This window comes from Heteronotia binoei, chromosome 14, assembly GCF_032191835.1.
Source record: "Heteronotia binoei isolate CCM8104 ecotype False Entrance Well chromosome 14, APGP_CSIRO_Hbin_v1, whole genome shotgun sequence".
In the NCBI taxonomy this organism is placed as follows: Eukaryota; Metazoa; Chordata; class Lepidosauria; order Squamata; family Gekkonidae; genus Heteronotia; species Heteronotia binoei.
Window position 1 is genome coordinate 52,777,859 of NC_083236.1, and position 62,849 is coordinate 52,840,707.

Sequence of the window (62,849 nt, forward strand, 5' to 3'; positions counted from 1 at the left end):
ATTCTGCTGATGGGCATGATTCCTCTGGGGTCTATTGCGTCACCTCAAATCAAGTGTGCTCTCAAACGCACTGAGAGCTCTTGCCTCCCAAGATTGCATGAGGACATCAGTCATGGCGGACAACCTGTCCTTCTAGAAGCTCTCTCTGCCTGTTCCAAGTTTCTCGCTAAGAAAATCCTGATGAATTCCAAGGGAAATTAAGTTCCCGCAGATTATCATTTGAATTAACAGCACTCTGCCTAGAGCCCTGTAACTTGTTTTCACATTGGCGTTTTGTAGAGGCTCTCCTCAACACTTGTAGGAAAAACACTACGTGCAAAGCAGCTTTACTTTCAGCATCTTCAAACAGAAGTGTTGACACAGCTGCTACCCAACAAAACATAAAAGAAACAATACAAGTGCCCTAGAGTTCAAGACAAAATCCACTAGTACAATATCCTTTTCAAAGTACCTTTTTCTCAGCAACCTGGAAAATCATTGCTTTGGTTATAACAACCTGAGGACCAATTTGCTAATCTCTGTGGAGGGAAAAATGAGAGTTTTGGCAAAGCAATGATCATCTGGTTTTGCAATTTGGTGGATAATCACCTCCAAAGACCTCTAGATTAGCATATCTAATGAAAGCACAGCTTGGTCTTGATTAAAATAATTGGGGAGGATTTTGTTCATTACTCTGAGATGATTTGATGACCACTCTTGCTCATTTAAGCAACCAAACAACTGACTATATCTCATTTATTGCAGCTCGCGTAGCTAAGTAAGCCACGACTAATGCAGTTGCAACGGCTCTAAAATTAATAGACTGAGGCTTTTTCCTAAATTGATTTTTTAAAAAACTAAATGCTGACGCACTTGTTGATTTATATCCCTCGTTCATGGAACAATGTCCAAAGTGATAAATTGTGAGTGTTTCGTTATTTGGTTGGTGGCAACTCCTGAGTTTTATATCAGACTAGCAAACCTGTAGAAGACTTGCAACTGATTAACTGTTTGGCTTTTCGCTTGTTAACAGATATGTTGGAAAATTTCAGTGGATGTGCTTTCTTAAAAGAAAAATCAGAATGGATGCATGAGGACACACATGTCCTAACAGAAAGCATTTGCTAGTAAAAAAACAAATCAACATCTTAAGTATTCAACCAGTAATTTGCTAATTACATGAATCTTTCCTTGGATGCTTTCATCCTAGGAGTTAATTTTCTTGCTGATATACTAGATTGGTTTTCTTTCCTGCCTCTCCTTAAGGAATTGGTACATTTTCTCAGTCTTTCTGAGAGAAAGGAAGAAACTTAGGCTAGTCGTATACAGATGAAAAGAGGGCTGGAATAATTCAAGAACCTGACTTGCCCCTCCCACATTCCCAAGTCCTTTGAAAAAGCTGTCAGCCTGCAGTAACTCTACAAGCATGGCGATTGTGAGTTTGATCAAAGTTTTTAAAATTCTCAGCTTGCCAGAGACATTACTGATGGAATCAGGACAAGCACTCGAAATCTTAAAGCCCGTCCCCTGCCCAACCCCCCCCCCCAACCCCAGAATGGATAATTTGAGAATGGTTGTTAGCAGCAGGGGGATACCAAAATCTGTTCTCCCAACTTTTGTCATATTTTTATTGACGTTTAATCTCATAATACAATTTTAATCTTGCCCTATTGAAGAAGATGAAGAAGATATTGGATTTATATCCCGCCCTCCACTCCAAAGAGTCTCAGAGTGGCTCACAATCTCCTTTACCTTCCTCCCCCACAACAGACACCCTGTGAGGGGGGTGGGGCTGGAGAGGGCTCTCACAGCAGCTGCCCTTTCAAGGACAACCTCTGCCAGAGCTATGGCTTACCCAAGGCCATAACAGCAAGTGCGAGTGGAGGAGTGGGGAATCAAACCCGGTTCTCCCAGATAAGAGCCCGTGCACTTAACCACTACACCAAACTGGCTCTCCAGGTTTAAGATTTTGTTTGGGTAGGTGGGCTGGATATTTGTGTGTTTCTGATTGCTGCTGTTTATTTTTTATTCTATGGTTTAATTAGCTATTTTTGGTTTAGTGCAGCGCTACTTATAAGCTAACCAGAGTGCTTTTAAAGTAGAAGGCCAGGGTATTAATCTTACCAGTCAATCATGCCTTATTCAGTTTTTCCTCCTTAAGACTTTCAGGCAAACCAGGTGAACCTGATCAGCCAAATCCTCAGTCACCCAACTAGTTTCCTTTGGCTTACCTGTCTCTGGCACTGCAGATCCCACAATGGAGCTGAAATTTTGCATGAGATGGGGGAAAGACCTCCAGTGCCTCTAAAAACAATTTAAACAAATTTAACAGGTGAAGTTTCTTTTAGCATATATTAAGACGGATACAGGTCTCTAGGGCTTTTTTTCTGTGGAAAGAGGTGTTGGAACTCTCAAGTGGGAAATGAAGGAGAACTACATGGGTGTCCCTCATGAACTTTTAAGCTTTGTTTTTGAGGCAGGGGGAAAATTCTGTTTCCATGAAGAGGTTCCGGGACTCTGTTCCACCATATTCCCCCAGGAAAAAAAGCTCTGTAAAGAAAGACACAGTGAAAAATTTGCCCACTTTTCATTCTTGAAGGGGGAAAATACTAAACATTATAGTTCTCATTAGGATTTTGAATCTAACAGCACCCGCAATCAGTTTCTGGTTATCCTTATTATTATTATTTTTTTAAAAAAATATTATTTGGGAGGAAAGAGACAACCCCGACTTAAAACTAGGGGGAAATGTGCAACTTTTGAATGGCATGAAAATATTTAAATGCAATTGTTCTCAACAAAGCCCAAGCAACTCTAAGTCTAGCATCCCACTGATTCTTTTAACAACAGCTGGCTTATATACGCGTCAGAGTTTTACTGTTCTCAGTAAAACTGAAGGAAGTAGCTAAAAATAGCATGCACAGGTTTTGATTTCTCTACTAAGTGCAAGCCAAGCTACATCTGTTTGCTTTATTGGCTTTCTTTGCCTTTTCCAGCTCAGCAGCAAACTTACAAAGAGCAGGTCACGTTCTATAGCATTCTAAAAGAGAGACCCAGAATCCTGTTGCCATGAAGCCTCCATTTTGTAAATACCTCCTCCCTCCTTTTTTGGTGCCAAGACCAGTTCTTTGTTGCCAGTATCCCAAAGCATGGGACATCTACAGTACACAAGTCAAGAGATGGCCAATAAGGGCAGGATCGGATGCAGGGGTAGAATTCTAGCAGGAGCTCCTTTGCATATTAGGCCGCACCCCCCTGATGTAGCCAATCCTGCAAGAGCTTACAGTAAGCCCTGTACTAAGAGCCCTGAAAGCTCTTGGAGGATTGGCTACATCAGGGGTGTGTGGCTTAATTCGCAGAGATGCTCCTGCTAGAATTCCACCCCTGATCAGATGTAATTCCACATCCTTCTGTCATGCTCTCTGGGAATGAAAACACTTTCACAGAGGAATAAGTTGCTCCTCTGCCAAGACTCAGGCCACTGATTCCTTCTCTGTAATCGATCAAGATACCTTTAGACACAAAAGATCCATCGCTACATTAACATTCCTGTCAACAGAGATCTCAGTTCACATCGGCCTTCTTGATAAAACGTCTTTCCATTCATGCTGACCTAGTATGTGGCACTCGGGAGTCTCCTCCAAACACACCAGCTAAACGTGGTGGCTGAGACTGCCTCCTCCCACACAAATTAGTTCCAAGAGTTTTTAAAAGCAAGCAGGGAGGAAGATGATGTTGGATTTATACCCTGCCCTTCACTCTGAATCTCAGAGTGGCTCCCAATCTCCTTTACCTTCCTCCCTCACAACAGACACCCTTTTAGGTAGGTGGGGCTGAGAGAGCTCTCCCAGAAGCTGCCCTTTTAAGGACAGCTCTGTGACAGCTATACCTGACCCAAGGCCATTCCAGCAGCTGCAACGAGTGCAGCAGCTGGACATGTGGGGAATCAAATTTGGTTTTCCCAGATAAGAGTCCATGCACTTAACCACTACAGCAAACCGGCTCTGTTCTCTTTGGGAAAAAAAAATATCCCCAAGGAAGAATTTAAACTGCTTAAAACATATTGTGTTCTCTTGATATGGTAAACTTGTACTGCTTTTTTGCAACCGCAGAATGCCTGACGCTTCTCGTTCCAAATGTCATATTGCTCTATCCTTGCTGATTTTACACAGTGTGAAATATGCTCTGGCAGCCTGTTAGAGGGGCCGTTTGAGCCTTTCCCCCACAATACACACAAAGCATCTGAATGAATGAAGCTTGTGACAATCGAAGCGGGGCAAGCTCAGATATCTGGGAATTAGGCTGGTGAAGCTGGTCTTGTTTTCAAGCTGGAGGAAGGGTTAAGAAGTTGGCTAATGATCCTCCAGATTACAACAGACACACCTCAAAGATAAAATTTCCCTTCAGCACAGTTCCTTAATTAGGCACAGCAGCGCACATTTTTACATTCCAGAACAGTACAGAAACCACATCGCTCTTATCATTTTAAAGTGCCTCCTGAAAACGTCATATAAACAATAAAGCAGTGCACATGACTCTCAAAGCCTTCACTGCTGCTTCTTGCAGGCTTGCCTTTGTATACTCAAGATTTATAAAAACCATATCAACAGCATTTGGGCTTAACAACAGCTAAATGCCAAACAAAAGAATCTGAGCGTGATGATTGTCACAGAACCTGAAGTGGATGAAAAAATATCCCTGCCCTCCAATACTCTTCAGTCTCTCATTTCTCCCTCTCGCATCGATGAGGACTTTTTATAATCAATGCACCGACACAAGAAATGTTGTGATCGCAAAACACAATTCTTTCTTTGAATTAGTTAAGAAAATTTAGAAGATATATGGAGGAAGTTCAATCCTGAAGTGCGGGACTATACTTTTTTTTCTGCAAGACATAAGACTTTTTCCAGAATTGACATGCTGTGGGGAACTAGAGACTTAGGCCTCATAACAAGGAAGATAGAGATTCTACCTAAAATTGGGGCTGATCATAACCCAATAATGTGGATTACAAAATTGTCTAAAAGACTGAGGAGATGGAATGAAGATTTGCTACAGAGCAAAGAAACAGTGACATTTCTAGAAAAAGAAACGAAGGAATTTTTCCAAGTGAATGATAAAGAAGATATTGACTTTCAGATGGTCTGGGATGCTTATAAAGCAGTAATGAGAGGGTTGTTGATTACTCTGAACAATAAAGACAAAAGGAAAAAAGAAAAACAATTATTGGACATTCAAAATGAAATAAAGAAAAAAGAAGGGGAGCTGAGCAAAACACAATTCTTACTTAACCAAACGTTAGCACTGCGTCCTCTTCAAGTTTTGGTCTCTTTCCTCCCATCTGAACCTAGTCAATTAAGTTGTATTGCACTGGTCTTACCGGGCCTGCTGATGTGTTGCTTTCGGGGCCTGTGATTTGACTGAGAGCTCCAGTTTATCGAAAAGAAGAAAGTTCACATGTAGGGACTATGTAATTCTTGCTCCTGCTAGGCAACTGAAATCCACGGGTGTGAAGAGACAACTCAAGCAGAAGGAAAGAGCAGACACAGCGCTTCCTTTGCTGGCTCCAGGGACCCGACGTGCACCCGGAGTTTCACGACCAGAGCTTCCAGCCATTTAAAAAGCTTAGTATTTTGAGTCCTGTGTCCCTGTTCTTTAGAGCTCCTCCATGCGTGTCTGGTTTGGCCCCAAGTCACAAAATACAGAGCTAGGACATTTGGTAGACAGCTTGTCCCCATGAGCAGGATGTCACACATTTTAAAAGAAATGATCTTAAAAAAAAACAACAACAACCCACCATAGGGCCCCCGAAATGGATCGGAGATGCGCACACAGGTTATCTTTTCTCCTCTCACCATTTTTCTGACTCCAGCCCTGCTCCCCTCTCCCCCATTGTTTTCTCTCACAGAGCAGCTGTGATGGGGATAGTGTTTGTATGAGAGATTTCACAGGAAAACTGCCTGCTTAATTCCTTCGCTAATCTGCTACATGGAAAGGAAAGGAAAGGTCTCCTGTGCAAGCACCAGTCATTTCGGACTCTGGGGTGACGTCGCTTTCACAACGTTTTCACGGCAGACTTTTTAAGGGGTGGTTTGCCATTGCCTTCCCCAGTCATCTACGCTTTCCCCTCAGCAAGCTGGGTACTCAGTTTACCAACCTCAGAAGGATGGAAGTTAACCTCAAGCCGGCTACCTGAAAACCCAGCTTCCACCAGGGATTGAACTCAGGTCTTGAGCAGAGCTTAGGACTGCAGTACTGCAGCTTTAACATTCTGCTACAGCACCCCTTTAAATACAAACTGAGCTTTAAAAGTGAGATTTCAGACCAAAACACCCCAAACGCAATCATCTTCCAGTTCCGTGGCAAGCAGTACAAACAAACAATTTGTAAGTTTCTTTTATATACATTTCTTACTACAGTGTTTTGCCCACGGGCTTAGAGTTGTAAGGTCACATTTAAGTGAAAAACAAGACATGTAAACAAAGAAAGGTTAAGAAACCTGTGAATTAAAAAAAAAAGGCTAATTGGTAAAAATTCAGTTATTCTTCACAAGTATCAACAATGCAGTTCATAGCTGTTGGCATGCACAGTGAAAACCAGAGATCTACAGTTAGATGTTTGAGTGGCGTTCTATTATGGGGTGTAACAGTTCACGCAGACCCCACCCTTTTTCAGGGTCACAAAGGCCAAAAACTCCCAAGTATTGCAATTCAGGTGCTCTTTTATTTAGTCACTCACTATTTTCATCACAGGGTGTCTCTCCAGGCTCAACTACGCCTCTGGCTGCCATTCTCGTGCAAATTGTTCAGCTTGCCTGTTCACCAGTCTGTTACCAGAGCTGCCTCTCCCTTTGCAATTGCCACAATCCTCAACAGCCCTCCCTACTCAAGGCCAGTCCTTTCTCCTGTAGAAAAGCTGACAGCCGTCTGCTCAGTTGCTTCTCTCTAAAAGGCACATTTTACTTCACCCTCTCTGATAACACCAAGGGCTGAGATTTTCCAGTTGCCCTTCCCAGGCTCCTGGCTATCACTGCTGCATTCCTGTTGTCTCCTGGCCCTCAGTCAGTTGTCCTGTCCTTCTCTCACATGGTCCTGTCTCCTTGCAGATGCACTCCAGCCCCATCCTTTCCCACCTCTAAACTCTTGCATCTCTCCCTTTGATTTCTTGGCCTCTCTGTGTCCACCCTGTTCATGATTGTTCCCACCTGGGCTTCCGCACTCATCCTCAGCTGGCTATTCACTGGTACAGACAAAACAACGAAAATGGTTATAGTGACCAAATAACTATGTATATTCCTTGAGTACAGTCCATAGGAACCTTAAAATACACAATTCCCAAACAATACAATTCCATCATAGGAGTCCTGACGTGCAGGGAGTGGACTTGGTTACTCTTGCTTCGATTTCTCTTCTAGCATTGGGTGCTCCATAAATCACATTCTTACAAAAAGCAGAATGCTCTGAATAATTCTGCAACACCTCACAAGGTACAATGCTCTAAATGGTTCTACAATAAGGCAACCCTTGAGCCATCCCAGAGTGAAGTGCCGGTTTGAAATTATTTTGGAGACTTTTTTGTCCCATTTATCCATTGGAAATTCTGAAGGAAAATAGAAGCATTGCTGCAGAACCATTTAGAGCAGGGTTTCCCAAATTTTTCTTTTCCGTGGCCTGGTTATTTTTACACTTCTCCTTCATGGCCCACTAAAATTTGGGGGTGGAGCCAGGAGACTTTGGGGGTGGAGCTGGGAGACATAAATTATGTCATTTCCTGTGGTGTCAAAGACCAAGTGATGTCACTTCCGGGGCGCACTGAACCAAAACTCCACCTTTTCCTGTGATGTCACTTCCAGGGCACTCCCCCAAACCTGCCTCTTCTTCAGAAGTAAATTCATTTTCAGAAAAATCTCTCTGAAACTCATGTTGAGCCAAAATGGGGGTGGAAAGTGGGCGGTCCTCTTTTCACCCCCACACCTGCATGCATCTATCTGTTCGTGTATTCTTCTCAAGTCTGCAAGCATTCCTAATGCCCATGTTCAATTGCCTGCACCACCTACACATCCCTTCCTAAACAGCACTGGCCAGTGTGTGCAATTGGGAGTGTTGTTGCCATTGCCATCAGGAATGCCAGCACTGTGTACCACCCACACTGGGCCCTGGCAGCTGCTCTACCTCAAAATATGCTGACACATATAGTAGGCCCTTCCTTCAGCTGCTACTACTGGAACCCTGCCTCAAGCTACAACCAAGCTTGCTTGGTTTCAAGAAAATCTTTCGACAGCTATTTTTCATACTGTTCTTTGGTTGAAACACGGGGAAATTGCTGTGAAAGGTAGCAGAGAATTGTATTGCAATTAATGAATTAATTTCAAGTTATATGAAATTCATACAAGTTTTTCTTGTTATCCCAAAAAAGGATATTTATGAGGGGCTTGCAGCTTTTTACTGGCTGTATTTCTCATGCCTTTAAAAGCAACCTGTTGTGCAGATACTTAGCCAGTGAACTACTTTCATCCTTTTAAATATCTACAGGAGGAGTTTAATTTTGTCGTCAGAGAACTGTTAAAAGCAAGACCAGTAAAATGGTGCCAAGTTCACAGTACCATCTCTTCTAGTGCTGTTGAGATATATTGCAGTAATCTCCAATAATCTCTTTCTGCCCCATACCTCTTACTCTCACTCACTCATACAGAAATTTCATAGAAGGCCAGCTGGCTACAACTGGGGGGTGCCAACTTTTCATTGGCAGAGCTCCTATGTCTGTAACAACAGTATGATGAACAGAAAAGTTTCATCCAGTAAAAATGGAAGGAAAAGAAAGGGAAAGAATGAAATGGAAGGAAAGGAAAGGAAAAGAAAAGAAAAGACATGGAAAGAAAAAACATAAACATAAGAGGAGCCCTGTTGGATCAGGCCAGTGGACTATCCAATCCAAAATTCCCTCATACAATGCCCAAAAAGCACCAGAATGTCCACCAGTGGGGCCAGGGCACTAGAACCCTCCCACTGTTGCTTCCCCCCTCCCAGCACCAAGAATACAGACAGAGCATCACTTGCAGGGAAAGAAAGAAAGAAAGAAAGAAAGAAAGAAAGAAAGAAAGAAAGAAAGAAAGAAAGAAAGAAAGAAAGAAAGAAAGAAAGAAAGGCAGAAAGAAAGGCAGAAAGAAAGAAAGAAAGAAAGAGAGAAAGAAAGAGAGAAAGAAAGAAAGAAAGAAAGAAAGAAAGAAAGAAAGAAAGAAAGAAAGAAAGAAAGAAAGAAAGAAAGAAAGAAAGGCAAGAAACAAAAGCCTTCCTCACCATCAGATGACCCCAGCCAGCAAAAATTCTGCCCAGGGGTCGTTTGGTAAAAAAAAATAGCTACTCGAATGCCCACTCCCTGCCCCTCCCGGCTGAAAAACACACACACACACACCCGTCTTTGCCGCCCAGGGAAATTTTCCCAAAAGAACATACTGCAAGGCACATGAAAGCTCATACCTTGAAGAACGCTTCTTGGGTCTAAAGTGCCAGTGGATGCTAGCTTTTCTCTCAAACACTGGGAGTGGGGGAGAAGGAAGGAGAGGCAGCTCAGCTCCTCTCAGCACAACACAGAGGGCTAGTTTTGGCTTCTCTTGTGACTCGGTAGTGAGGTTTCCGTGGCCCGGTACTGGGTCACAACCCTGCAAATGGGAAACACTGATTTAGAGCATTGTACCTTGTGAGGTGTTGCAGAATTATTCAGAGCAGGAGTAACCAAGTCAACTCCCTGCACGTCAGGATTCCTTTGATGGAATTGTATTGTTTGGGAATTGTATATTTTAAGTTTCCTATGGACTGTATTCAGTGAATATAGTTATTTGGTCACTATAACAATTTTGGTTGTTTTTTCTGTATCCTTGAAGTGACCTCTCTCTGTGTGGCTATTCACTGGTAAACTGCTACACTGGGCACATAGCATGAAGCTATATGAAAAGCAGGAGAGTTCTGTTTTATAAATCATTTGATTATAAAAAGGATAGAGGCAACAGTTAAAAGAAATTTAAAATAATTACCGAAGGTGAAGTAAGAAATCTTTCTTCAGCCTGGCCCGCGAAACAAATAAAAGCCCTAAAGCCTTATTGGCCAGCCAAAGAAGCAATCACCTCTCTCTGCAGGAAGAAGAGAAGGCTTGGCTCTTGAGGGCCCATTGGAGGTGCTGCCTAGTACAGCACAGATCCTTCTTCAAAGATCCTGTATCTTGGTGGAGAGGCAAGAGCAGCCATTGCCCACTGTAAGAACGTGTGCCTCATATTACAATTTCTACAGAATATAAGTTTGATTTTTGGAGTTGGCTGGTAGCGAATTTTATGTGTTGAAGATGAGCTTCACTGGTGATAACTAAGATCAGGGTTACATCTGTTGTCCCTTAATGGGTATCTGGGAAACCTGGACACTCCAGAGTCTCTAACATGCGAGTCCTGCCAAGTAGGCTATGGTGCCACTGCAGAACTTTTATCTGGTTCCAGAAGTATCATGGTGGATAATGAGAGATTCTTTCCAGGACAGATGTAAAGCATACTAGAATTCTGCCAAAAAACAAACAGGAAAGTGCCTCTGAGCATGAAAAATACTTCTGCTGGCAACTAGATTGTAGGCAGGCATGCACATAATCTGCAACAGACTTAAAAGTGTTTAATGTAAAGCACTTTTTAAAAAAAAACCCATTGCCTTGTTAAGCCCCAATTCATTTAGGTCCTTCTTAGCCTCAGTTCATAGGCCATCCATAGCCATTTATATTCTTAATGCCCAGTACAAAATGTGCACTTTTTATTGACCCTGCATCACCAGAAGAAAGGTCATTGTTGATTCCAACAGTGGTATCTGTAGGAAAACCTTAAACAAGATCATTGCCTGACACTTATTAACAACTCTTTTGAAAGGCTCTGAAAAACATGGGCCCAATAGCCCTTTCACAGTTAAGAAGCTGCAACAATCATGGTTTGCACAGTGTTGAATATGGCAAAATTTGCCTACTGGCAGTTTATTTTTAAAAATCCCTGATGTATTGCTGGAAGAAGAAAATAGATGTCATGATAGAAACACGCTTTTGATAATCACCCAACCCAAGTATCAAAGTGTCATCAGCTGTACCCAGCACCATATTCTAATGGACTATTCAGAGAGCGCTGTCACAAGGAGTAACACAACTAGAAGACATTGGCATATCCAGCGACTTCATGCTGAATCGACTCTTTGATTATTGTCTGTCTAAAGCCTTGGTTCCCAAGGGAACTGAATTGCAAGATGAAATAAAGACTTAAAAAGGCTAACCCGCCATTTTAAAAAAAACACCCTATTTTTTTGCAATAAACAGAGAACGCAAATTAATCCTGAATATCTGTGCAGGTTCCTACAGTGCTGGCTCAACATTACTAAGCCTCAGCAGCCAGTACACGGCTTACTTGTTGGCACAGAAAGCCTTAGAACTGAGGGTCCAAGGAGTCGAGGATTTAAAAATGCAGCAATACAAAATCAGTCAAGACGAACCGGAATGATGCAGTGTTACTCAGCTGAGCCTCAACTGGCACTTAGCACAGTAACTCGAAGCTACAGTTTTGACAAACAGGAGAAACACTTGGATGTCAGACTGTGTGGTGCTAGGCCCACTTAATTTTATTACTGAAGTAATTAAGGTTTTGAACTGAAAACCAAGTACCCAAAGGAAGAAAAAAATGTAACCATGGGAAGATAGAAGGAATTTGGGCGTTGGGGACTGTTTCATACTTGTGGGTTTTCTTTGAACATCAAGTCATAGATGTCCCATGCAAAAACTGTTTTGTTTTTTCAACCAAATGGGCATTTCAAGGGAAGAAATTTGTGTTTATGAAGAGCTTTCCTTTAAGGGAGGCAAAATATAAATTAAGCTTTTAAAAAAAGGCAAATATTTCATTTCTCCACCAAATCCCATATGGTACATTTATGTACATGTAAGTTATAACTTTATATATATATATATTATATATATATATATATAATATCTACACACACTCATCTCACTTTTGAAATGAGACTAGAAGTCCATTGATAAGGAGCCTTGTGCCGCGTCCTCTCGACCTCTCACGTAGATTTCGCAAGGAATCTCTTCCATCACCCTGTCTTCTATGACCTGTTCAGGGCACTCATGACCCTGTTTGAAAGTGTAACTACTTTTTTTGAAGGTGCTATTAAAGGTCTTCATTGGCTGAGGCTGTGCAAAATCGTTGCGGAAAGGAAGTTCCATTGAACTGAGGTTGGTCCTGCTTTGCTTTACCGTAGCGGCTTGAGAGCCACAGTGGTGGTCATGAATGCATCTCGAAGCTGTTGAAGAGCGCCTCATTTTCTGGTAGTTTTCAAGTTCTTCAGACAGGTCAGCCAAGTCGGCAGAAATCTCTTTGTCTCTCAATGAGAAGAGCTCATAATGAGGAGGATCGAAGACCTCCTGGAAGCCAGTTTTGTTGAAAGTGGTTTTACAAGCCATCACCTTCTTCCGTGGCTGCTTCACCTGCACCAGGATGGAGATGATGAGAAGAACCAAGACGACCCCTGAAGTAATCCCAATTATTGTTCCGTGGGTTTTGGTGATTTGTTCAAACAGTCCTGTCCTCTTCTTTTCTGTAAAGGAACATAGAGAAGAGGTGAGCAATTTTAAGCTTGTCTGTCACATTAAGCGCATGGTTAGAATTGCCATTTACAAGAGAAAGATGATTGAAGCATCGCTTGGGAAATTTTGTAAAGAAAATTTAAAATTCTCCCTTCTCTCCAAAGCGGTGCATGTAGTCGTGACACTGAATATGGTTCAGCACTGATTGAGCCATGGAAAGACGAAATTCTCTCAACGAAGTGAGTGATTAAATTTACTGGGTGATTTAGCGGGGGCGGGGGGGAGACCTTCATTAGAGGACTGCATCCAATACAAACCTATTTCAGGATGAGTGATGTTTCCTACATGCAGAATAAGGCCCTGCTTTTCTGAAAGAGCCTGCAGGTTGAGCAAATGCAAAGGAGTGCAGTTCACTCACTGGCAATGGCAGAAATAAGATCAGAAAAGATGTGTAACGTGGGTATCCAGTAGATTCTGGGCTCGATCGATTCCCGAGTTCAAAGGCTTTAGAAGATGCATCAGCAGTGAATAATCCATGGTATTTCTAAAGAGTAGACAAACTCACCATGGCAACCAACCAAGATAGTTGTGGTCTAGTAATTCCTTTCCAGAAAATGGTATAATTACATTGAAGACTTTTCCTCAGATTTCATCAGGGATATTCTCTAGTTTGGTGGTACCTTACAGTTGATTTCACAAGGGAACACAGCCAGAACAAAAATAGCTATCCCCAGATAATGCCAGTGGTGATTGTGGGCAGTGTGGTGCCTGCTGACACCTTCCTTGGTGCCTGACAGGTGAGTGGGCGGTCCAGGTGGGGTTTTTGCCCAGCAAAGCTTCTGATTTAAACATTTGCTCTGGCAGCAGCTGCCAGCATAGCACAAGAATCTTTGCTATGTGACTGCAGTAAACTGCAGCAGCTATTTTGTGGCTGGCTCTGCCTCCTGCAACAGGTATTTTGTGACAGGCATTTTGGGGCTGTGCCCTCAGAGTCAAAGGTTGGGGACTCCTGTGTTAGAGGAACTTTTAAACTAGAAACCTAAGTTCTCTCTCACTTAAAGGCATTTCTAATTATTGTTGACTTGCACTGTACCTTCTACTTCAGGGTTGCTACTAAAATTTTATTTTTCATTTCCCTGTCTTTCCCTGACCAACATTTGTCAATTTCCCTGACCACCATTCAAATATAACCACAAGTTAAAAAATGAATAAGTCATGTTGCATTAATGCAAAACTTAATGAAATGTTCCACTCTACAACTACACAAGTCTCAACTGCAAAAATATTTGTCAAAGTGAGAGATTTAATATCAGCTTCTTTCAACATTAACTGCAGCAACACCTGTTTTGCAATTGCACTAAAAATTGCTGATTCTGCATTAGCCTTTGCTCCGGCTTCGGCGCTGCGTTTCCCCCGGGGCAGATGTTGGTTTCTGCACATCATGACCTGGGGCGGCAGTTTGACCGGCCTCCAAAGCGGTGTCGCCCCGCATTTAGGAGATCGTCATTTTGCGAGAAGTTTATTTTTGATGCGGTTTCGGGGTTCGAAATTTATGTGTGGAACTCACGCCAATGCGCTGTAAAACTTTTCGCATCAGTAGAACACACCCACATAACTCCACGCCCATGATTCCGCCCAGTTATTTCGTCATACTTCCTTAATTTTACTCCCTTTGAAAATTATCCAATATTTTCTTGAAATAATTTTTTTTAATCAAATCACGTTTCGCGTTACAACGCGAAAAATATATAATGATGTAACACGATTTTCTTTTACTGAATACATCCCTTGCTTCCACCCACCCCCATTCTTTATGGTATTCCACGTGATTTTGATAATGTGTCATTGCATTGTGATTACTTTCTTCCCCCCTCCGATTAAAATCACTCCTATTATGATTTTTTTTCAAATAAGATCATTATAACGCAAATAAATAAATAGTGATGTTACACGAACTACTTTAAAGATGCGCGATTGCCACCTTTATCGATCCCCCCCATAGGGCCTCAAACGGGAACAGGAATTTGATTATGTTTATAGGTTTATATTTTTGATAGGTTGGGGAAACTTTCTCCCTTAACCCCTCTGCATAAATCTCCCTACCCCCCACCTTCATGCATCTGTTTGTAATTTGTTATAGCTTTTAATGGAAAACTGTACTTAACTTTAATCAAATATTTCCTAGAAAAAACAAGTAGATGAACCAATTGTCTGTGTTAATTCTCCTTGGAGTGTCACATGACTGTACTGAGATGCTGTAAACTGTGACCAAGTTAAAATATATATATACACACACAACTGATTGGTTTAGAATAGGAAAAGGAGTTCGACAACGATGTATATTGTCACCCTGCTTATTTAATTTATATGCAGAGTACATCATGCGGAATGCTGGCCTGGATGAAGCAGAAGCCGGAATTAAGATTGCTGGGAAAAACATCAACCACCTCAGACATGCAGATGACACCACTCTAATGGCAGAAAGTGAGGAAGACCTGAAGAACCTCTTGTTGAGGGTGAAAGAGGAGAGCACAAAAGTAGGCTTGAAACTCAACATCAAAAAAACTAAGATAATGGCATCTGGCCACATCACACCTTGGCAAATAGAAGGGGAAGACATGGAAGTAGTGACAGACTTCACATTTCTGGGATCAAAGATCATTACAGATGGTGACTGCAGCCGTGAAATTAAAAGACTTTGCTCCTTGGGAGGACAGCTATGGCAAACCTGGGCAGTATAATAAAAAGTGGAGACATCACCCTGCCAACTAAAGTCCATATAGCCAAAGCGATGCTATTCCCAGTAGTAATGTATGGCTGTGAGAGCTGGACCATAAGGAAGGCCGAGTGCAGAAGAATAGATGCTTTCGAGTTGCGGTGCTGGAGAAGAATCTTGAGAGTCTCTTGGGCTGCAAGAAGATCAAATCAGTCAGTGCTAAGGGAAATCAACCTAGACTGTTCCCTGGAAGGTCAGATGCTGAAGCTCAAATACTTTAGCCACCAAATGAGAAGGGAGCACTCCCTGGAGAAAATCCTGATGCTGGGAAAGACAGAAGGCAAAAGAAGAAGGGGGCGGCAAAGGATGAGATGGCTGGACAGTGTTACTTATGTAACAAACACGAATTTGAGCAGACTTCGGAGGATGATGGAAGACAGGAGGGCCTGCTGTGACTTTGTCCATGGGGTCACAAATAGTCAGACTCGACTGTGCGACTGAACAACAACACGTACACACACACACACACACCTGGCATCTTGATGAACTTTACTCCTTTCTTCTTACAAAGAGAATCACATTTAAAAACTAACTCAAGTTACCTGTGATACAGGAATGCAGGTGTATGGATTAATGGCCGTTACCAACCTGTTTTGTTTTGTAGCAGGGTGAAGAAAGAGAAACTAAGCCTGGATTAAACCTTGGTTTAAGATTGTGGTTAGTGGTGGCAGCAGATGGGACTGGTTACCTGCTTTCTTATGTCATCACTAAGCACAGTAAGTTTTTAAATTGCATCCCTCAAATCAAGAGATGAAACAGGAGATGCACACAGAAGTCTAGTAACAAGATGGATTTGCGAGCATTTTCACATTTCTGCAGTTAAGACCAACATCTGAAGGCAGCTACAGTATGTTTTCCAGGTCTTCTTATGCAAAGATACCTTAGATATCACCTTTTGCAAAAAGACACAATTAACATTTTTTCTTCCTAGACAGGACTTCTTTTTTAAAAACCTGGGAATAGGACGGTTGTGTATCTAATGTGATAACAACCACTTTAGATCTCGTTAGCAGTAAATACAAAACATTGAATAATTTAATAATTTATTAGTCTGACCTCCCAACTGAGCTAATGGCCTACAGATGTATGTTGAAAGCAACACCCTGGAGCAGCATTACAGCACGTTAATTACAGTATACGATTCTAGCTAGCAGAAGGCCCGACATATATCAAATCCCTAGAAGCATCTCCTGCCTTTACAGACGTCTTTCAAGACAGATGGGCAAATAACAGTGTTCTTCCTACATGTTCGCGTAACGTTACATATGGATGAGGACTGGTGAGAGAATTCCCCTTTAAAAAAATAACATGGGAAGTGCTACACATTAATTTCTAGAACTTCAATAACTATTGGTTAAGATCCACTGGTTCTTCTATGCATGAAGCACAAAACACATGGAGAGTGGGGGGCATGAAGCCCCCAGGCCACAGAGGATACAGCAACAAACAAAGCGAGGGGCATTTTTCTCCCTGCAATAGAGGCTTACTCCTATAGCTTAACCAGGAGAGCGACAAATAGGAAGACAGAAAACCTTCTAACTGCAGGAACTTTTCTCTCTCTTGCCTCTTCTCTTGGAAAGCTAGTTTTAGGAGAAAGTCCAAAATACTCTGTTCAAATCCTCTTTTAATCCCAAGCACCAGTCGTTTCCAACTCTGGGGTGACATCGCATCACAATGTTTTCACTGCAGACTTTTTATGGGGTGGTTTGTCATTGCCTTCCCCAGTCATCTACACTTCCCGCTACCAAGCTGGGTAGTCATTTTACCCAACTCAGGTTGTGAGCAGAGAGCTCAGACTGCATTACTGCAGCTTTAACACTCTGCGCCACGGAGCTCTGTAGTTTAATCCCATTACACAGACCTTTATACATTCAACAGTGGGTTATATACATGCAGCTGCATGCAAGGATTCTGCATGCTTACATGCTAAATAGAAGGCTGCCTGTGGACTGGGGGTGCGTGGGAAGAGAACATAAGGTCAGAAGAGGAACATAAGCTCAGAAGCGAGAGAAAGAGAAATCATAAGGGAGAAAGTGTTGAGATAACGAAAAAGGAGTCTCTGATTAATTGGGCGACATTTTAAAAGTCACTTTAAAGTACATAATATGTGTAAAAACTGCAGATAACAGTGTGCCATCTCGGTAAAAGCATTCCTCCTCCGCTCCCCTCTCTCTCTCAGGAATGGACATCTCTTCTGTGTTTGATGCAATATACATCATCTAAAAACAAAGCATGCCTTTGAGTATTTGTTGTATCCGCATGGCTTTTTAGCCAGTTGGTTAAGCCTCATACAATTAATCATCTACAATTTTCTTAACCAGTGACAGCCTTACACATTTCCCTTCCTCCTCAATGAAACCAATGTAAACTGATCTCTCCCCTGAACCAGCTGCTCTTCTGAAAACTGCAGACATGCAGTGCCACTCCTTCCATTCTCAAGCTCTAAGGTCTAGCAAATATGACATCTCTAGAAGATGAATGATTAACGATAGCAGGACGGCTTCACAAACTGTATTTGCTTTGATTAATAGAAGGTTACAGGATGACGTTTGCCACACCTCAGGCACTGAGAGTTAACAGCTGTAGATGAGAATCACAAATAGATTTGACAGTACTTCATCTGAAAACACACAAGATGGCACTACTAGATTATAGCAATTTTCTCCGTATAGCTGCTTAAAGAGGGAGGAAAATTAATGCAAGTTCAGGAAGAAAAGGTCATTGTTCTGGACGGTGACAAGAGATACAACCATGAATAAAAAAAGACATTCAGAAAGGGAAAAGTATTGATATTTTCATCTCTTGGCTATTAAAAAGCTTAGAACAATGTTCATATTTACAGTTAAAATACAAGGGATAATTTATTTTAAACTCCTAATTCTGCAGCTAGAAAGACAGCACTGTATTTGCCAATGCGAAGGTACCCTTCTTTTTCTTTTTTACAAGTTTGCTTAATAAGAAATGGGCAAAGCCAGTTTTCATAATCAAAATGCAGAATAAATGGGGAAAAAATTGATGGTGTACCTTCACAAGTTGAGTCTCCACAGACAAATGCAGCCAGGTTTTATACACACTCCACCTTCGCTATTTAGCCTTAGGTTTGCTTTGCCTTTACCCAAACCTCTGCCAAATGATTAAAAAAACTTAAACACTCTAGTTTATTGCCAAAAGGTTTTATTTTTCTGCGAATACAAGCAGAAGAACCAAAATTGCTACCTAGAGCTTTTTTTTTTTTTTTTTAAGAAACCAGTACTGACTAGGAGGAATGATTGAGAACCATACTGTGGCAGTATTACCCATGAACACTGCTCAGGTCAGCCCTCCGAGGCATCTAGACATCCAGTGAGTGCCCCATATCTCCACCCAGTGACACGCCACTCTCCTGGTTTGCTTTACTCTCAGAACGGTTGTTCTCTCACCTCTCCTTTGGTAGGCTACTACCAATTGTAAGTAAGTAAAGTAAGCAAGCTACCACCAACTGGACATTTTAGGCATTACCTACGAAGTGGGTGTTTCCATTCTAAGATTCCACCTCGTGTTTGTGTTTCCTGCTACCCAATGCCTGGTTGCAAGGATGGTTTGCTATACTTGCACACTCGTGGGGGAAAAACCAGTTTTGCAACTGACTTGGCTCCCTTCTACTGGTGCCCATTTTAAAGAGCAAGTTTGAATGGTGGAGGTCTATGATGTATGAAGAACTACTACTAGATTTTAAAATAGTAAAATAATTTATGAAAAACAAAATGAAAAATAAAATGCATACTCTGCAGAGAAACAGACTGAGTCAGGAATGCAAAGGAAAGATTCAAACGCACGATCCTCTGTCCCTCAACCTTATACATGCCCTAGTTGGTCTTGTTCTAAAGCTGTCTTTTTAAACTTACTGTTCTGAAAGCCTTCTATTACCTGGGAATCTCTGTTCAGGCAGACAGCCCTTTGTCTCTTCCATATGGCAATGGCCACCATCCAAGGTGGAACCTGATGTGGGAGCTCCCTCCTGGCAAGTCACCCCCCACAATTGGAATCAGTCAAAATGGGCCCTTCTCCCTGCATACCAAGGGCTTTTATTAACTCTGCCCACCTCTTGTGGATCCAAGAACCCTTTTCTGAAATCTTCAGGAAGATACAATCTAGCCTTAGTGTCACCTATTACGTGCCAGATTCCAGGTAAGGTATGAGCTGGCAATTTTACTATTGTTGGCCAACAGGGCTATTTGCATTTAAAGGATACTTGGGAGCAACTGTGAATTTAGGGAGAGGTGTTTGTGAGTTTCCTGCATTGTGCAGGGGGTTGGACTAGATGACCTTGGAGATCCCTTCCAACTGTATGATTCTATTATTCTAACTGCCTGTCTTGTGCTAGTGATAGGTGAGAGAAAAACTTTTAAAACTAAATGTGGGTTTTGTCAAGACCACTCACTCCCTGGCGTAAAAAAGGGATCTCTCCAAAATTGCAAAGGTATGTTTGGAGAAAAATAAATTTTTTGCTTTAAATGATTCACATGTCACCTGCAATTGATTTTGGTTGCCTATAAAACTAACAGACTCTGCCAGCGAAGAAATATAACATCATGCATACATATTAAATATGTTCCTATGTTTAAAAAAAAATCAAAAGAAGGAACTTGGGTTGTACCACTGTTCAAATTCACAAGCCACATACATAAAACAAACAGGGCAGCCATCTGGCTTCAAAGTTTATCATGCATTTTGGTTTCTTAAGGTTGAGTAGGCAGATTTCAACTGACCTGAGGCACAAACAAGGTGAAAGTCTTGGATTAAGCATGCACCACACTCACCTTTGCAGTGGTTTTCATCCCAAGGATATGCACAGTTTTGAATGCCGTTGCAGACTAGAGAATTATTGATGCACATGTTGCTATGGCAAAAGAAGGTGCTGCCTGAGCAAGGAGCTGAAAGGAAAAGAGAGAGGAAGGAAAGCAAATGTTATGAGCTGCCCAAACTTTTTGAAATACGCCTTCAATATGTAATTACTTTCTACTTTGAGGCAGAAATTTAGGTCTAAACAAGACTGCTGAATGCTACATTTGGGCATTTTCAGAATATTTTCCACAGCTATGGCTTCAAATGTAACCATCAATATTATATGTATTTAAAACATCACAGCAGTCCTGATTTTTCTCCAATTATGCTCTTTTTGGCAGCTTTTTCTTTTTAGGATTATTTATAGTGAATTAAACAAGCAGTGATATAGCCGGGTCCTCTCACCAAGCCAGTTAATTACTTAGGGTTACCAACCTACTGGAGAACACTTTATTACTCTAACATCTTTTTATCTCACCTTTTCTCCAAGTAGCTCCCAGTGAAGTATGTGCTTCTTCTGCCATCATTTTATCCTCACAACAATCCTGTGAGGTAGGTGAAACCAACTGACCCAAGGACAGTGAGCTTCACAGCAGAGTGACCATTTTCAACATGGGTCTCTCAGACACCACACCAACTCTGTTTGTATTCAACTAAAAAGCCATTTGACTTTTAATGAAAAGTCTTGCTCTTTCTATCCATTTTTAATGTCAGACTTTGTTCTGAAAGAGTTCTGAATAGCACCAACAGATTCAGAGGTACAAGCTTATCTGGAGACAACAAGTAGGTTTCAATCAAAATGGTTAATCATCATTTGTGAGTCTTCCAGTTTTAGATGCCTGACCTATTAAATAAAGAAACCTAGTTTCCTTATATAGCATATCCTGAAAAGTCTCATCCATGATATAGGCTGCAGCTCTGCCCCAACTGAAGCTACAGCACTTTGAAAATGTAGAGGATAAAAGCCTTGCTGTACACATGGTACACAACACCATAGAAATGCAGTTGGTTTATAGCCAAGAAAGGTGCTGCAAGCGACAGCCGTATCTCTCCGTTTCCTCCTCTGTAATTTTCAGATGATGAATCTCATGCTGGGTAGGAAAAACCTTTGCCCCACGAATCATGACATGATGTTTTACATAGTCTGAAATTACACTAAAATAGTATGCTGAAACTGCCTACATTTTCTGCAGATGCAATGGCAGTAAGCACTTGTTACCCAGTTCGCACATCTCTGTTCCAAGGGGCAAACTGAAAAGTACTTTGATTTAACTATAGGTTATGCAAGAGATCTGATCTGCTGAGAGTTTAAAGCTCATCAAAGGTGTGAGCCACGATGCTATAGGGGTGTCTTTCTTCTCATACTGTAATTCCTTCCCTAAATCAATAGTAATGAGCCCTGGTGGAAAAAGGAGAAGGGGAGATTATATTTATACTGTGCCTTTCACTACCCAAAGGAGTCTCAGAGCAGCTTACGATCTCCTTTCCCTTTCCCTCCCCATAACAGACACTCTGTGAGGTAGGTGGGGCTGAGAGAGCTCTAACTGAAACTGCTCTTGAGAGGAACAGCTATGTGAGAACTTGTGACTGACTCAAGGTCACATCAGCAAGTGCATGTAGAGGAATAGGAAATCAAACCTGATTCTCCAAGATAAGAGTCTGCGCACTTAGCCAGTACACCAAACTGGCTCTCAGATAGATAGATAGCCATATTGTATGTTCTCCCTACACCACGGCTAACAGTACCTTGGGGGAGTCTACTTCTGTCAGGGAAATGGCAAGGAGGAGAAGAGTTACACATCCTCCTACCACCTTGATCCCAACCTACTTCAGGCCCCGCTGTGGCTGGTTTTGAATGTAAAAGGAAAACATTGGCAGAATCAGATCTCACAGACCACGGTCTTTAGCTCTGGATGATGCTTTCCCTGTAGTTTCTGTTTTCAACAATATACTTACGGTCCACAAAGGACGTGAAGAGCATTCTGAACCTGCTTAGCCTACTGCCTTCATCTGCCCACATCCGCACCACCCCGACTCCAGTTTGAAGCATCACATCGTTGGCCACAGTGCTGCAGAACTTTGCTTTCAAGTTTTCAATGGAGCTGCTTCCGTCATACACAGCCACAAAGTTTCTCTTGCACTCATTTGAATGCTCCATTTGGTAGTCCAGAAACCTCAAATAAATCTGTTTGCCAGAGGGGAAAAAAACGTTTTAGAAAGTGGACTAGTAGTTTAGTTGCATAAAACTAAAGAATATAACAACCAATGTGGTGACTTCCAATTCTTTTAAATTTGTATATTTACAACTTAGTGAAAATATAGGAGGCAGCTCAATAGATTGCAATTTAATGTTTATAGTCATTTATTTGGGGAATTTATATGCCACCTTGCTGGAGATAGAATCATAGAGTTGGAAGGGACCTCCAGGGTCATCTGGTCCAGATGACTTGTGTGAGGTGGCTTACAAAAGAAAAAATAGAATAAAATAATGGACTATCAATATAAAAACACCAAAAACAGGCTATTTAAAATATACACCAAAATAGTTAACAGACAGAAACATTTGCACTTTCTAATTGTTAACATCCCACCCCCCCTATTTTCAGGCCTGAAAGAAAAGTCAAAATAGTTCCTTTGTATCAAAATATAAATCTCTTTTTAATATGCGTTCTTCCCAGGCAAAGTTGAAGTTCCCTCTCATAAAACAAAACTGAGTCCTCATTTTTCCAATGTTTATTTTTTTCAGTGCTTGCTGACTCAAACCTAAGAGCAGCTGTTCTTTCCTTAGCAAGTTAAATGTATTTCAGTCAAGGAGCTTTAGCTGAAGAAACTAGCGGGGAAAGTTATGTAACTGCTTTAGGTGGTGGGCGAGATGCCTTGGTTCTGAATATTTTGTGTTCCATAATTATCGTTTGATTAAAGGTAGCAACTCTTGATAACTATTCTGTGTGAGGAAATAGTGCAAGACAACCTTGAGATTTTATAATTTCTCAAGGGACATGTGCTTTCACTCATACATGTACACGAATTCCCTCTATAAAGTCATCATTTCTTAAAATGCGTGCAATTCTGTCTTGGCAGGAACATTAACAAATCTTTTGGCAATTATTTCCTCATTTAGGAGCATACTTGCAGTAAAAGGAGACAGTGAATTGCTGCTTGCTTTCTGTTCTACAGGGTATTTGAGTACCCAGATACTCAGATAAAGGTGATAAGTCCAGACAGAAATGCATTCAGGAAGTGCTTCAGTCCTTCTTGAAGGCAAGATTCAAGAGCCTATTAAGCTACCAAAACCCAGAATTCACTGCAGGAGGGAGCAACAAAACAGTGCAAACAAAGCCAAGCTTTACTTGACAGAAAGGAGACAACAAGAAAGCAAGCAAAACACTGAAGCCATTGGAAATCTTTTTTCCTTGTATCACTACACTGTAGCTACGATACTGTAATTACCTTCTCTCTGAGTGCTGTGGTGCAGGATATAATTCTTTACTCCATTGTGGAAAAGAACTTCTCTAATTCCTACCTCCGGCTGAAGTTTACCATCAATTCTGTTCATGGGGGGCGGGGGGCAGTATGGGATCCTCAAGACCAGCAGAAGGGGGGGGGTGGATAATGGGGTTCTACTGTGGGAATTGGCACAAACTGCTGTCCTCCAGTATCAATGGAAGCATTGCTCTACTGTTGGAACGTCACCTTTGCATCCGACCTCAGGATTTAAAACCAGTTTCTAAGTGGAAGGAGACTACATTGGATACTTGTGATGTCTCTTTTATTTACAAGCGTACAGGTTGGTCAGTGCCATGATACAGCAATAAATACGCAGCAGAGTTGTCATTGCATTATCCTACAGTCTGAACCCATTCCTTTTCTTGGCAAGTAACATACTGTTTCCTTAGACCTAGGGTGGCCAAACAGTGGCTCGGGAGCCGCATGTAGCTCTTTCACACATATTGTGGTTCTTGAAGCCCCTACTGGCCTGTCAGCTGGCTTGAAGAAGGCATTTGTCTCTTTAAATCACTTCTACAAGCCAAGCCAGATGGCAATTTGGAGGCTGCATTTAAAGTTAAAGTTACTTTCTTTCCACCTCCCTCCCCTATATATACACACACACACACACACATACATACATACACACACACACATATATTGGCCACTGTGTGGCACAGAGTGCTGGACTGGATTGGCCATTGGCCTGATCCAACATGGCTTCTTTTATGTTCTTATTTGCCTTCCTGCACTCAAACATCTGATGTTCATATCTCGTGGCTCTCGAGCATCTGACATTTATTCTGTGTGGCTCTTCTGTTAAGCAAGTTTGGCCACTTCTGCCTTAGATTGAAGCTCTAATTGGCTTTTGGTTGTCCCTTCAGCAGGTGTGCATAACTTGCATTCTCCTCAGTTGTCTCTGGATACAGGGAAGCCTACCTGCACACGATGGGTGACTACTTGCAGCACCCAAGCCATTACTATGCCTAGATATTATAGATCAAGACAGATCTCAAGACAAGGATAAAAATGAAAGCTATGGCTTTTCAACCTGGAACTTCCTGTTCCTTCTCACTTTGTTTAATCATGACTTGAACACAAAACATGTAGCCCTCTCAACTTGTATGGCTTTATGAAAATACTATTCATATTACAGGTACATACATACACACCAAGGCTACTTTCTGGTTGTGTGACAATGTTATGATTTTACAGACAGGATTTATCATGAATGTCTGTTTTAGCCATAAAATGCTCACACATATAAGCCCCAAACCTTTGCAGGTCACCAAGCAGTTAGCAACCTGGGTAAACCCAAATTTGAAACATCACAAACAAGCCAGGCAAGACAATTTAAGGACATAAACTGAATTCAAATGCCTGTTAGCAATATTCATGATCTTTATAACAAAGCGGCAGAAATTTCAAAAAGAAATGAAAATGGACCATTGGATAGTTAGAAAAAGCCCAGCAGGAACTCATTTGCATGACACCAAGCGAGCCAGAACTGCTTTTCTGTGCATTCCTGCTCAAATAAATCCCTGATCATACAGCTATTAGAACTGGCTTTTATAGGAAATCCTCCCCCTCCCAAAAAAATTTGCATATGACTATCAGTGATGTCCACATAAGGCTAGGCAAGTAGCACCCAACACACACATCCCTGTGATTTGGAGTTCAAGGTTCTGGGATCCAGCCCCATCCCTGAACTGGAAAGATCAATGCACAATTTCTTTGATTTGAGAACAGTACTCTTCTGCACTTGTGCCTTGTATTTTACTAAGCTAATGAGAGCTTGGAGAAAAAAAAATAGAGTTCAGAGCCAATCTGGAAGGATCCTTTCAAAAACACAACTAATAACTTTTCAACACCTGAATGGCTGTTGGGTCATTAAAAAGGCAGCACAGTTATTGTGCATCTGACACCTTCTATGAACCTGCATCCATCTTCAGCTCCCTCAACCAACAGCAAGTATGAATTTCAGTGAACGGGACACACCATGCAAATCATTACTAATGACCATTCCCTGCCACTAATAAGCTGTAAGGCCATTACAGATGGAGTGATTCAGTGGACCCACCTTGGCATTTGGAGTAGCCTTAATTGTCCATATGCAGTCAACCGCTTGCCCGGGCTTTGTTTTCTCTTCCTGTTCTACTTGACTGGAACGCACTATCCCGTCAGCTCCAGAGAGCTCAAATTGGCAGTCTACAAGGGATGAGGAACCACATGATGTAGAAAAGTGATCTATAAGGGTGATTTAAAACTTAAATGTACAAAAGAGATTAGTACTGCAATACTAGACCTGGGATGGGATTCAGAATGCCTCCTAGGTAAGTAAACTCAGGATCTGTAAGAGGGGAGAAAAGGAAAATGAATGACAAGGACTAAGAAAAATTAATAAAATGTACAACAAAATTTACATCATACATGCTAGAAAATAACATGCCATAGCTGACCAGAGGAAAAACAAGATTCTTATCACTCATTAACTGACTGTACCTATGTAAGAATTTGACAATGTGGGTGTCAATGCTCTGCTGTATCCATACAACTTTAACCTTATTTCTGCAGGTGGCTCCTATGGTCTATGTTTCCAATAAAATACAACCAGCCTGTACAAGAATGATTCTGTTTATTTATTTAGAAAATGTTTCTGTCACCTTTCCAGAGACTCTGCTTGAGGTAGCTTAGAAAGCAAAATGCAATAAAATCATGGCAAGTCATTAGCAATTAGAGTCCCATAAAAGCAGCATAAAACAAGTCTCATCATTTATTTGTATTTATTTTATCAGATTTATATCCCGCCCTCCCCTAACGGGCTCAGGGTGGCTAACAACAGTTAAAAACCACATAGAATCCTAAAAAACAATATACAATAAAATCAATTCTACACATTTTAACCATAAAATCCAAGATGCGTGTTGGTGTTTCTCAATATCTATATTTGTCCAGTGGGACTGTCAGTGCTGTGGAACATTTGCTACCTCCCCTTAACTACTGAAGGCAAGCTTAAATCGTTTGGTCTTACAGGCCCAGCGGAACTGTGGCAGGTCCCGCAGGGCCCTGACGTTTTCAAGGGCATTCCACAGAGCAGGGGCTACTGTTGAGAATGCTCTGGCTCTAGTGGTGGACAATCGAACTTCTTTCAGTCCGAGAATCTGAAGGAGATTTTTTGGACCCTGAACATAGTGCTCTCTGGGGCACATATGGGGAAAGGCGATCCCGAAGGTATAACCAGCACCTTGAAACAAATCCAGAATGCCACAGGCAACCGGTGTAACGTTTCCAGTGAAGGCTGGACGTGCTGCCGTACAGGTAGCTCCAACAACCACCTGGCTGTTGCATTTTGCACCAGTTGCAGTCTCCGGAGTTGAGTCAAGGGCAGCCCCTTGTAGAGGGCATTACAGTAGTCTATTCTCGAGGTGACTGTCGCATGGATCACTGTTGCCAAATCGTTATGCTCCAGGTATGGAACCAACTGCCTTATCCACCTAAGATGAAAAAATGCAGATTTGGCAGTGGCTGCTACCTGAGCCTCAATTGTTAATGAAGGCTCCAGAAGCACCCCTAAGCTCTTAACCCTCGATGCTGGCACTGGTGGCGTCCCATCAAAGGCTGGCAAAGGGATCTCTCTACCCAGGCCGCTGTGACTAAGGCACAGGACCTCTGTCTTTGCTGGATTCAATTTCAGTCGACTCTGCCTGAGCCATTTCACTATGGCTTGTAATGCCAGGTCCAGATTTTCTGGGGCACAGCTGGACCGGCCCCCCATCAATAGACAGAGCTGGGTGTCATTTGCATACTGGTGACAACCCAGCCCATATCTCCAGACAATCTGGGCAAGGGGGCGCATATAAATGTTAAACAACATCGGGGAGAGAACTACCCCCTGAGGCAACGCACACACAAGTGGGTATCTCTGGGACGATTGCTCCCCTATTGCCACCCTTTGTCTCCAGCCTTGGAGAAAAGAGATTAGCCATTGAAAGGCAGACCCCTGAATCCCCGGCAAGGCGGTGGGACAGTAGCTGATGGTCAACTGTGTCAAATGCAGCCGATGGGTCTAACAACAGCAGCACTGTCAAGCCGCCCCGATCCAGATGCCTCAAAAGATCATCCATGAGGGCAACCAGTACCGTCTGTGTCCCATGACCTGGATGGAAGCCAGACTGAAATGGGTCTAGCATGGAAGCGTCATCCAAAAACCCCTGCAACTGTGCTGCCACTGCCCTCTCAATGACTTTACCCAAAAAGGGCAAATTCGACACCGGCCGGTAGTTTGCCAATACGGCCGGGTCCAAAGATGTTTTTTTGAGGAGAGGGCGAACCACTGCCTCTTAAAGGGGCATGGGAAAGGTTCCTTCAGTCAAGGACCTGTTGATAATCTCCTGCAATGGGATTCGCAGTTCTGTTTGACAAGCACGCACCAGCCAGGACCGACACGGATCCAAACTGCAGATAATGGGACACACAGTACAGAGGGCTTTGTCAACTTCCCCCAAGCTGAGTGGAGTGAAATGATTCAGGATCAAACCAGAAGACGTGCTCGGAGCCTTGAATTAGCTTACTGTATCAGAATTAGCGGGGAGGTGGCGGCGGAGCGACAGGACCTTATCTGTGAAAAAATCTGCAAAGGCCTCACAGCCGATCTCCAATTCCCTATCATTTGGTTTGCTCTGAGGCAAGTTTGTAAGGGTCCGAATTGTACTAAATAACTGGGCCGTGCGAGAATTCGCAGACGCAATCTGGGTTGCAAAGTAAACCTTCTTTGCAGCCTTGACTGTCGTCTCATAGGACTTCATAAACAGCCCATAAGATGTTCTTGTCACCTCATTGCGAGCACACCGCCATCGCCTCTCTAGTCGTCTAAGCCACCGTTTCATCAGCTGCAGTTCTGGGGTGTACCACAGCGCAAACCCTGAGCGATGGCGAAGAGGACGCCGGGGAGCAATCTCATCGATGACTGCGGAGAGTTGTTGATGCTACATCTCCACTAGTTCACCTAGCGAGTTGCCAGGAACCAAGGATCCCGCAGAGCCATTTGAAGCCGCATAGGGTCCATCTGGCTTCGCGGGCGAGCTAAAATACGCTCGCTACCTAAACAGGGTTGTGGTGGCACAACCATATGGGCCTTCAGGGTATAGTGGTCCGACCATGGCACTGCCTCAGCAGTAATCTGGTCCACCGTAACCCCCGCTGCAAAGGACAGAAGTAGACTATAAGAAAAATTTTAATTAAAAGTCTGACTGAACGTCTACTTTTTGGCCTGGGCCAAAAGAGCGCTAAGGGAGGTTCCAAGCAAGTCTCCAGGGGAAGGATATCCCACGGGTGAGGGGCCACTACTGGAAAAGCCCTAAATTCAGGGTCTCCAGGCACCATGCAATCTGCAACACTGGCTTGTCATTTCTGATATGGAAAACCAGATTTACAGAGTTCATCTTATCTCAAATCAGGAGCAGTATAACATTAAATATAAAATTTTGCTTTGGGATTTGTATGTGGCTCTCAGTCAGCCCAGTTGAAAATGTCAGTTAATGACACTGCCCTTCTAGTAACATGAAAATAGTAAGTCAGAATGTGGCTGGTTGGAAGACCAAATGTCTTTTTTTCAGAAATTAAATCTCTTCCATCTACCTTTAATGTTTTATTACAAGAGACTTGGATAAATAAAGCTATTACTCTTTCAGGATGTATTGCTTTCTCCAAGGAGGCCCAAAAGGGGAAGAAGGGGGGAGGCCAGGAGATGGGTTAGCTTGCCTCATATCATCTGCCCTTAATATCTCTGGATTGGAAGTAGTTGCCTCATCCAATTTGATCTTGGCTGTGTTGATACAATTGACTGATTTTTTTCTTATAGCATATGGCTTTCAATGTGGTCAGAATAAAATATCTGTAAGCAGAATACATCAGGAAGGCTTTGATTTGACCAACATTAATAAGTTCAATAAATTCATTCTAGAATAAGAGGGAGGGAGGGAGGAAGGAAGTTTTACCTGGTATAAATGAATATTTTGCTTTAAATCCCCCGCCTTCTATCTCCTCATCTGATGTAAACTTTATCCACATAAACCTCCCTGTAGATCTAATTAGGGCAGGACTTTTTGGACCACAGTAGCGATCAATAAGTGGAGAGAAGCCAAAAGGTCCATCACGAACCTCCAGGTGATCAAACCGACATTCGAACGAGGGTTCTATATAATACGGTTCATCAAAGGTCAGTTCTATTCTTTGGCGTGGGGCAGCTGTGAGAAAGTAGAACCAGCCAGGTCAATGTAACATTCAGCTCAGTAACAATGAATAAAAGCAGTTTCTGGAAAGATATGACATTCTGTTCTTCTCAGAGCTAATTACTACTGCAATAACACAAAGATAGCTCTTCGCTAATAGAGTTTAAATGTTATACAGAACACACACTGAAACGGCACATATGCTACACACTCCCGAGTGCCATAAACTTCCCCCCTCCCACCCCCGACCTGATTCTTTAAGTCATGGAATTATTTTTCAGCAGGAAGACTTTGGCTTGACTAACACTAACAATTCCAATACTATTGTGAAAGACTTTCTACTAGTGAAAGCAAGAAAACGTGAAACATTTTTATTTGATATAAATTAGTATTTTGATGTAAAACTTTATGCAACCTTTATTCACTTAAATCTCCCTGAATTAGTTTCATGTGTACTATGTTGATGTTATTGTGAATTTTTAAAAAACCAGCACCTTTGATATTTCTCTGATGAAAACATTTTTTTAAAAGTGCATACCCTGCTTCATCCATTCCATCTAGGATGGAATTCTGTATTTTTCCCGCCCAATAATACCTATCTGTTTAGTACAATTTTACTTCTTCCTTCTTCCAAGAATCTCACAGTGGTATACATGGACCTCCCTTTTTTAGACCACTTTGAATAATTCAAACTTTGTTTTCAACTCACTAGTGCGGCACTCAATGAGGGGGAGAAAGTAACATTACAACAGAATTTCTTCTTCAGAGTCAAGGGTGGAATATAAATACAGATGGAACAGTCTGATGGATGCACCATCAAATTTGGCATTTTGTATTCAATATAAATCAGGGGAACTTACAGGAAAAGCCCTGACAATGATGGCTGCCTCTTCGCATGTAGCATCAGAGGTGGGATTCTGTTTTCACTACCATGGCTAATAATGACTATTGAGAAAGAACCACGTGGGCAGCTGTGTTGGTCTGAAGCAGTAGCATAAAGCCTGACTCCAGTGGCACCTTTAAGACCAACAAAGTGTTAATAAATAAAACTGTTGGTCTTAAAGGTGTCACTAGACTCAGACTACTGAGAAACTCACCCTGAGTGAACTAGACAAGTGTTTTTAAAAATCCATTAAACTAGGAAGTGTGCTAGCTATACTCAACCCCAGATAAATCCCTGTGGAAGGTTTGGTGGCCCATCCCAGCTCCTATTTTCCTGTTCCCTCCCTCTAAGGACGTGTGCTCTAGCAGACAACAGTAATGAAAGAGTCATACCTTGGAAAATGGTAAGATGAAAGACCAGTACTATGAATCAAATGTAGATTTTCATAGAAATTAACATATACTGGAAAGCCCAGTAAAGGGAATATCTAATAGCGTGTCCAAAGCATATTGTAAAATGCTGCTGCATGCCTTTTGAAACCAATGTGAGGATTTACAGCATTTATCCTATGAATGTGAAAACACACCTGAATTATGGCAAATTTCATAATTTTTGTCTGCTGCAGTGGAATCAATGCCAGTGCTCCATTCTTGGGCAAACTGCCTAAAACAGTCAAATGTTTGCCAATGTTGTCTCAAGTGTATTTTATTCAGATGACTGTGTTTAAAACTGAAGAATTTCTATGCATACCCCCAGCAATAAAAGTATCAATATACGTTTGGATTTCAATACCTTCTAAAATATAGACACACTCCTGGTTGGGCGGATACAAATTAGGGAAGTTTGGTGATGTGAAGTGGCCTCCATTGCTTGTCCTTACCCAGTCACTACACTGGGAAGATGCCATGCGATTACCTCCAACATTCTGCCCACCTTTTTGAAGAAAACAGAAACACACAATTAATGGCTGTTCCAGGAAACAGGCACGCCATTAACAGCAAGTCCTGGTGAGTACTTGACACTATTAATTTATCAAGAAAAAAGCAATTCGTTGATAGGGGGAAGGTTTGCATAAAGCTAACTGTGGGAATGTGTGTGTGTGTGTGGGGGGGGAACCCAGAGAAAAATAATTACTGCACTAACAAAACCACAGAGCCATAGCCATTCCTATTTGTAAAGCTGTACCATAAAGTCAAATTCACCTGAAAAGGGATGACTATAAAGAAATGACACTACAGTTTTGAAAAATCAGCCATGATGGTAATACATTTATGTTCCTCTCAAAAAGGAAACTGCAAGCCCTACATTACACTGGGACTGTGTGGGTTGGAGGGAAGGATGCTGGTTAACTCTTTAGTCCCTACATGATTTTTACTAATCTTAATAATTTTTCCTGTATTCTGTTATTATCAGGGGTGGAATTCTAGAAGGAGCTGCTTTGCATATTAAGCCGCACACCCCTGATGTAGTCAATTCTCCAAGAGCTTACAAAGCTCTTTTTTTGTAAGCTCTTGGAGGATTGGCTTTGTCAGGGGGTGCGGCCTAGTATGCAAAGGAACTCCTGCTAGAATTCTACCCCTGATTATTATTAATAATAAAGGGCCATCAAGTCACCTTATGATGATCTTTCATCTGAGCAGAGGTGGTTTACCATTGCCTGCCTCTGCACAGAAACCCTGGTCTTTAGTGGTCTCCAACCAAGTACTAACCAGGGCCAACCATCAGGACTTTTTTTTGTAGCAGAACTCCTTTGTATATTAGGCCACACACCCCTTATGTAGCCAGTCCTCCAAGAGCTTACAGCAGGTCCTGTACTAAGAGCCCTGTGAGCTCTTGGAAGATTGGCTATGTCAGAGGGGTGTGGCCTAATGTGTAAAGGAGCTCCTGCTGCTACAAAAAAGGCCCTGCCAACCATGCTTAAGGTTCTAAGCTCTGCTGAGCTTGAGCCTAGTCTGGGCTATTCAGACTACATTTGAAAAAGGGACCTGTCTCCCCTCGCCTTTAATTTGTTGATAATGAGGCAGAGGAGGAACTGATTAGCAAAATCCAGCATGGATTGAAGGGTTAATCCCCATTTCTCCTCTTTACAATGGCCCCACATGCAGTTGCAATTGGCCTTTTACAGACAAATAGAAATTCTCAATTTTCCAGATGGCCAATATGCCCCTATCCCTGATCTGGATAGCTCAGGCTTGCCTGATCTCTTCAGCTCTCAGAAGCTAAGCAGGGTTGGCCTTGGTCAGTATTTGGATGGGAGACCCTGAAGTGATACCAGGGTCACTACACAGAGGAAGAAAATGGCAAACCATCTCTGAACATCTCTTGCCTTGGAAGACCCTGTAAGGTCGCCATAAGTCAGCCATATCTTGACTGCCAATACACAAACACATACAGCCCTAAGGCAGGTTTGAGATACAGAACACTTGTATCAAGAAAAAAACATTCACACTTTTTAATGCTGCTGCTCTTTAATGGCTAGGATAACAGTCCCAGGAAGGCGGCAGGAGATTCTCTTGATAAGGTGGTCGATGCTGTAGGGGTACTGTCCTCAAAAAATTTAGACCAGGACTTTTCAAAGATATACTAGGTCCTTGAGACATGTCTAGGTTCCTATAATCTTCCAGCCTTTGTAGAAGAGCTATGAAAATTAGAAAATTAGCCAGGATTTTTTTCTCTCCATATGTTTCTGTCTTGGAAGGAAAGAATAAGGATTGAACAGCAATTTGCTCCTCCTCTCAGGCTTTAAAATAGGGGAGATAGAAAAGAGACAGGCATCCAATGCACAGATACGTCATATGGAACATACAGTGCAAATTTATTCTCGAGTAAGCAAGCCAAAAGCCAGGAGTAACTTTTTTTCGTGAATGCTTCCTACTCAGGGAGCAATTAGCACAAACTATTGCATTGTGGGGGGAAAATAAATTAGCATATCCCTTTAATGTCAACATTATATGAACATATGTTGAACAGAGACAGCTATTTCTCCACCCAGTGTATATTATCTCAGAATACGTTACCAGTTTGTTGACTGGATTTTAAAATTCTAGGTGCTTTAATTATTTCCTGTTTTTTTCTGAGCAACTGATTTTTCACATTTATTTGCTTGAAAGAAACAAAAATTCTGACGTTTACATTTTTTAGCTGTACAAGCATGGATTACATTGCTTCCCAAAGAACTTCTTGTACTGTACCTTGAGTCTTCTGAGCCACAGCAATACCTTCCACCACAAGTATAGTTATTAAGAACACTAGTGAGAAAAGAAAAAAAGCGTAAGATATAAAATTATAGCAAAACCCACAAGTCTTCATCTGTTATACTTCTGCCCAGTCCATACTCCAGGAACAGCCTGGGATGGTGTTTTAGCTTCACAGCCACCCACCCTATGAGGCAAGTGAGGAAAGACCTGCCTTTTTATTTGGAGACAGCAATCTGTAACATCCCATAGCTAATTCATTAAAAAAAAATAATCAAAGACAAGCTGGCTTTCTGAAGGCAACCTTAATTTTCATTAAGATATTGGATTTCCACGTAACTGCAAGTCCATCTTGCTGCTGTGCCAATGTATTTCCATTTATATCATCTGCCCCGTCTCCCTATTTTTAGGATAAGATAGATACTTTGGTATGGTTTGATTTATTAAGAAATTATTTCAATACAAAATGCATCTGTTACAGGAATAATAATTCATAATAGATATCATCTATCCATGAAAAGACTGAAGTATGCTTACAGTGGTTCAAACAAATCAAAAGAGAAATCTTTGTGGTCCTTACAGTAGTTTTAAAAAGAAATTAAATGGTTTTCATTTTATTTTTAAAAAGTTATTCAGTTTCCTGCCAATTATAACTCAGTTCATCTAGTCACATCTGACACCACTGAAACACACCATATGATTTCTATTTTTGTTGGAAAGGCTGGTGTTTTCCATCTTTCTTCAATCTCTACTTGAGTCATCACTATATTTAAACTCAATTTAACATCTTCTTCTGCTATAACATATTTTAGACATTTTAATAACAAAATCATATTAGCTTTATGCCATTTATCTAAAAGCCAGCTTAACTTCAGGGCCAAAGCCACCAGCGGTGTATAAAATCTTCATTTGGAGTACCATATTTCCAACAAGCCAGGTTAGAATACATTTTATTCAATCTGGAAGGTGTCAAGTATCTTCTATAAGACCTTCAATAAAACTTTTCATATTTGATTGTATGAAGTCTTATTATACACCACCATTTATTTTCTATATTATTCCAAGACCTTGGAATCCCCCACTGCATTTGAAGCATCACGAGTGGCAACTGTGAACTGATTGATGGAGAAAGTCCCTTAAGAGATCTTTAGATTGCTTTTAACGACAATACAGTAACTTAAATAATTTGATAGTTGATGTTGGCTTATATTTGTAACTCATTCAGAAAATGTCTTTTCTCTATATGGGAAAACAATGAAAAGTGGCTCATTCTACCACAGACTTCTTTTCTGAAGTTCTTATTAACTTTAAAAAAAACCTTTATGGCAAAGCTTCTAAGAGTGCCATATCAGACTTCTATATATGAATAGTGAACAAAAACAATGGGATGGATCAAAAAGCACCTCTACCTGTGAGTATGTTCATTCATCTTACTAACTTTAAGAGGACATTCATTTCTATACTTGCAGTTGTCCTTTTCTATGATGCATCTATTTTCTTTACAGTTTCCTGAAATTTTTCTCTGTCAATGGAGAAAACAGAGGCTTTGCTCTGTAGCTCCTGTGCAATTGAACTAGCCTTGCAAAGCAAGCTGTGATGCAGAAGGAAGCAAGAGAGAGGGAGAAGGAAACAGATGACAGCCAGTTGCTCGGGGCCTGATAGGAACCCTTCAGGGGCCTGATTCAGCCCCTGGGCCACATGTTTGACACCCCTGACCTAAATTATCTACAGCCCACCCCAGATAATGATTACTCCTCTTACACAATGAGCCACCCAACAGAGACACAAATCCAGGGTTCAGATCCTGCAACAAAACAAGATTTTTAAACCTTAGTATCCATTTATACTCAGGCAATCTCTTTCTAGAAACTAACAATATCAGCTGTACCATCTTCATCCACTTGCTTATCCCTTCATTGTGCTGAATGCCATCATGTATCAAACAATGCTCTCTTTTCTACATAGGATAAACAGTTAAGTGCCTAAGCAAAAGAATAAATGGACATAAATCTGACATTAAAAAGGCCAATAAATCTGACATTAAAAAGGCCATTAAAAAGGCCAAAACAATAAGGTGACTATTTCTGTCTTCCAGACAAATTGTGGCTGGACTAGAAGTTATCATCCTTCAACAAAAATACTTCAAAGGGGAACTCCAGTATCCCCCTTTGGAATTTATTAAGAGGTTCACACACCCTCCACATCCAGATAAACAGGAGTGTGGGGTTTCTGAGCCACTATAATTGATATCAATAAAACCCTGGGACTCCCCCAACATTACAGGTGTTAACTTGCTTACCTTAACTAATCGATTTTCTTTGTACTTTCTTGCTTAGATTATATTTTTACTAATTATTTCAAGCTTAAAGAACTGCAGTGGCTGCCTATTGCACTCCAAATCCGTTTCAAGGTGCTGGTATTAATCTTTAAAGCCCTTTATGGCCAGAGGCCTGTCTATCTATGGGATCGCCTTTCCCCACATGTTCCTCAGAGAGCACTGCGTTCGGGAGTTCAAAATCTTCTCTCCATCCCCTGACCAAGGGAGGCCAAGCTGAGTTCTACAAGGGCCAGGGCCTTCTCTGTGGCAGAGCTGGCTTTGTGGAACACCATCCCAGAGGCTATAAGGGCCCTGTGGGATCTTTCCCAATTTTGCAGGGCCTGTAAAACAGAATTATTTCAACTGGCCTATAACACCTGAGTGGGAGAGTGCTTCCACTCTAATAGTAACTGAGCAATACCAACTATGAGAAACTGTGTAACATCCTAAGGACTACCAACATTTTAAGGACCTTGAATTGCCTGCTGAAGAATTATTTTGAATCTGCCTGTTTATTTTGAGTAGCAACACAATGCTTGTTTTAGTGATTTTAGTATTGTAATGTTTTTTTTTCTGATCGTTAGCCATCCTGAGTCCATTTACTGAGAGGGTGGGATATAAATCTAAGGTAAATAAATAAAAATAAGGTAAACGCTGTACTGCTTGTATTTGATGCCCCCTAGAGCCTGTTGTTTATTTTCTCATACCTCTTATGTAAAATGTCTGCAAAGTGAGAGTCGAGGCATTGCGTTTGAAAAAGTGAGCTCTAGTCCATGAAATATTATACTGGAATAAAAATGTGCTGTTTTTTTAAAGTGTCACAAGGTTTCTGCGTTATTATTTATTGATTGTACCTATTCCATCTAATTAAAAGAATTCTAAGTGGTTATGATCGAAGAAAAAAATCAATCCCATAATCTATCATATAATCCATTTTAATCAAATAGTTTAATTCTCCTTTTATAATAAAAAAAAAGGTTTGTGATTCCTTTCTGTCTTATGCAATAAATTTTAACATTTGAAAATATATATTTTGAATAATTTCAGCATCTTAGTTTCTGTGCCAAGGTCATAGTGGCCATAAGTCAGTCAGGAAACTGCAGCCCCTCTGAGCCCTCCTGTGGAAAGTTGTCATTCTTTCCTTCCAGTTTATCATTCACTATACCTGGGACTCCCACTATCCTCCTCTGGGATTTCAAACAATAAAACCCTGCATCGCACACTGATTTCCTGTACAAAAACAAACTCTTCCCTGAGCTCCTGTTCATTTCCTCGACCAGTGTGATCACATAGAGGGAACACAAAGAACCAACAAATTGTGGCCTTGGCTGGTGCAGAGGGCCTGGAGGGTGGAGAACAAACCGGAAATTCCCAGAAGCATCCTCAGAGGAGCAAAGGCTGTCCAAGTGCTCGAAGAGCAGAGGAACTGAAAGCACCTGATGGACTTCTAGCAGACTCGCATTGTGTTTTCTCCTCAGCTTTTTGAAACATAATGTACTTTTTACATTTCCATCCAAAATGTGACTTTATGCAGAGTCTTAGTGCAAAAACTGTACTGAAAGCATGCTATTGTTTTTTGCAATTAAGAAATAGGATACATGACCACTGGTGAGAGACAAAGGTTTGTGGATGCTGAAAACCAATACTAGGGCATTAACTGTATACTCTGCAGTTCTTAGTAAAGAGTCCAACGCTGGCTAAGCATCCCAACTAGCTCTACTGCAAACTGCAGGAGCTTCTGGCCTGAACCAACATTACTCATCAGGCAGGTCCAGATTAACAATTCAGCACTGATTCATTATCTAGTTACCTAGTACTGCTCAACAAAGCTCATTTGTGTGTACATCTAAATGGTTCTATATCTACCTCAATTCCAATGTATTCAAGCGTTAAAAAAAAGGTAGTCTCCTGTGCAAGCATTGGTCGTTTCCGACTCTGGGGTGATGTCGCACCACAACGTTTTCATGGCAGACTGCCTTCCCCAGTCATCTACACTTCCCTCCCAGCAAGCTGGGTACTCATTGTACCAACCTCAGAAGGATGGAAGGCTGAGTCAAGCTTGAGCCGGCTACCTGAACCCAGCTTCCGCCAGGATTGACCTCAGGTCGTGAGGAAGTGTTAGGACCCTTCTTTTTTTCCAAGAGCACAATTCTTGTATGTTTTACAGTTTATCAATGGCCTGTTGTAAGATTCCTGAAAACTGCCTGAGCCAGAACCCACTCTACTTTCAATTCACTGCAAAATCCAGCACATTCGTGCCAAGAAAAAAAAAAAAAAAGCAAAATATTAGGTGATCCATCTTGGGTCCTTGGGTTAAATTTTGAATAAAGCTTTTACATCCCACAATTTTAAAGATTAGTTTTGGTGTGCGACTTTGCAGGTATTATCACCTCCCTTCTAAAACTCAAACAAACACTGGCTTAATTCTTAGCCCCCACACCAAGTCACACTGAACAGGTGATGAAGGTAGAAGGTGATTCAAAATGGCTGATGCGCCAGCAGTGCTTCATGTCTAACCCAGTACTGCAGTGAACAAAGGCATCAAAGGAAGGCAACTCAATCCTGAGTAAAATGGAGTTGCTAGGGCACCAGCAACAGTTCTTCAACCATTTCAGATCTGATGCTTGCCAATGCAAACTGTAGCAGCCAGGCAGGGGTGCCAAATCTGGAAACAATGGGCATCAGTGTCTATTCCAAATGTCTGTTTTCCTTAACTTTTTGGTAAACTGCAGGCTAAGCAGCAACTGAAACAGCGAAGACACGCTTTCTGTTGACTAGCTGAGCCTGTTTGCTCCTACAACTTTAGATCTTGATCCCTAAACAGCAGTGACCAGGTGAATCTGTATTAACCAATTTTCGGAAGGTGTAGAATACCCTGACCAGCCCAGGCCATCCTGATCTCATCAGATCTCACAAGCTAAGCAGCATCGGCCATTGTTAGCATTTGGATGAGAGGCCACCAAGGAAGCCCAGGGTTGTGACGCAGAGGCAGGCAATGGCAAACGTCTCTTGCCTTGAAAACCCCACAGGGTCACCATGTCAGCTGTGACTCGGTGGCAAAAAGAAAAAGGATGTGCATAGCCATATTCAGACATCCCAAACAAGTCACGGATTGTTTGTGACAAGAACTAAACTGAAATCCAGGAATTCAAATCAGTTTCATTGTGGCATCCAACTGCTGTTGCTTCCTGCTTACAAACCATAATTTTCAACCACCGTTCAATCCTTGTTTAGACTCCTGATTTCTCCTGTGATCAAAAGTTTATTGAGGATTTGTCCCACATCACATTCCAATGTCCAAGATATGGGGCTGAGCATAACGGATTTTTGGGGCGCATAATATTCTGCTTTCCAGGAAGGTCAGATCAGAGGAAATTAGTCACATTTTTTTGGCAGGTAGGAACAAATTCATTATTTTCCAAATGGCAAGATTTGCAGCTGCAATAATAAAGGATAAAAAGATGATGGGACGTGCTGACCGAAGTGTGTCTGACCTGTGACTACAGTCTGGGTCACTTGTCATTTGTAATTTGCCTCTGGCTTGTATGGTCTTCCTTTATTATTACTAGACACATATTTTTTAAAAAATATTATTAGTATTCTAATACTTTCTGATAAAATGTCCAGTTCTTTATAACTTTATTATTATTTTTTCCAAATTTCATCTTGCACATTTCCATTTTACTTTGTATTGTTGCTATGACTGTATTTGGTAACATAATAAAGATTCCTTGATTGATCGACTCTTAGTTTGTAAAACAAAGAAAAAACCAAAATGCAGTTTGTCAACTCTGCCTAATATATGCATCATAACACACCGATTCATGAAACTGGTTTGCAGTTTCTGTGCTGTATGAAAGGGGAGGAAACACACAATCTCAGGGACCTGGCTTATTTAATCACAAGGATAATTTGAACTGGAAACCTATTAGTTACATTTTTACCTGTTCTTTCTCTGAGAAGTTCAACATAGCATACAGATTCCATGTACTCAATTTATTTAAACAAGTCTGTCTTGACCTTGACCTTCTTTCCTACATGAGGTGTGCTACACAGCAGCTTACAGCAAGAATTAAAATAAAACAAGCAATTAAAAAAACAGCTAAAAACAGCACTATGCAGAAAGGCACTCTTTATTGTGGTCATTCACAGCAAAGGATCTCTAGAGATTTTCATTTTAAAGAGGTCTGTATGGAAGACCTTAAGATTTTCCTGGTTCATACCTGTAAAAGTCAAAATCAAAATGTTAAATTGAGGCCAGACTAGCTGGTGGTGAGCAAAGATGATACAAACCAGGAGAGAGAAGACTCCCAGAGGTTTGTCACACTAAAAACTTAGCAGCCACACTCTAGACCAGCTATGGCCTCTAAGCACTCTTCAAAAGGTACCATCATTTACAGCACATTATGGTACCCTGATCAGAATGTCTCTGTGCTAAAGATAAGCCATAGCCAGATATCCTGTAAGAAAAGAGTACAACTGGAGTGCCAGCTTGTAAATGTTTAAAAGAAGCACTTCTGGCTACTGCCAGGCCACCCAGAAGCAATGCTTGGAGCAACCAAAGCTACAACAAATTGTCAGTAAGATTGTTTACTGTGCTGCTCCTGATTTTGTAATGTTTTGTTTTTATTGTATTATTTTAACTATGTTCGCTGCCCTGAGCCCGCTCGCAGGATAGAGCAAGATATAAATCCAAAAATTAAATTAAACAAATGCATAACAAAAACAACACACACTATATTAAATCCAATAGGATCCCTATATCGTGTACACTGTTTTCAGGGGAGATGAAACCACATCGAATGAAGGCACTATGGCAATTCCAGGATTACTCATGTTTCCAACCATCAGCATCTTTGTTTTGCAGAGGGGACAAGATGGTTAACTGCATTGTACAAGTGGTTCCTTAATAAAGTAAAGGCAGTCCCTTGTGCAAGCACTGGGTCATTACTGACCCAATACCTTTCAGTAAATCTATATTCCAGGAAGGAATGGAGCCACCCAATCCCAACCTAGATCCTGAACACTGCTGAGAAATCCAGGGGAACCAATAGGCATGCACGCTCCACTACTCCCCAGTAGTTCATTCACTTTCTCCTACCACATCAATTCCCAAACAGTGAACTGTCAAAACCTTAGGGTTTTGTCAAAACCTTAGGCTCCACAATGAAGACTGGGCAAGTACATGGAGTAATTTAAGAACTATCTAAGTAGCAGGCCTCGGATTCAGTGGGAGCTTACAGGAGCACAGCTCCTGAACCTTTCTGAGAGTTCCACCTCCTCCTTCTGAGAGTTCCACCTCCTCGTCCATTGAATAGTATGTGCAGCTGCATAACAATCCCTGATGAGCTCCACCACCTATTTTTCTATAAAATGACCCCTGCTAAGTAGTATTTAAGAGCTCAGTGGAGCAAAGTGGTAAAGCTGCAGTACTGCAGTCCTAAGCTTTGCTCATGACCTGAGTTTGATCCCGGCAGAAGCTGGGTTCAGGTAGTTGGCTCACGGCTGATTCAGCCTTCCATCCTTCCGAGGTCGGTAAAATGAGTACCCAGCTCACTGGGGAGAAAGTGTAGATGACTGGGGAAGGCAATGGCAAACCACCCCATAAAAAGTCTGTTGCGAAAACATTGTGAAAGCAACATCACCCCAGAGTCAGAAATGACTGGTGCTTCCACAGGGGACTACCTTTACCTTTTAAGTAGTATTTAAGAACAACCTGGTAAGGGAGAAGCACAGTGCAAGTCCAGGCTTTCATAGTATCTCTGGCATATTTAGGTTCCCATAAGATTTGGGTGTACACTTTAAAAGGCTCCTGGAAGGAGAAATTTGATTCATGAAAGGAGTCTTTGCCACATCTTAGGAAGGAAAAAAAAGTTCTACCAATAGTAAAAATAATTTTATCCTGCCAAGCACCGTAAGAGGCATGGCCAATACTTTGCACAAATATGGAAGACAAGATTCCAGTCTAGGGTATATGTTTTTGAGAGTCAAAACCTCCTTTGTCAGATGTCTGACACAAGGAGTTTTGAGTCTTGAAAGCTTATGCCCCAAGAAACCTTTTTTGATCTTTAGGGTACAAATGTTGCTCTTCTACTGCAAATCAATAGTTACCCACCTGAAGACAGTGTATTTATACCTTATAGTTATACCACTAAGGACTGAAGCAGAAGTCATATAGCAACCATGTTATACCCTCTTCAGCGCATGTATGCTTTAAAACCCTACAAGCCCCAAGAAACAATTGAGTATGTCAAGCTTTGTACCCAGTGACACTGAGAATACTGTAGGCTTTCTTTCATCCACCTCTTGTGACTCCTTAAGGAGTTCATTTTACAAGGAGAAGAATCAGATTAGGAGTTGATCAATAAAATACCACAACCAGTCCACTAGATGAAACGATTTGGGAGCACCTTTTATGCCCTGGGTTAATAAATCAACTCTGCTTCCATTTTCTTTCTCTTCCCAACAGAATTCATACCAGCTATTAGCATAATCTTAAAGACAACTGCATAGTTTTTGGAGGCCTCCTGGGAAATTCATTCATCAGCTGACTCATTGTAATAGGCTGTGGTTCCATAGCAGCTTGTGAGGTCATGAAAATGATGTTAACATTCCAAAAGACATCCTTGCCTCCTCTGTCAGACAACAGGCTAGATTCTGCACTAACCCTTAAAATCCCCATATGCACCATAGCTTCCAATTTCATTAGCACTAATCTATAGCAAAATATGAGTTCCCAGCAGACGATATTCCATCTGCTACAGATGGTTAACTGCTTTTCATCACTACTGACCTACTATGGACATTGAACAGGCATCATAAAGAAGAAAATCTTATTTTCTAACATAGGTCCCCAGGGCACTGCTGTACTACTAATTAGTTACCACCACCAAAGACACCTACATTTCAGTCAGATCCTAGTTTCTGGGTATTGCAGATATAGGTCAATCTATTTTATTGAAGTTAAAAACTCGAGAACCTTCACCTTCCCAAACCATGGCCAGATCAAGGGCCAGCATTTAATGAAGGGAAGTAGCCATGTCTTCCCACTGAGAGACTGACTATATTGGGTCATGTAAACCTAGTGATATATAAACTGACCTAAAAGAAGAAGAAGAAGAAGAAGAAGAAGAGGAAGAAGAAGAGGAAGAAGAAGAGGAAGAGGAAGAGGAGGAGGAAGAGGAGGAAGAGGAGGAAGAGGAGGAAGAGGAAGAAGAGGAAGAAGAGGAAGAAGAGGAAGAAGAGGAAGAAGAAGAAGAAGAAGAAGAAGAAGAAGAAGAAGAAGAAGAAGAAGAAGAAGAAGAAGAAGAAGAAGAAGAAAGGAGAAAGAAGAAGGTGGTATTGGATTTATATCCCACCCTATACTCTGAATCTCAGAGTGGTCACAATCTCCTTTATCTCCCCCCCCACCCCACAACAGACACCCTGTGAGGCAGGTGGGGCTGAGAGGGCTCTCACAGCAGCTGCTCTTTCAAGGACAACTCTGAGATAGCTATGGCTGACCCAAGGCCATTCCAGCAGGTGCAAATGGAAGAGTGGGGAATCAAACCCAGTTCTCCCACATAAGAGTCCGTGCACTTAACCACTACACCAAACTGGTTCTCACTTTGATATACAGTGGTCCTGGTACAGAAGAATTCTGCTTATGGAATTCCTCCCAAGGCAAATTCATATAGCATTATTGCTTCTATTTTTCAGATGCCAGACTAGGCATATCCTTTTTTGCCCAAGTTTATAACCTACAATGAATACTGACTGGCTGTGACTTTTCCTGTTGGCACCTGTTCTGATTTTCATTTAGGTTTTCTTAATTAAATATTTTAGTTAGAACCGTGAGATACCTCAAAGTCTGTGGAAGAGCAAAGGTGGGATAAACAGCCTGCAAACTAAACAAAAGATGAGAGCCACAAGGATAGGATTACTGTTCTATGATTTTCTGCTTTAGACTTTGAGAATTCTAAAGAGAAAAGCACTATGGCTGCCAGTAATCAACACACTCTTCCGTGTTCGCAGCCCATCCAAATACCTACATTTATGGACAGCTGTTCTCTCCAGGCTGGATAGAAAGAAGCATACAGAGACAGATCTTTCTACCCAACCCTGCAGCCAAACCATATCAAGGAAAAATCTGTGCATAATTTTATGGTTGCAATTGCTTTGGCATCTGAGAAGAATTGTGGTGCTTAGCAGAAATATCTGTTCTTTGAGGGTGGATGACACCAGCAGTTCTGTTGGTACAGCATTTTTTTGTTTTCAATGCTTGACTCTATGTTTTCCATAGGCTTTGAAGATAAGAGGACAGGAGAGATAGTTATCTGTTCCCTGATGTTCCCGGAACAGGACAGAAACTTTCCTCTATCAAGCTGGTAGGTCAATGTGTTCTGCAGAGGCTCTGAATCACTGTAATAGCTGGGCTGTGCATATGGTTCTGAGGAGCTGAGCTTGAGACTTGATTCAAAATCACACACTATGAATTCAGAAACTCCTCCTGCTTTCTGAATCTTTTACACAGCTTCAGGCATCATCTCAGATGCCTAGAGCGCCACAGTCACAGAAGACATGGAGAAAACAGTACATCCATTCCACAGAGACTGTAAGCTTGGGCCACTTTACACAGACCTAGAACTGTTTCAGTACATGTTGTTTTGTGTACTTCCATGGGAATGGATGCCTTACGGACAGTACAATAAAGAGAAACAGATGCCCAATCTAAACATGATAGGGCAGCAGCCACAAGTACTTATGCACAAGCCTGCCTTGTTCATGTACAAAGCAGCAACTGGGGGGAATCAGGAATGCACAGGATCACAGTTCTGGCTGGCTTTACTTCAGAGTGATGTGGCCTAATATGCAAATGAGTTCCTGCTGGACTTCCTCTACCAAAAAGCCCTGTGTAAAACAATGGTGACACCAGGGATGTGTGGCCTAATATGCAAATAAGTCTCTGCTGGGCTTTTTTGTAAAAAAAGCCTTGGGGGGTCTATTTATTTTTATCTACAGTGAGCATAGGGGTGAAGGAAATTACACAGTCTCTCCTTACCTTGTTGCGCTCCATCGCCTGGAGCATTTTTCTCTTGGCCCAAATCCAGTAACAGAAGTGAGCCAGGATGGGGAGCAAGGAGCTTGAAGCAAATGTAAACTGGGAAGGAGCGAGATTTCCCCCACCAGAAAGCCCTCCCAACTTGTTTATATCCAGATAGGACATACAGGGGATGAGGCTGCCTATGGAGCATCCAGTTTGGGGGAGGGGGAGGAGAGAGAGATTTTCTGCTTGACAGACTGCTGGGATGAGTAAAAAAAAGTGCAAGTGACGAGCAACCTTAATACTGCATCCTACTCTCACAAAGAAGAGGATGTATCCCCCTTCGACCTGGATGTCATATTTTGGTATAATCTTCCATCACATGCAATACGCATAGATTGAATATCAACCTCTTATAGGGAAGTTCAGCCACTGATTTGCAAGTACGGCTTTGCAAAATGTAAAAGCCCCCAAAGTCCCACATCACAAACACACAGGCCTTTTATCAATAGGGTAATTCAACACTCCAGACAGCCAATCACTTCCAACTGACAGTGATAAGTCTATTTACCATGGCTGCCCCTTTATTGTACGCTTATTTTAAGAGAAGGGAAAAGAAAAATCAATGAACGTCGATGCTTGTTCCTGTGGTACCAGCTTTTTTTCACATTCTGAATTAAGAGGAAAAACAAAAAGAGGCCACAGGCGACATATTTCAGCGCCACAATCCAGCCATTTCACTTTTCTCTGCTGCAGCTACAAAAAAAAAAAGCCTCCTGAAGGATTTATAAAATCTGATTGGTTTTCACGAAAGCTCATGTTGATTCTATAAATAGTTGAGAGCTGCGTGTATATGTAGAAGAAAAGCATACCGGAGCAGCATGGCTGAGTAGCAGATAAGCAGGCAATTATAGCAGATAAAGCAGCTAGGCATTTGGGTTTCTGCAGGCCAAGCCCCATTCCCATTCATTTTTTCCTAATGTTCATTTCCACTATTTCCTTCTGTCTCTGCATCTTTTCTCCACTCTCCCAGATGATAATTTCGCCACATTTCTGGAGACACTGAAAATATCTTTTGCTATTTTCTCCAACGACAAGCAATAATGCAAGATAGAAACTCCTTCAGAAAAAGAAACTTCAGTGAAGCAATAATTAAATACAGTTCTTCTAGTGCAGGACTGAAGAAACAAAAGTGATTGCCTAGCTGAGAGACAGAACGGCACTCCAGACACAAAAAGATCTGGAAGGCTATCAAACCCCTGCAAATGTCGTCTCTGTTAAACCCCATATTAAGGCAAGTATCTTCCCACTTCTGCTAGTTTAATATATGGCAGAAGGCAGAGCTCAGCAGGCAAGATTTCTTCAGGAGTGGAGCAGTTGCCAACTGGATAGTTGTTTTGTTCTGCCGTGGCACACTGGGCTGTACAGCAGGTAGGGAAAAACTGAAGCAAAAATACGAGGGGGGGGGGGCGGAAATGAAGCTAAGGTACAAATTCAGGGTAGAAGCACTGTGTCATTCCCCCCCCACACACACACACACTTCACAACATATAAAATAACACTGCTCCAAAAATTAGCAGTTTAGTACCCCCAACTTGGGAGACTGATTTTATCATTGATAAAACTGGAGCTTTTGCTTAATTTTTTTAAAAAAGGTTTTCAAGTAGCATTGTACACACAGGGAATACCAGGATTCTAATATCTGCACAAGGTATTCTACGTATAGTTCAGAGCTCCCCCTCCAGCCTCTTGTGCCCGCAGGAAAACTAAGTCTTCAGACATATAATCTGGTTCTAGGGAACAGTCAATGACCTCTATGCACACTAGGGTTGCCAGTTCTCCTGCTACAGTGGGAGACTTCCTGCCAGGAACCGCTGCTGCCCACCACCATCAGGAGAAAAATGAATTTAAAAAATCAGCATTGGCAATGGTATTGGTGACATCACATCTCTCTGGAAATTGCCAACATGAGCTTCCAGCATTTCATAGAGAGGTGTGACATCACTTCTCCATTCCCCCGGGAAGTGATGTAAAGTCGTTGATGGTGCCCCCCAATGTCCCCATCCCCCCCAAAGTACTACTGGTTAGCAGCCAGGAAAGAAAAAGAGAAGAGACTGGATTTATACCTCGTCCTTCACTCAGAGTGGTTTACAATCTCCTTCCCTTCCTCTCCCCACAACAGACACTTTGAAGCAGCCCCAAATAGGCCGAGGGCCCAGTGGTGGGGCTGGAGTGAAGAGTAGAAGAACTTGGACTCTAACTATACTACAACTAACACTAGAACTAACTATGCTAACTAACAGTAACCCCCCCCTCTTTTTTTTTTGTTAAATGAAGCTAAGGAAAAAATAAAAACTACCGACCGGAGCAGCGATGAAGAGCTTCCTCTCATGGCGCGATCAGAAAGGAACTGGCAGGATCCAGGCAGCCTCCCGCTGGACATGCACAGTGGAGTTCCTGGGCATGCTCAGTGGGAGGGCGTGAAGATCCTTGCTGAATCTTGAAGAAACACAGTTGGAGTTGGCGCAGGCGTGTATATCCCAACAGTGTGAAGCACAGAGACCACGAAGAAGATCTGCTTTTGAGAGAACAGTGGCTTACCCAAGGTCACCCAGCAGTTGCACATTAAGGAGTGGGGAATCAAACACGGTTCTCCCAGATTAGAGTCCGCACTCTTAACCACTACACCAAACTGGCACTAGGAGGGCAATCCTAGTGCATACATAAGAGGATTTCCTGCATCCATATGGCATTTTATGCATCTGAGCCATTATGTATGCTTTGCAATAATTGAGTGTGCTGATTTATTGCAAGTCAAACCGAATCCCATATGGTGTAGGGGTTAGAGTAGACTTGGATCTGGGAGAAACAGGTTCAAATCCCCACTCTGCCAGGGGAAATTGCTGAGTTAGTCACACATACTCAGCCTCATCTATCAAACAGCGTAGTTGGGAGAACAGAATAGAGAACAATATAAACTGCTTTGAGTTCCCATTGAGGAGAAAGACGGGGTATAAACAAAGCAAAATAAACAAATATATGCATAAATAATCCCACAATAAGAGAAGTTGAAAGCTGGAAATTCAACAGAAGAGAAGCCCAATGAATTTTAAAACTATTTGCTAAATAAATTGCATTAACAGGTTTAGACTTCAGATACCAATTACTCAGCAGAAATGATACCCACTTAATTTGAAACATGACTTTTATGATCGATTTCAAATCAGTGCTACACATTCTTCAAAATTTTCCTCACCACCCTTCAGGATTGGTCCAAAATATTCAGGCACATATCTTCTCAGCCTTTGGGCTAAGATCAAGTGTAGTAATATTCAGGCACCTTGAGGCAGATTTTTTTCTTTTGCCATCAAGTGGCAGTCCATTCATGGCATTTAAGGGTATATTTAAAACCCTTAAAACATTAGCACTTGTTGGTATTAAAGGTGCTTTCTTTGTATCTCTCTCATGGGGTCTAGGGAACTGAGCAAAGGAAGTTCTGGGCCTTTCTTTCTTTCCTTCCTTCCCCAGGGGACAAAGAGGGGGAAGGAAGAGAGGCTTGGGTCTGTAGCCTTGCTGTATGATTGAGAGAGCCTGGAAAAACAAGCTCTACCTTCTCCCCTTCTTCCTCAAGGGAGGAGCCTAGCTGATGAGAAAATAGAGGTTTTGCTCTGTAGCTCCTGTGCGATTGAGCAAGCCTGGCAATGCAAGCTGTGATGCAGAAGGAAGCAAGAGAGAGGGAGAAGGAAGCAGATGACAGCCAGTTGCTTGGGGGCCTGATAGGAGCCCTCTAGGGACCTGATTTGGCCTCTGGGCCACATGTTTGACACTCCTGCTGTATGGTTTTCAAGGCATGAGATGTTCCAAAGTGGTTTCCCATTGCCTGCCTCTGCATAGCAACCCTGGCCTTCCTTGGTGATCTCCTAATAAAATACTAACCAGGTCTGACCCTGCTTAGCTTCTGAGATCCAATTACATTGGGCTAGCCTGGGCTATTATTATTTGGGCAAAATATCCAAATAATATCCCTGGACAACAGAGCTGTCTTTTAGTGGTGCTGTGAAATCTACCACCCAAGATAGTTGCCTGACTCTGCCTCACAATATTTATCATTTGCTTCATTTATATCCCAACTTTCGTCTCAATGGGGACTCAAGCTGGCTTACACAATTCCCCTCACCTTCATTTCATCCTCACAAGAACCTTATAGAGTTAGGCTTAGAGATAGTAATTGGCCCAAGTTCACCCAGCAAACTTCCACGGCAGAGCTAGGATTCAAACCTGGCTCTCCAAGCTATTAGTCCAGCACTTTAGCCACTACGCTGCACTGGCAGTTCTGATCTTCTTCACTTGGAAGTATTGAAATTAGGACTGCTACCCAGACCTTCCCCTCTTCTCCAGCTCATTCAGCCTAGAACACCAGAAATGTATCTAGGGAACTGTTTTGGCACCAGGGACCAGTTTTGTAGAAGACACTTTTTCCGTGGACCCGGGGGGCGGGGGATGGTTTCAGGATGATACAATTGTACACTTTATTTCTATTAGTTTGGTGTGGTGGTTAAGTGTGCGGACTCTTTTCTGGGAGAACAGGGTTTGATTCCGCACTCTTCCACTTACAGCTGCTGCAATGGCCTTGGGTCAGCCATTGCTCTCACAGCAGTTGTCCTGGAAAGGGCAGCTTCTGGGAGAGCTCTCTCAGCCCCACCCACCTCACAGGGTGTCTGTTGTAGGGGAGGAAGGTAAAGGAGATTGTGAGCCACTCTGAGACTCTGAAATTCGGAGTGGAGGGCAAGATATAAATCCAATGTCATCATCTTATTATTACTACTGCATTGTAATATATAATGAAATAATTATACAACTCAAGGCCTGGTTGCTAGTGGTACTAGTCCATGGACTGGGGGTTGGGGACCCCTGATATAGACCATACTGGTATTTCCCAACCTGTGGAGCAGGAAACTTTTGATAGTGGGCTGCACACCAGCCATCCCTAATGGCTGCTCCTGCATTTGCCCCCTTTTCTTTCTTACCAGCTGCTCACATTCTCATTTCCTCCTTTCCTTTTGCAACAGGAATTGGGGGGAAGGGAAGAAGATGATGAAGAAGAAGATATTGGATTTATATCCCGCCCTCCACTCCAAAGAGTCTCAGAGCGGCTCACAATCTCCTTTACCTTCCTCCCCCACAACAGACACCCTGTGAGGTGGGTGGGGCTGGAGAGGGCTCTCACAGCAGCTGCCCTTTCGAGGACAACCTCTGCCAGAGCTATGGCTGATCAAACCATGCTAGCAGGTGCAAGTGGAGGAGTGGGGAATCAAACCCGGTTCTCCCAGATAAGAGTCCGCACACTTAACCACTACACCAAACTGGCTCTCCTGGGGGGAGCTGTCCAGCAACTAGTAATTTTATGGTAGTAACTGGAAGTAGGGAAGAAAGGCTGGAGAGTGGGAGGGAGCTGTCCAGCACATGGTGGAAAAAACAGAGAAGAGAGAGAGAGATGTGCATTCATGTGCTCTGTCTTGGTACCACTCCCTGATGATTCAGTCCAACCTCCCGCCCAGGCTCCTACAGCTCCTCACCACCCTCTGCTTGCTGTGGGAGATATACTACACTGGGCCCTTTGCTGCTCACGTCTTTGCAAACATCTACCATTTCCCCATATCTCCTCAACCCAGTGTCCCCACCAGCGCACCTTCTCAGTCTCTGGCTCCAACTCCGTTGGCAGAGGAGGCTTTGACCTATATGTTGGACTTGACCCTGGAAACACTATCTTCCTTGTCATATAATAGTTTGTATTTTCACTACATATATATGTTGACTGATAAAGAATCAAGTAAAACATATCCTTTTGGTTTCTAGAGTAAGCTACTAAATCTCCTATCCCTCTTCACAAGAAATGAACAGCATTCCTAATTTGTAACTTCATGTCTATTTTCTACAATGCTACGCTGGACCGGCCTTTTTGGTTAAGTGGTTAGAGTGTTGGTCTGGATTCTGGGAGACCTGGATTCAAGCTCCCATTCTGCCTTGAAGATTGTTGGTTGATCTTGGGCCAGTCACTCAGCCTAACTTGTTTCAGAGTTGTTATGAGGACAAAATGGGGAAGAGAAAGGGTAAGGAATCCAAAAAAGGGGGTAAGAAGAGGAAGGGTAAGAATAAAAAAAAGCAGAGGGGTTGAAATGTGACATTTGTATATGACAAAATGGGTGGGTAAGGTGAAAGGTATGAGAGCAGAAGAAGGAACAGATCTTGGGTGTGCTTTTTATTTTATCAATGCTTCTGAATCTTGCTTATAACTCCTGAGTGTTAACTGTGACTACCCAATTTTGATTTTTTTTCCTTTAAAAATTATTTTTATTCAAACAGATTTAGAGCCAGCCCTATTTAAAAAAAACTCATTCTATTCCTAAATGGATAAGAGATGATGTTCTAGAAAGGTTAGCTTGGTGTTCCAAAACAAAATATGGTGGCATCTTAAAGACTAACAAATTCATTGCAGCATAAGCTTCCTGGGAAATAGCCTGCTGCAGCTGCGTGAACAACACTGCTTTAGATAACCTGCCAATGGAATTATGGCCATATGATCTTTACCTCAATACACAATGGTCAGTAGAGGCCTATTACAGCTCGTTTTAGAATGAAGGCAGATGCTCTCTGCTTGCACAGTCTCCTCAGAATCCAGCAAGCGTTCAGAGAGCAGGACGTTTTATAAATTAATTCCACTCAAAGCAGCATTAGCTTTCATTTCAAGATCTCTTTATATGCCTTCCAAGGAAACTGTAAAAAAAGGAACCAGACAGCTACATGTTCCAGAAAATAAAAGGGATGAAAGCAAAATATAAAAAAAACTCTTTTGCTGTTGACACTTGGGAAGGTGGGATTACTATTTGAGAATTGGGCTCAGGCAGAAAAGCACTAATGCAGCCTACATAGCATTCCCTTCCCAACAAGTATGTTTCAACAAGTAGTATAGTCAGGAGCTGGAGGAGAAGGTAATTCAGTTCTCTCTGTTTTGTTTGTGCAAGTAATTATTCCTGAAATAGTAATAAAGACACTACACTAGACAGCACAGCACACATCCAAGTGCATCCGCATGTTTACACCTATTTCTTATTCAATGCCAACTGTGGAACGTCCAGGACCAGAATATCAGAATGCAGCAAAGCCTGATCTTATTGATTAAAAAATATAGATTAATATTGAGGTTTAATATCTAAATAGGAATAAGAAATTGCAACTCGAACAAAGACATCCTGTTTCGAATCATAGAGTTGGAAGGGACTTGTAGGGTCATCTAGTCCAACCCCCTGCACATTGCAGGAAACTCACTAATACCTCCCCCTAAATTCACAGGATCTTCATGGCTGTCAGATGGTCATCTAGCCTCTGTTTAAAAACCTCCAAGGAAGGAGAGCTCACCACCTCCTGAGGAAGCCTGTTCCATGTTTGGTTCCATGAGAGTTTGAAGTTGTGTCTGCAATGAGGAGCCTGTGAATTTAGGGGAGGTGTTTGTGAGTTTCCTGCATTGTGCAGGGGGTTGGACTAGATGACCCTGAAGGTCCCTTCCAACTCTATGATTCTATGATTTCTCAGCCCTGGGAACAAGCAACTTCAAATTTGAAGAGAATTTCTTCCCAGTATTCCTGGATGGGAAATGTACAAAAGGCCAGATGATACATTACCTTTGGTACAGCAGGAACATCTGGGAAGCACACATAGTGCAATTAAGTCTTTTATGATTTCCTCCAGAATCATAACAGGGCAAACATTTATATTTTACAACAAATAAAGATATTGCTGGCAAGTTGTCTTTTGCCAGTGAGAAGACGCATCAAGAAAACCAAAGTGGCTCAGAAAGGTCGGCTTTAGCTGAATAAGAATTCTACATTGTGTTAGTAATCATAAAAGGATTGGCAAGTCAATCAATGGAAAACATCCATAGATTTCAAAGGAAAAAGTGGTTTCTGAATACTACTTCAAGTTTTAGTATAACAAGAATACATTTGAATAACTGATTTTTACTGAGGTTTCATCAAAAATCAGCTATGTACAAGAGAAATGCTATTATACACTCAGAAAACTTACAAAAGAATTATAATATGCTCCGTCATAGATGTCAATGATTGGCAAGCTATATTTTAGCTCTTAATACTGCATGTCAATCATAATGAAAGTATTTATATTTTATATCCCTATTAAGCACTCGCTGAGATTTGGGGATGAAAAGAGAAACATTCCTTCCCCATAATCTCAATGCATGGACAAAAATTCCATTGAGAAAGACAGTCAGCAAGCAAAGGAATGTACGTCAGTGGAAGGTAAGAGATTACCCACTGGGCAGCGAATCCTGAACAGTCTCAAGATTATCCTTCCTCTTTTTCATTATCTATATTTGCAAAGCAGAGTCTGTTATGGGCAACAAGGATGAACAATCCTACCACATAAGCAGCACTCTTAACATGATTTTTCCATCTCAAGGAAACTACCCGTGTCTTACGAAGTATAAGATTTCTGTTCAACTAGGACCCTAACCAGAAGAGAATCACTGGCATCCTGTTGTCAGCTGTTTAAATAAGACAAACGTATTATGTTTCCACTTCTATAGGTTAGCCATGATATGGCTAAATTTGCCAAAGCAATGCAATAAGAATGAATTACTATATATATTTTTAAATAGTAACAAGGCATTGCTTCAGTATGGTTTAACAAAAAAAAAAGTATGGCACTCTTGATTCTCACCTATGTATCTCACCTACAGAAAAACATGAGATCAACAGCACAGTTTTCTCTTAGGTGTAAGGCTAAATGCTCATTTTATAGGCATCTTCTTGTTTAATTTACAGAATTTTATGTCATAACCTGCCTACATAGGGCCTATGGGAAAGGGTAAAACAAGAGTACAGTAAGTAACCAGAGACTATTTATGAAATCCAAGTAAAAAATGGTTTCAGACTACTACAGAAGCTCAGTATAGCATAACATCAATATTTTAACAGAAATAAGGTCGAAGTAAAAATAAGACACTCAGTTATGAATATTTCAAAAGTTAGCTTGAGTATTGCTAGTAGCTTGATGAGACAAACTAGATAAAGACATGGACACTCTAATAAAGACTATGACCCAGATGCATTTATATTACTAAAGTAGCTTATATATATTTCCCACACGCAATTAACGACTCAATTGTTTAGTAATGGAATGGTACATTCACAGATTCCATTCCATGGTCTATACTACACTGTTTTCAAAGGAATGTTTAAAAGTCCACATAAATATGCACTTAAAACTCCCTCCCCTCATCACACATAAAATGATATACAAGATAATTACACACAATATTTACAGAGCAGTATTCAAAATTACTAAACAATACCAGTAATTTCTTTACATCTTATTAGCCCAAGCTGTTCTGGTTCACAGGGGAATACGGGAATGAGTATGAATAAATGATGGAATCAAAATAAACTTTGCAACCTGCCCACCATAAGAGGTCAGCCTAGTACAAGAGGCACGGTCCTTTCTAGCTGCTATATTTATCTGCCTGCTCCCTTAATTAGGAAAAAATAAACATGGGGAACCACTCTCTCCCCACCCCCAACAGAATAATTTAACAAATGACCCAAGAATTTCTGGTAACTCCACAGCAGTTATTATTTTAAATGCATAGAGGCTGCAAATTCCTTGGTCTGTTCATGCTACAGAGATATATACAGTATAAAAGTCTCAGGCAAAGCTTTCTTTTAATCATTTGAACCTTGGAGGGAAAATATAAAGGGCAATAAAAGGATGAAGGAACATAACGATATGAAAAACTGCAACACTGTCTTTATTTTTTTCTGTTGCTTAAAAAGAGAACTGTCGTTCGCACTTATGGAAGATGATAAATGAGTGGAATTATAAAGCAGTAACATATCCAGGGCTACCAACAGCACAGCTAAGGAAAGAGTACAGGCAGCCTTTGATTTTCTCAATATCGCCTTGATTTTCTGCATACTCACCTTCTAGAGTGTCATCTACTTCCTGCCTCCCTCTCTCCACTGACTGCTGTGGAGTTTAAATAAGAATTACCTCCCCTATGATCTACAGCTCTTTGACAGTCAGCAACAAGCCAAGAGTAACCCTCTGGCAGGTAGTTAGTGAGGCAGCTGAGATGTCCTGTCACCTAGACCATCTTTGTTGGCAGTTCCACTAGAGCTGTACCAATCCAATGGGGAGAGGGGGAGAGACAAGCTTCCAGGGTCTTCCCCTCAATCACTGGTCAGCCACTCTGGGAAACAAACTTTTTCAGCACTCCAGCTGGTTGAAACACCTTCAGATACTCCTGATCTCCTTTGAGAGCAATCCTAAGCAGGTCTATTTGGAATTCTACTATGGTCTATTCAATGGGGCTTACTCCCAGGAAAGTGCCCTTAGGATTGCACTGTTAGTTTATGATGAAAGGAGATTTGATTCTTGAAAGCTTGTATCCCAAAAATCTTGTTAGTCTTTTAGGATGCTACTGGACTAGAATACAGATCTACAGCAGACCAACACAGGTACCTTCCTGAAACTCATTTCCTTAGGTAGCCAGACACAATTGGACTGGGAGGTGGGAGAAGCAAGGAGTTTTAAGGAGTCAGGGGTTTCTTTTGAGGCAGGTTGGGGATGAGAACATGCAGAGAGATGCTGACTAGCTATAGTGGAGCATTTTGGAAGAGTTTCCTTTGTAACAGTTGAGACTGCAGCTGCAGACCTGCCACAGAAAGTTTTTTTTTCTCCCATTGAAGCACAGGAAAAATCTGGTTGATTGGCTTACACTGGCAAATCCCAAGGAGACAAAAAGGGTTTTTTAAACTAAAAAAAGCCCTAAAGAGGCACCTTGCAAACCTCAACCGTGCTGAACATGGCTGACTTGTTCCTCAGCAGGTGAAGGGTAACTGGCCAGAGATCTTTTGACCCAGACCCAGTAAACTTTCACAATGACCTCAAACTGGAGCCAAGCCTGAAATCATAGCAAGGGGGGAGGAAGCAAAAGAGAGCAGCTTGCTCATTCCCTGAGAAATCTAGGATTTGGGGGATGGGGGGGCGGGCTTCTCCAGCAAGAAGCCTGCAAGACACCAGCTGCTCTGAACTGATGAATGGAAGCCTTCTAGAGGACATAGAGGTCTTTGTTTCCTGGATGTGTGGGGCAGCCTCCGCCTCACTTTCCTGGGGGAGGATGGGGGGGGGGGAGAAAAGAAAGCATAGAAATGAGGAAGTTCCAGGTGTATTGTGGGGGAGGGGGAAATCTATTTTCTTTCTTTCACTCTCAACTTCCTTTGCTTTACAGGCACCAGAGATTTCCACAAATCTCCATGTGCTATGCTTGAAACTCTGTATGTGTGGGGATGTCGGATTTTAGGCAGCTAGGAGTTGAACGGCTGGAGAAATCTAGAAGTCAACTGAAAGGGAGCAAGGTGCAAAGGAACCACCTTGTAACACACCTTCCCCCTTAGAGAAGGGCATTTCTGGGGGGGTAAGAGGGCCATGTTCTGGCGCACTTTTTTGCCTCTTCCCTACACTCTGTGGTTGGGACAGCATAGCAACAACATAACCTCCACCTCCCAGATGTCAGATTAACCTAATTTAACCCCTTTTATGGGCTTGGAAAAATCAGTTTCTTCTTTTTCCCAATATGGAGATGGCTTTATTTTGGCATATAAAGGGGGTTAAGTGTTAAGCATTCCTCCAAGGGAAAAGTAAAGAAAGCTACCCCTTTCCACTCTTCCCAACAATCATTACTACTCAATGACAGCATTAAGTGTTGTTATTGTTATTAAGTAAATTGATCGCCCATTCTCAAGGGCCATTATTACAACTATGAGGCACTAAGGATCGCATCATCGAGTACTATTATTACACAATACTGAGCATTAGTGCTGCTATTAAGGTCCAGCTATCGCATATTATTATTACACATCCCCAAGTGCAGTTTTTTGCAAACCACTACAGTATTATCACATGTTCACAGAGACTATTTCTGCATATGCTAGTCCATCACAAAGTGCATCCCTTGTTCCTTACTTATCAAAACATTTCTATCCTGCCTTTCCTCGTGAGTCAAGGCGGCTTACAATAATTAAATACTCTGACCTTTTTTACCTATGAATAAGCACTATTTTTTTGGGGGGGGGCATTATCACCAGGTGCAATTATTACAAATAAGTACAGTATTATTAGCTAGCGCTATCAGTAATATTTTTTGCATCCAATTTATATCTCTCTAAATGCGATCACTGCATGCTAAAGACCGTATCACTGCATGCACCCAAGTGCAATTTTTGCCCTTCGCTGCAATGATTAGGGGTGCGTCGTTCATCTTATACTAAATAATGTGTTTTGCAACTGGATTAGAAATAGCACACTGTGAATGAACCCTAGGAGTTGCAAACCTTACTGACTCAGACCCTCGGTCCATCAAAGTCAGTGTTGCCTACTCAGACTGGCAGCGGCTCCCCAGGGTTTCAAGCTGAGGTTTTCCATGCCTACTTTTGCCTGGAACCCTTTCGAGTTGGAGATGCCATGGACTGGGAGAACCTGGGACCAAGCAGATGCTCTAACCACTGACCCACCGTCCCTCCTCACCATCCCTGAGATTTTTTTACACCTACTTGCCTAGACCCTTTTTTAGGGGGAGATGCCGGGATCGAACCTGGGACCTTCTGCTCACCAAGCAGATGCTCTAACCACTGACCCACCGTCCCTTCTCGCCATCCCTGAGATTTTTTTACACCTACTTGCCTAGACCCTTTTTAGGGGGAGATGCCGGGATCGAACCTGGGACCTCGCTTACCAAGCAGATGCTCTAACCACTGACCCACCGTCCCTCCTCACCATCCCTGAGATTTTTTGACACCTACTTGCCTAGACCCTTTTTTAGGGGGAGATGCCGGGATCGAACCTGGGACCTTCTGCTCACCAAGCAGATGCTCTAACCACTGACCCACCGTCCCTTCTCGCCATCCCTGAGATTTTTTACACCTACTTGCCTAAACCCTTTTTAGGGGGAGATGCCGGGATCGAACCTGGGACCTTCTGCTCACCAAGCAGATGCTCTAACCACTGACCCACCGTCCCTTCTCGCCATCCCTGAGATTTTTTACACCTACTTGCCTAAACCCTTTTTAGGGGGAGATGCCGGGATCGAACCTGGGACCTTCTGCTTACCAAGCAGATGCTCTACCCACCGAGCCGCCGCCGGGTTTTTTGCGCAACGCCGCAATTCCGACGGGCTGCACAGCGCGCACGCCGAACAAGCGCGGTTTCTGCACCTCGCTTGCAGTCACGAAGGGCTCATCCTCGCGTGCAAGCGGCGGATCTCACGGTCTCCCCCCCCACGCCCTCTCCCCCCTCCCTACCTTCCAGCACCGAGTAGACCTTGTCCAGAGCCATCGCCGCGCACCTGTGGCCGGCCGGGGTGCGCCGCCGCCGACACCGCCTCCTCCTCCTCTCAGCGCGGGCGCTTCATCGCCGCCATCCCTGGCAGTCCCCCCACCCCGTCCCCGCCAAAGCCAGCAGCAGCAGCAGCACCGTCTCCGCTTCTCCTCCTCCTCAGGCTCGCCTCCGCCGCGCCGCCCTCAGGGCTGCCCCTCGCTGGCCATGGCGACTCCCGCCCGGCCGCCCCTTCATGCCCGGGGCGCGCCTGCAGGGCGGGAAACTTGTGGCGACGGTTGAAGGGAGGGCAGCAGCAGCAGCGCCGCCTTCGCCTCAGCGGCTCCCGCGCTTTTTCTCGGAGGGCACGTCGGTGGGCTCTCGCTCCCTCGGCACGGCTCGTCTCGTCCCTCTCGGGCTGCTGCTTCTCCTCCGCCTTCGCCTCACCGGGTCGCTCTCGGCCGCCTGCCTTCCTTCCCCTTCCAGCGGCGAGGCGGGGAGTGAGGCGGGCGGGGAGCGGGTTGTGCGAGGGAGAGAGAGAGGAGCCGCTTCTACGCATGTGCCCCCCCTCGCAGCCACGCTCCCCCCCCCCGCCTCGCTTTCTGGTTTGAACATTTTATTGGTTTTCTAGAAAGTTAAAAGGGGAAATAGAAAATCGAAGTTACAAATATCAGTAGCACAACAATCTAATCTGCATGTCGTGTACTTTCTTAAGGTGCAAATATTATCACAGGTTATTATCGATTAAGATTAAATCATCTAAATGGTATGTTTTAGTGATTGTCAGTCTTCTTGGTAAAAAATGTCTATTCAAGAGAGCCAGTTTGGCGCAGTGGTTAAGTGTGCCGACTCTTATCTGGGAGAACCGGGTTTGATTCTCCACTCCACTTGCACCTGCTGGAATGGCCTTGGGTCAGCCATAGCTCTGGCAGAGGTTGTCCTTGAAAGGGCAGCTGCTGTGAGAGTTCTCTCAGCCCCACCCACTTCACAGGGTGTCTGTTGTGGGGGAGGAAGGTAGAGGAGATTGTGAGCCGCTCTGAGACTCTTCAGAGTGGAGGGCGGGATATAAATCCAAATCCAACCCCCCCCCCCCCAGGTTTGATTCTCCACTCCTCCACTTGCAGCTGCTGGAATGGCCTTGGATTAGCCATAGCTATCGCAGGAGTTGTCCTTGAAAGGGCAACTTCCGGGAGAGCTCTCTCAGGCCCACCCACCTCACAGGGTGTCTGTTGTGGGGGAGGGAGATAAAGGAGATTGTGAGCCGCTCTGAGACTCTTGAGTGGAGGGCGGAATATAAATCCAATGTCGTCGTCTTCTTAAACTTACTTTTCCAATATAAATGATATTATGATATAGAATTCAGGATAAAGGAGACAGAAATTCACACCAAAGAAGAGTCTTGAGCTTCTAGCCAAACATATAATTTCACCCAATATTTTCTTGCTTCTTCCTTAGATTTCCCAGCCAACATTTGGGATAAGTAGTCCAGCTCAGCTGTTTCCAGAATTTTCCCCACCAAGTCCATTCTCGTGGGGATCTCCTGAAGCTTCCATCTCTGCGCCAAAAGAATTCTAGCTGCTGTGTTAATGTGCGCCAACAAATGTCTAATCTCTTTGGAGTAGTCACTACGATATATATTCACTAAAAATAGTTCTGGTTTAAATTGTATCTGTGTATTCAGAATTTTCTGTAATAGTTCATGGACCATCTTCCAATAGTCTTTCACCACCCCACAGGTCCACCACATATGATAGAAGGACCCAACACGTTTAGTACATTTCCAACATTTGTTAGACATGTTAGTATACATCTTACACAGTTTCTGCGGAGTTATGTACCATCTATAAAACATCTTGTACAAATTTTCTTTAAAGGTTACTGGCTTAGTTAGTTTGATATTGAATTTCCACAATATCTCCCATTCTTCTAGCATAATATTACGCCCCAGATTTTTCGCCCATTGAACCATACAATCTTTTACAATCTCCTCTTGCATCTTCATCTGTAATAAGTATGAATATAGCTTGGAAATTGGCTTTTCTTGAGGACCCCACCTTGGTTTCTCTGCCTCACAGCAGCGCCTCACGACGCAAAAGGCGGGATTTTGTGTCTCCCCGCCCCCCACACTTCCAGCCCTGTTTTTTGAGGCCTCGTCTTCAGGGGGGCAGAAGGTGACCCCACCCAAAAATACAGATAACGTCTGCAGGCATCGATAAAAAAGGCTTTTCCAGGGTTCAAAAACGGGTATGAGGGATATTGGCCTCCTCACAACAACCTTGCAAGGCAGGACATGGCGATGCTCAACAAGCCCCTCCTCCCTTTCTAGGGTTGCCAGATAGAGCCTGGGAAACTGCAGGAGATTTGGAAATGGAGCCTGGAGAGGGCAGGAACTCAGTGGGGGACAATGGCACAGAGCCCACCCGCCAAAGCAGCTGTTTCCCATAGGGTTGCCAGCCTCCAGGTGGGGTCTGGAGATCTCCCCGCTTTTACAACTGATCTCCCAGTGGCAGAAATCAGCTCCCCTGGAGAAAATGCCAATGTAAAATAGGGTTTCAGCATCAAATGAGAATGATAAACGCAACCAGTGAAATAATGGGAGCACAAGTCCCCAAATATCGTACACTTTTTAATCTCTAACCTATAGTCACAGTTCAGATAGATCTAAGTGGGCAGCCGTGTTGGTCCGAAGCAGTAGAACAAAGTAGGAGTCAAGTGGTACCTTTAAGACCAGCAAAGTTTTATTCAGAATGTAAGCTTTCGTACGCATGCACACTTCTTCAGACAAGGGAATAGGGTACAGTTTGTTTGATGTTTATTTGACCATTATTCACATCCACGCAGTGACAGAACACAGTCCCATGAGAAAGCCTTACTTCCTCGTGAAAAGAGTGACACTCCTTATGCTTGGAGCTTTTAGCACACTCTTCTTGCTCCCACGGTGAACTTTTAAAAGCCCCTGGACGTGAGGATTTCTCATGGGACTGTGTTCTATTACTGCATGGATGTGAATAATGGTCAAATAAACATTGTTCCCATATGTTACAGATTAAAAAGTGTGTAAAATGTTTCTATCATATTTAGGGACTCATTGTGCTCCCATTATTTCAGTGGTTGTGTTTATCAGCCCCCTGGAGAAAATGGCTGCTTGGAAGGGTGGGCTCTGGTGCTGTACCATGCTGAGGCCCCTCCCTGAACCCCACCCTCTCCTGAATCCACCCCCAAAGTCCCCAGGTATTTTCCAATGCAGACCTGGCAACCTACTCCAGGGGAACTGATCTCTGTAGTCTGGAGGTGAGCTGTAATCCAGGTCCCACCTGGAGGCTGGCATCCCTACCCCATTGGTGGTTGGAGATATTCTCATGGAGATGGCCATCATTTGGTGATTAAGTTGTATTAATATGGGATATGGGTATAGGGTTGCCCTCTCTGGGTTGAGGGATTTATGGACGGTGGGGAATGGGAAGGGCAGGGAACTCAGCGAGGGCACAGTGCCGCAGACTCCACCCTCCAAAGCAGCCATTTTCTCCAGGGGGACGGATCTATGTTGTCTGGACATCAGTTGTAATTCCAGGAGCTACCTGGAGGTTGACAACCCTACCCATGCCCAAATTGGAGGAGATGGTGGAAATATTCTCAGTCACTGAATTGTGTTATGGGACGTGGCTGTCTGACACAATTCAGCGACTGAGAATATGTCTCACAGCCATGAGGGTTAAACGGTAGGATAAAACTGCATGGATGTTAAATAAGGGATGGATTTGTGGCAGAGGCAAGGTTCGAACCAGGAACACACTGCTGCTTTTCAGTTCACCCAGGTTAACCGCAGAGGAAGACTGGAATATGATTCACACTTCCTACAGCAAACTCACACTTGCCACTTTTTGCATCCCTCTCCTGTCACCGTGTGCTTGCGAGGGGGGAAAGGAGAAAATACCTGTGCAGAGGTTTCTAACATGAAAAAGGCAGTTTTTGAAAGAGCTTGAACTGTGTGTCTGAATTGATTGCTACCCTGCACAAAAAAGGGTGATTTACGATCCCATTTCTGCCCTCCTGCGCTTTACGATGCATGTGTGATTTCGGTCTCTCATGGCTGCCAATCCTTTCAGCAATCTTTACATGTCCGTTTAAAATGGACTGTTTTTCACGCGTTCGAAC

The 62,849-nt window shown here is 42.5% G+C and overlaps 1 protein-coding gene and 1 pseudogene across 1 annotated transcript; one reads left to right on the forward strand and one right to left on the reverse strand.

Moving 5' to 3' along the window:
• Positions 1-11,871: 11,871 nt before the first annotated feature.
• On the reverse strand, positions 11,872-58,746 carry NETO2 (neuropilin and tolloid like 2). Its single transcript, XM_060254371.1, has 9 exons — positions 58,682-58,746; positions 33,967-34,023; positions 31,568-31,708; positions 29,659-29,907; positions 25,968-26,012; positions 25,743-25,870; positions 22,133-22,361; positions 20,152-20,265; positions 11,872-12,587 (listed from the first exon to the last, which is right to left on the reverse strand). Exons 1-9 carry the CDS (start codon positions 58,713-58,715, stop codon positions 12,007-12,009), a joined length of 1,578 nt encoding a protein of 525 aa, XP_060110354.1. The 5' UTR covers positions 58,716-58,746; the 3' UTR covers positions 11,872-12,006.
• On the forward strand, positions 48,599-48,732 carry LOC132582820 (U2 spliceosomal RNA; annotated as a pseudogene).
• Positions 58,747-62,849: the final 4,103 nt, after the last annotated feature.

Bases quoted from the DNA above. Each gene is read 5' to 3' on its own strand.
- NETO2 (XM_060254371.1), bottom strand. From the start codon at position 58,715: ATGGCTCTGGACAAGGTCTACTCGGTGCTGGAAG. The intron at 34,024-58,681 runs GTAGGGAGGGGG...TTTTCTCACTAG, and splicing joins GGTCTACTCGGTGCTGGAAG to TGTTCTTAATAACTATACTT. The intron at 31,709-33,966 runs GTACAGTACAAG...TTCTTCAAAAAG, and splicing joins TGTGGCTCAGAAGACTCAAG to GTGGGCAGAATGTTGGAGGT.